The sequence below is a fragment of the Meles meles genome, chromosome 1, assembly GCF_922984935.1.
Source record: "Meles meles chromosome 1, mMelMel3.1 paternal haplotype, whole genome shotgun sequence".
Taxonomy (NCBI): Eukaryota; Metazoa; Chordata; class Mammalia; order Carnivora; family Mustelidae; genus Meles; species Meles meles.
In genome coordinates this window covers 18,780,786-18,852,874 of record NC_060066.1, presented here as the reverse complement: position 1 = coordinate 18,852,874, position 72,089 = coordinate 18,780,786, and positions in this window count along the sequence as shown.

Here is a 72,089-nt window from a genome sequence, read left to right as displayed (position 1 = left end):
CAGAATCTCAGGCACCAGCTTGGACCTGATGTACTAGAATCGGGATTTTAACAAGATCTTATGGGGATTCATGAAACACATGAAAATCTGAGAGGTTCTGCTATAGAGCAGGTCAGAACATTAATATTTTTGCACTAGATTGTGAAATGTCTCTACTGAGAGATAGCCATCTTTTTTGGAAAAGCTTTAAAGATGTGTTCAAATCTAATTCTCTGCTTCAAACCTTATCTTGTCAGGTTGATCATGTCATCGTGTCCTTAAATCCCTTCAGGGATCGTAATTCTTCACTCCATTTTTAAAGTGTTGCCTCAAGGTGGTCCTGTCTGGACTCCTAATGGGTCTCAGGAAAAGAGCCATGCTGGTGTGTTCTCTAAAGCTCAGAGTCCCAAAGAATGAGTAAGTCTGAAGCAACAAAAGCAGCAGTTACGCGGCAGACTTCTCCAGCAATGTGATCTTTTCCTCCTTAAGCAACTGTAACGAATATTTGCACAGCGCCTTTCAGTTTGCAATACCATTTTTACACCCATAGAGCAAAATATATATTTGGTTAACTAGAGGTTGAAATGCCTCGAGTTGGAATATTGACCGAGGATTACAGAATTTCTTAAGGGGCCTTGAAGTCCTAGATTTGCTTATGAATCCCTTCCCTGCCCTTGCCTAAACTGGCCGGGGATGAGCATCTTAAAGGGAATGCGCAAGGAGCGGTTTCACAAGGCAAAGGAAAGCAGGCTAAAATCAAAGACAGGAAAGTTCTATCTGCTGTTCAGAGAGCACAAATTTTATATTCATTGTGTAGGTTCCGCTTTCAGAGTTTAGAATCTTTGGTCAAAATTTCGACCGGCATGCACCCAGTCAGGATAGGCATGAAATAACATATGTCGGTACACTCAAAGAGGTAAGTAAATAATTTGCGCCAGATCTAGAGGGAATTCAGGGAATATATGCCAGACAAAGAGGACCAGGAGGAAATTTTCTGCCAGTTAGTGAGGCGACTTTCACAGATCTTAGGTAGGTCCTGCCTTCTATGGCGTAAATTGAAATTCATTTACTGGAAGTGAAGTTCATATTCACGAAGCCCATCCTGAATGGGTTTTACAAGACCAGAGGTTACTAGAATAAGACAAACCAACCTGCCCTGGGATCCTAATCCCATTTCTTATTAACTCCATGACCCTGGCAGGCAGCTTATGTTTCTAAATTTCCATTTCATCATCTGTAAAAATGGGGATCCTGAAGCATATATACCTCCCACATTTATTGGGAGCACCAAATAGAATTTAATACACCCTGGCTGGCATGCAGTGAGGCCTCTCTGGTTTCGAGCATCTACACGGGCAGATCCAAGGGCTACATAATAAGACAAAATACTAGCAGGGACCTTGGGCATTACTGACATAATCACACAAGCAGATGTACAATTGCTCTGAGGGCTTATAACACCTTACCAAAGATTTTGGTGGAATGTGGCTAGACAGTCTCAGATACTGTATACACAGCAGAGCACGCTGAAGATGGAGAAGCAACCCAGGGGAAAGGTGCAAGGAGGTGCATTGAACACGATACTCACACGTGAGTTCTAGCAATATCTTTTGTAGAAACTTGCCTTGTTTGTGAGTTAAGCATCTGAGCTATTATCACATAAGAAAAAAAAAAAGGAAACATAGGCTTTTGCCAAACACTTGTGCAATTTAAAGACCGGGTGTGTCTACTTATGACTGCATTTCAGATGTGTGGGGAGGGGTCAGTGACTGATCTCTGTTTCCTACCTCGCTCAAAGCAAGCACCATTTTTATTATGTCTGCTTTTTCTGGGGATGTAATCTGGTGGCTACCCTCTTTTTTTTTTTATTTTTATGATTTTTTTTTCCCAATAGAAATGAGGACAGGAAGATTGCCCTTCTGAACCTCCTCTCTGTCAAAGGGCTTCTAGGGATTTTCAGCATGTGGAGAAAGATCAGAAAGTCTCTGTGGAACTTCTGCCAAGCTGTTGAAGTCAGAGACTCTTCCCACACTCCCATGGGGCTCGTCAATTCTTATCAAGGATTCAGGGGTGGCAGAACAGTCTTTCCACTTCAGAAAGGGAAGCAAGTCAAATACGGGAAAACAAAACTAACACTGGGAAGCACAACGCTCCTCTCAAATGTCAACCCTTCTTCTCTGACTGTGGAAGAAGCTTAAGTCTTTATGAAAATGGGTGTTCGAGCCAGCAGTTCTCAGCTCGATGGGTGCTATAGAGGGGAATGCTTATTTCTGTGTCCACGTTGCCAAAGGCGGGTGGGTGGGAACCAAAAATTTGGAAGAATATGTTGGGTCAAATGTGCAAACCTTTTGACCTTCCTTAGTTCTGTCCTGAAAACCTCGTCCCATTCATTCAGCCTGTTAGGTCCCTGTGTAGCTAACAAAGCCCAACATCCTGGCTTGATACACTGAAGGCTCTTGGAGGGCTTACAAAGCATTTTGAAGAGTTAAATGTAAATGAATTAGGAACACATGGATTCAATTTCCCTGGAAATTCACATGTGCTTGGAAATGAAGGGGGGCAGTGTCTGGCCAAATGTGCTTTGATTTATCTGACCCCAAAATATATCCCTCCCCTCTCCCTTTCCTCCCCTCAAAATCATTCAAAACTTTGCTTAATGTCAAACTATGGCTGGGTTCTGGAGCCCCTTGAAACCTGGAGTGGTTTGAGTTCCTGGAGTTAAAAAGGGCATTCAGGGAGCCTTATTCCACCACCTCCTGCCCCCTAACTAAAGGATCTCACATGGTTTTCTTCTGTTTCACAGGGTTAAATTAAGGCGAGGATGTGATGATGTTAGTTCAATCACGAAGCTAACCACCCTACTGCAATCCACGGAAACCTTTGCTTCCTGCAGTGAACATTCCTATCCTCAGGACGTGATCCCACAAATCATTTCTGCCAGTAAAAACCAGGTGGGCTTTTTCGAGGAAACCACCACTTGGACAAAGGAATAGAATAATACAACCATCGTCATCATCATCACCATTTTTATCATCATACACCTAACGTGTTCGGTTAGAGAGTTTCAGAACAGCTTTTAAAATAATTATCACATTTAATAGCCATAACTGTCCCTTACAGGGAGTGCTAAAGATTGCTAAGAACCGCTTAGAATTGTTTAGAACCTCCTTAGAGCTGTCAGGTAGAGGGTTCCCTTAGTGGGGGACCGGGGAACTAGCCAGTAGAGTCTCGTAAGTTTGAGTCTCGTAAATTTTGACTAAGGATCCTTTAGACACAACTATTCTGGCTCCCTTCTGTCTTGGGAATTTCCGATAGAGAAGAGAAGGGAGACGGTCAACCTTTAATCTTAAAGTCTCATCACAGAATGGAATCAAGCTGTGGTTTGTCAGAGGCTAATGTTGACTGCGTAATTCTTCAGGTCATCAAGCAGCAGCTGGATAAAGCATCTATGCTTTTGGTCCCTTGTCACCATTAATTGATTTTACCTTGTCCTTTTGCTCCTTCTTAGGCCAGTTGGAGACCACTTCCTATTTAGGTTTTCTCCCCGCCCACCTGGCTAACATTGTTTTCTTGGTATCTTTGTAAAGTATTCCTTCTATAGGTGTGATTTTGTCCTGGGATGATGTTTGCATGTGATGACCACCAGAGGGAGCCACTTAATGACCTTCGTGATGAAGGAGGGCAGAGCAAGAAGAGAAGGGCAACTTCCGGCTGAGGCTTCAAGGGCACCCTGGGCTGTTCTCAGCTCTTCTTGCTGTGCCTCAGCCATACTCACTCCTTTTCCTGCCTTTTTTCCTCCTCTACCTAGATTCATGTTCCCAGCATGTTGAATGACTGGCTCCTCTGAGATTCCTTATCATTCTGGCTTAAATATCACCTTTTCAGAGAGGCTTTCCAGATCATTCTATGAGACGAAGGTCCCAGACTCCCCAAGTTTTTGCCTGGAACATATAATCCTGTTTATTGCCTTTATGACATATCAGTGAACCTATGTATTTACTTGCTTGTTTACTGTCTTTCTCTTCAGCTAGGACTGAAATCTCCTGCAGCTAGGAATAGCTTCTGACTTGGGCATCAGTTTCCCTATACCAAGGAAGAGCTTACATACAGTAGCTGATCAATAAATTCCTGAAGATTGGATTATTCTACTAGCAGTCCAGATGGAGGGTAGTATCCCTTTGGAGGACTATGAGGTCAGAAACCAGTCGCCATAGTGAGCAGTCAATATCCTGTTACTTTTTTTTTTAAAGACAGAGTACTTTATCCACCATTTTTACTCACATAAAGTAGCCATCAGATTCTAAGAAGCCAATATTTATAAAGGGACCACTCTTAGCCTTGTACACTGTGAGAAAGTTGGAGCTAGACATTTTCTATTCATGGCATCATCATTGAGGAGTGTGACAAGAGGGAAGTATGAGAACAATACCAACCTCAATGATGACAAATTCCTACTGGAAGGAATTGATCAAAAGTCCTATCAAACCTGCTTTTTATTGAGTTCTCTAGGAGTGTGTTAAGTATACATTTGGCTTGTTATTTAATTAGCAATTATTTCTACCCTACGTGAATACATAAACAGGGTCAAAGTTTTCAAAGATAAGTGAAAAATCCTATCTTTTCTCTTCGGGTACATAAAGAGATAAAAGAAACTAAAATCAAGAAAAATAAGAAAAATGACAGTTAGAAGATTATTTCACCATTCAAAATATATAACATAAATTTTTTGATACTGTGCTAAAGTTGGTCGTAAGTTTTGTTCTGGTTTCCCTAGCAGCCAGTGCAATGAGTAAAATATGATTTAGGATGTGATTTATAGGCAGGGCCAGCTACATAATTTGCTGGCTCCAGTGCAAAATGAAAATGTGGGGCCCCTTATTCAAAAAGCAGGAAAAATGCCATTAAATGTAATAAAACATGAAACTTTTTCCTTTCTTCCACACTCTCACTCTAGACCTGTCATGGTGTTTTTTATTTGTTATTTAATGGCTCGCTCCCTTGGGCATGGGAATACTGGCTGGTAAAGCAGACTCTCAACAGGCATGGCTTGTGTTCCCCCCACCACAGCCCCTTTCCTGCCCACCTGCTGCTGCATTCTCCTTCCTGCACCTACCAGACCTATATACTGTGACCTCTTTGAGGGCAAGGAAGCCAGTCTGCCCTTGCCACGGCCTGCTGCCACAACCCACCAAGAATAGGCAACCCCTAAAGAGTTTTCAATCATTTAAATGTGAGATGTGATCCATACCTGGATTGGATATTACTGAGAGGCTCAGCCCACCAAGCACATGGACCAAGCATCACAGCAGAGACCACCACTGCTATGTTCTGCCCTGAGACACCACAGGGTCAGCATCATTGGAGCTCTCCCCTCCCCATGGTCCATGCCTCTAAACAAACCCTCCCTGGGTGTGTAGCGCTCAGTGGCCTGAGAGAGAGAGGCCAGGCAGTGCCTGGGGTGCCATGTGACTGGGTAGATCAGCAGTGTCTGGATGGGCTTGGGAAGGAGGAGGTCCCCTGGGCCAGTCTACCCAAAACAACACAATGGGAAGCCAGGAGCCCATCCCAGGAGGCAGGAAGACAATGGGAGGGAGGTGGGGCTGCGCAGGACCAGGAGCTCTGAGCTTGGTGCCTGCTGCATTGTCCCAAGCTACAAAATGTACATTTACACATACAAAATATAAATTTAAAGATAAAATTATTAAAAATTCCAAATCAGCAAACAAAGAGCACTAAAATCAAAGCAAGGGAACTTTGCGAGTTTGGGGCCTAAAGGGAACAGCAGCAGGTACATGAAGTCGACCCCATTTATAGAGTCTGCAAGTTAAAAACAAAACAAAGCACCGTAGTTACTAGGAGAAACACATCTGACCTTGACACTGACAACTGAGAACTCAGAGGAATTTCTCATAGATGTCCATGCAAAGAAGACATTGTGTTATATATATAAGTGGCAATGTCCTTAGGAAGTCTCATTAATTCAATAAAACTACCATTCTTAAGTGCCTACGGTTAACCTTAAAAATAAAACTACCAGTGGGGCGCCTGGGTGGCTCAGTGGGTTAAAGCCTCTGCCTTCAGCTCAGCTCATGGGGATCGAGCCCCGCATAGGGCTCTCTGCTCAGCGGGGAGCTTGCTTTCCCCTCTCTCTCTGTCTGCCTCTCTGCCTACTTGTGATCTCTCTCTCTGTCAAATAAATAAATAAAATCTTTAAAAGAAAAAAAAAAGAACTACCAGTTATTGTACCAGCAAAAATGGGTTTATTAGGAAACAGCAGAGAACTGCAATTCAGGACAAGCAAGTGATGGCAAAACCATAGGCAAGTCTGGAGAACAAAAGGAAAGAAATGCTCTTTTATAGAGAAAAGGGGGATGTTGGGAAGACGGTTATAAACAAAAAGTCCACTGGAGTAAACTGGCAGTTCAGAGTATTCTGGCCTCCCATTGGCTGAGTTGTGACTGTCTCTCACTGGCTGGGCTGTTGCCGGGGGAGGAGGAAAACCTTTCTTCCTCCTGCTGGGTTAGTAAAGTAGCATCAGCCCACAAGGTAGATCTCTTTCTGTAGGATTTCTATTTGAGGGCAAGGGGTAGGGTATGAGAGCTCCCCCTGCTGGCGAGCCACGCCATTTGCAAATGAGGTTTCCTTATTTTCGCACTACCACGCGTCATCGTTTTACTTACTTTCCAGTAGTGAAGAACAGAAAATAAGTACATAAACAAACAAACCAAAAATCACCATTCCACAAGCTGTAAGAGATGCTGGACTCCCTTTCCAGACGTTAGCCATGCCTTTTCTTAATCCAGCACCTACCTAACCATCATCTCTTATCATCCCATCTTCTGCATTTCAGCTCAAAGTCTCCTCCTAGGGAAGGCTCTCCTATTCTCCCAACAAGACCAGGTGCCTTTTGCACTCTTCATATTCCCCTCTATTTTAACTTCATGGTACTGTTCACAGAGTCTGTAATTATGAATTTGTTTACATTGTCATTTGTTTATTGTCTGCTCACCCTTGGCAAAACTATAGGCTCGAAACAGCAGGGTATATTATGTTCTGCCCCCCCTTATACATCCCTCCCTAGTGGTTAGCACAATATTCCTAGCATTTGTGGAAGCTGTGTCTCTTTGCAATGGGCGGATTCCAGAACAAATATATTGAATATACACTTCGTGTCAGATATATTGTTGCATCCTGGGGATAAAATAATGAGTAAGACATGTGCTCCATGTCCTTGGAGAGGATTCTGTTCTTCTCCAGACTTACTTATCAAGTTTTGCCTGCAATCTCTTTGCTCTAATCATATATTTCACTTGTTGTTTCTTGAACATACTCCATTTCCTCTGCAATTCTTTTTATCAAAATATCTTCCTTCCAGATATTTCTTTTTATTCTTTTCTAATCTTTCAAAAGAGAGAGAGGGAATCCCAAGCAGGCTCCACACCCAGCACTGAGCCTGACAAAGGGTCTTGATTTCTCGATCCTGAGATCATGACCTGCGCCCAAATCAAGAGTCAGACACTTAGGCGACTAAGCCACCCAGGTACCCCTCCTTTCTATTTTTTAAACTTCAGATTGGCTTCCATGTCCTAGAAATTTCTAAGAGCCTCCCCCACCCCCAAATAAAGTCTTCTCTTCAGTAATTAGAGATTTTAATAGGGTACATTGTATCCTGTCTGACATCTATATTGGTCCCCCCCTTATCCACAGGGGTATGTTCCAAGACCCTCGGTGGGTGCCTGAGACCACAGATAGTACTGAAGCCTATATATATTATGTTTTTTTCCTATGCACACATAACTATGATAGTTTAATTTATGAATTAGGCACAGCAAGAGATTAACAACATTAACTCGTAATAAAATAGAACAGTTCTAACAATATACTACATATACAAGTTATGTGAATGTGGTCTCTCTCAAAGTATCTTACAGTACTGTACACATCCTTCTTCTTGCGAAGATGTGAGATAATTAAATGCCTGCATGGTGAGATGAAGGGAGGGGGATGACGTAGGCACTGTGACAGAGCCTTAGGCCACTACTGACCTTCTGATGATTTGATGGAGGCAGGATCATTTGCTTTTGGGCCACCATTGACTGGGGGTAACTGAAACCATGGAAAGCAAAACCATGGATAAAGTAGTTTCCCAGCCTCTCTTGCAGCTGGGTGTGGTTATGAGTAGGAGAGAGGGCTATAGCTTCCACATCAGGTACTTAAAAGGAAGTTGTTTGCTCACTACTTCAAATTTGTTTGCTCTTATAGTGATTTGGAATGTGAACAATTATGGCGGAAACCCCACTTCCACCATGCACGCAAAAACAAGTCTGCAGAGAAAGAAGATAAAGTTATTATTTGGTCTTCCTTGTCTCCTTATACAGAGTACTTTGTTTAAATTATATTATTTATCTTGAATGTCCTAAAGTCCTCTTTTATTTATGGATATGCTATCTTTATACAATTCACTCTCACACTAACTGCTGTCATTAATTATCCATTTTTAAAAATATGTAACAAATTGGACCAATGTCAGAATATCAAATTATATTTTGGGGGGAAAGGATGATGATCAATCAACTTGTAGTTGCCACTTGTAGTAAAAAATGGAATCATTTGAAATTATCCTGGAAATACAGTCTTACCTCTTTTTTAGCAGGAAATGGGGAGGAGGAATCTGAGGTATTTCTGAGGTCCTTCTGTAGCAGGAGAACTTGACCAGTAATGAATGAAAGCACTTTCCTGTATCACCCTGAAACAGCATGTCTTATCAGAATTACATCACGGAGGATGAGACAGAAAGCTTTATTGGTAAAATGGCAAGCCTTTGGAGAGTCTCTTTCTTCTCCCAACCTCTGAAGAAAGGTCTGACTAACTTTAAACACCAAAAGTAGCCTTTCTTCTGTATCATCTGCCATTAGTGACAGTAGACCATTGGGTATGATAATTTAAAATCCTTTATTCTTAGATTTGAACTTCACTTATTTCAAAGTAGGAAAATGATGGAGAGAGGGGAAAGCATCTTCGATTTTTTCCCCCAGAATTTTCAATCTGTCAATCTTATTTCATAAAATAATTATCAACTTCACCGTTCCAGAGTAGGACGACCAACAATAAATCTGTAATTGTTCCTGGACAGACTCCCTGGAGACAAAAGGCTGAAAAGTTGTTTATCAATACAACATAGTATAAGTTTTATTATTTTTATTTTTTTTAAGATTTTATTTATTTATTTGACAGAAATCACAAGTAGGCAGAGAGAGAGAGACAGAGGAGGAAGCAGGCTCTCTGCCGAGCAGAGAGCCCGACGTGGGGCTCGATCCCAGGACCCTGGGATCATGACCTGAGCTGAAGGCAGAGGCTTTAACCCACTGAGCCACCCAGGTGCCCCATAGTATAAGTTTTTAAAAGCAACATCATTTGAAAGAAATAAAAGTACAGAAATACTTTCAACTGAGAATCATTCCCCACTAGAAGAACTCTTCACCTATAGAGGCTCTATTGCAAGAAATTCTGCAACTCCTTCATTTTCAAAGTATCGCCTAGTCTTAAAAATTGACATTCCCTTTCGGTCTCGTGCTCCTCTCTCCTCTTCTCATACTCTTTTGACAAAACTTTGGCATTAACATCCCCTATAACTGACTCCTTTCTTTCAACTGGACTCTGATCTAAGTTCACCCTCCAAAAAGTAACTTATAAGACCCTGTGTGATCTATCCCCTGCCTGTCTTTTTGTTCATTCACAATCTACACTCCCAAGTACATCCAGGATTTCCATCTTGTGTTTCTTCCATGACAGTTTCTTAAAATATGCTCTTCTCTCCTCTGAAGGACCTAAAGACATCCTCACTCCCCACCCACGGCTTTGGCTACAATACCTTTTTTTGGCAAATTTTTATCTGTTCTCTACCCTTCTTTCTTGTCTCAGATCCTTTCTGTAAGTTCTATACCCTGACAGTTTTACCTGTATGGTCTCCTGTATGTTCAATCACAATCATTTCTTTACTGCCTGGGGCCCTATAAAGACCCTAAGTAACTTGACAGTTTGATTGATGTCAAACTACCTTTTTACTGCCAAAGCTTAAAATAGTGCCTTCATATATATAGTAGATGTTCAATAAGTGTTGAGTTTAGTAGGTGAAGAGCTAAAACAAAACCTGACATAATATTTTTACATTTCTCTAATTATAGACTTAATCCAGGTCGTTAGCAAATGTCAATCTGTGGAAGAAAAATTAGGATCAAGCCTATTACAGCCACGTACTTATCTTCCTCCTAGTTTCAAAGTTCTTTTAAAAGAGGAATTAGCAGTTCTTTAATACATCAGCACTATAATCCCCTTTCCAAAAATGCCAGAGGTCACCTGGAAATAGAATGGTGGAGCAAGGATTAAAATGTAAGAATAGGGGACTTTGGTTAACTGGATCACTGCGTCCGTGTCCTTGTTAAATATGCTTTGTGGACCATGACAAGAAAGCATGGTGGGGGGTCATGGGTTGAAGAGGTTAAGAAGGACAGAAAGTTTATTGATTGATAGTAATCAATTCATCTTCTACTATGCTTCTTTTCTTCTGATCGCCCCCCTTATAGCTCTTCAACCTGATAACCTTCATTAATGATGGACAAGAGTCACATGTCCCTAGATTTTGTGATGCTTATTTTTGTTGCATATACACTCTGTTCAGATCTCAAGATACTGGCAATCCCCATGTAAATAAAAAAAAAAAATCCCCAGAGTTTTTAAAAAGAGTGAAGAGAACTTTAAATTTTGTTAAAGAATAAAAGATGATATGAAATATCTAATTCTCCTTTGGAATTAACCGTTTGCCTCTGCCAAAGGAGATGTTTACCTACGGCCCATGAATTTCCCTTCCCCTTGTAGACTGAAGTCTCAGTCTATGAAATTTATTTCTTCCAAAATTATTTCTCGAGTTTATTGGTCTATCGTGGTGGACTGGTGATGAAATCTTGCATAGGTAAAGCCCAGGCTTGTGTCTTGGGGAATCTCAGTAGACTTCAGTTAAAGAAGAGAAGTGAACCAGAGGCATGAGCTCCTTATGCAACACACCCTGCTGGTAATCTAAGCTGAAACCTTGAGACATAGAGACAGAGAGAGTAGCTGCCTGATAACTATCTTTTATTTACACTGAGACTGGCCATAATTCTTGTTGGGTTCCTTGAAGTCCCCTGAATCATCAAATAGAGCTTCCATTTTCTTAAACTCTCTTGAGTGAGTGGTTATAAACAAAAAGCAAAAGAATGTAGAGTGCTTAACAGTCTTCTTATGTTCTGAGAGAAAAATTATGCACTTACTATGCCAGGGGCTGTGCTCGGAACTTTATGTTTTATATACATATCAAATAAATATTAAAGGTATATAATGTATTTCAAAACCTTCACTTATGAGATAGGCATTATTAAGTCAATTTAACAGGAAAAGGGACTGAAATTAAAAGATATTAAGTCACTTGTTCAGTGTCTTCTGTCTAGTCATTATGGGAGATTAATTCAAGTCTTTTTTTTTTAATCTCACAAAAATTTTGTGAAAGTTCTTACCACCACCGAAATGAGAAATTTTGCGGGAAATAAAAAGACAACAAAAAATATACTGAGAATGGAAGGAGTAGTGAATTTTTTAAAAATTAGCATTGAGAAAAATTAAGCCCATTGTTGCAGACATAAAACAGAACAAAACTGTGTGATTGGGGTTGGGGGTGGGGAGAAGATTACGAAGAGGAAGAGGAAAGATGGAGAAACAAGAATGGTCCCATAATGGAAACTTTTCTGAATCAAGTATTGAGGGGATTACCAAAGCTGAATTTTTAAAAATGTACTCTTTGAGAACAAATGGAATAAAAGTGTTTCACTCACTTAAATTAAGTAATAAAGCATAGTCAACAAAACCAACTAACTTCTACATCACTTCATTATACTTTATGAAGCAAAATAGGGTCCTTATCTGAATGATTTCAATATGTTCAATCCATAGTGGTTACCCTACCTAATTCCTTCATGTGATTAGCTTCCAAGCAATATTCTTAAGATGTTCCTGCCTTGCCTTTAACTTCCATGTACTTGGGGTGCCTGGTGGCTCAGTGGGTTAAATAAAACCTCTGCCTTCGGCTCAGGTCATGATCCCAGGGTTTTGGGATCAAGCCCCGCATCGGGCTCTCTGCTCTGTGGGGAGCCTGCTTCCTCTTCTCTCTCTCTCTGCCTGCCTCTCTGCCTACTTGTGATCTCTGTCTGTCAAGTAAATAAATAAAAATCTTAAAAAAACCATATATATATGTGTATATATATATATATATATATATATACACACACAAACAAAAAACAAACAAACAAAAACTTCCATGTACTTGCTTCAAGATCAGTGTTCACATCAGTGAAACTTAGCTTCACAGATGTCGTTTGATAATGTATTCACAAAAACACAGGAACTATGATTGTTTGTGCTTAGGAAACATGAGGTTTTGCAAAATTAAACAGTTTCGAATATTTTCCTTCATTATTAAGTTACGGAACTTCTCAATGTCCATTCTGAGTCTTCGTGTGCAAATCTTCTCAAATATTTTTGATCCCAGTTTCTTCTTTGAGATGAAAAGCTCATGGTACTCATGTCTGGTGAAACATATAATGGGACTCTGTTCTTGACCAAGATTCCATAAAACACAGGCCTGGGTATACCAGTTGGTCTTCAAACCTTGCCTAGCTATTTGCTGCTGCCTTTTCTGGTGCTATTTTTTAGCACAGATTTCCACTAGCAATTGCCACTAGATAGATAAATATGGCAAACATTATCCCTTCTCAAACATTACTAACTTGCTCTGTGAAAATCCCTCATTTCTCTCCCAAAAGACCAGAAATTTCAAAAGTAGCTTCTTTTCAGTGAAAGTTTGAGGATTCCTCTCTTAAAGTCAGCGAGGTGTAAAAGAAAGACTTGTATGTGAAATCTGTTAGCATCCAAGTTGGTAATGTTGTGACACCCAACTTGTTACTTAACATTTCTGAGGCTTAGCTTCCCTATCTGTTTGGGAAAATTATATCTAAATCATAGGACTATAGGAGGAATCTACAATGCAATGAAGGCTTTCATAATATATGTAGAAATCATAAGTGCAATAAAAACAATTCCCTCCTTTCTTACTCATTCTCCTGCGTATCTCAGGGTATTATGTCTTGCTGGACTGATCCTCCAGAAATCTGGATCACATCCAGAACACGGATTCCCCATTGGATAATGTCTGTCTTTGCAAATATAACCTTACCACATTGCATGTGGAAAAAGTACAATTAACTGGACAATGAAAACTAAATACAGAATTCAGACATTCAAAACAAGGTCTTTGTTCCCAAGGAACTTATATTAGAGTTGAAAACACTTTGATAAATTCACATATAAATAGTAGTTTGATAGCCCAAGGCAGTTCATGATACTCAAAGAAAGAATGGAAATAAAGAGAACGGGCTCTAAAACTTCATAGGAGGGAGAAAGTGAGGAGGTGGGACCTAAGTTGCAAATTCTTGAAAGGTTATGGTCTTCCCATGGAATCTGCCAGGGTCTTGAAGAGTTTGTGAGTGATGATGGAGACTGTTTTAACCCTAGTGTGCCCCTTCAGTGTGCACATTTTGGGTAATGGTTTCTGTCTCTAAAGTGTAGTGAGTTTCTAGTGGTCTGGATCTGAGTTCTTAGCGTGAATATTGTCATAGGTGACAGCTGGAGAGAGGAAGGCTACAAGGAACAGGGCAGAGAAACAATGCCCGAGATACCCCTAAGATTATAACTATATTCCAGACCCTCTACCAGGAAAGAAAGAACAGTGGCCTTTGAGATCCATGTCATTTATTTTTCTTCTTTATCTGGTTTCCCAAACATAGGAGACATAGGTAAGTTTATGGAGAAGAGTTTGACTACCCAGGAACTTGAATATTTCGTTTAAAATATGGCAAAAAAAGGGAAAACCTTGGAAAACAAGAACTAAAAGACTCAATGGAGTTTTAGAAGTCTCCTCAAAAATAAGTCATGCTAATTTAATAGAACAATATTATGCTTGTAAAGTTAAGAGCCATAACATATGGCAGTGAAAGCCGGATGCCAAAGGGTAAGGATGAAAGACCTGCCATTCACCAAGTCATCACTAGAGGGGGTAGTTGCACACAGATAGGGTTCACTTCTGAGCTAGGAGCTCAGCTTCTACAGTGCAGATTTCCCACCTCCACCAGCGGGTCACAGCTTTCTGTTGCCATGGGAACCTCTAAACAAGGGGTAAATATGTCGACGATAGCCATAGACAATTTTATTTTTCATCCTTTTTTAATGCATGGCAGTCTCGGAGCACTCCATCTGCAGTCTGATGTTGTTCACTGGCCTGTTAAGTCTGGGCAGCACAAGCCATCCATTATTGCTAAATGGTATCACAGCCTGTAGCTCTGTTCACACACTGTGGTGCATTGTAAATGTTGCTGCTCTATGGAGAGAGAGAGAAAAAAAAAAAAACACCCTCTTTTCCCTCCCCCCCACCCCCATCCCAAGCTTGCTCCACCTTCCAAGTGCAGCTGAATCTTCAAATGTAGATAACTCCTGAGTCTGTCTGAATCAGGCTAGTAGACACTCACAATGAGTAAGCATGGAGAAAGCCAATTTAATCTGGGGCAAAGAACTGAAAAAGAAGTATTAGATTCATTTTTCAGGACTCTAGATGTTCAGTGTGGCCGGAATATAGTTTAAATAATTTGGCTTACTGAAATGAAGTTTGTGATAGAATTAAGGCTAACAGTTAAGGCCAAAACTGAACTTGTATAACAACAGTCCACTTTGTAGGAGGTAGCTCTAAGCCATTAGGAAGAGCCCCAGCCAAGGATGTAAATTAAGAAGAGAATGGGGCTGTGCTACTGGCAGCAAGTTACCTTATTATCTCTGCCTTGACTTCCATGGTTGTGTTCATTATTTACTATGTACTACTAGGTGTTATGTACTCTTCTGGATACAAGTATTAGTGGAAATGACCATGTACTTGAGATGCTCAAAAGTAAGGGGTCTTTTACCCTCTGAGAACTGGACCTGATCCAAGGACAAACTAAGGTTGCTATGGCAATAACACAGATTCCTAACTCACAGTTAACACCTCTCCTCTCCACTGGACCCCCTTCTCATACGAAGTGAGGGAAGGTCTCCCCTCACCCCAGAATGACTAGGAGAAGTGGGGCTTTAGATTGAACTCTTGAGGTCAGGAACTAACTCAGCTGGTTCACAGAAGTACCCTTTGTGGATCCGCTGGTATGTGGCACATAACAGACTTTCAACAAATTTGTGCTCACTAAATGAGAACCTAGAGGAATGGATGGACGGGTGGAATAATGAAATGGGTGAAGTCCTTCGAGGATTCTTGGTATACATGTTTAAAATGGAAAGATATTAAATACTCATTGTGTTGTAGAATGCCAAACCTAGATAAAAAATAAAAATAATCAACATTCAGTCTTTAATTTTAGCTTAATCTCCCAAGTTTTACCTTCCAGTGACCTAAGATTTCTTTGATCACTCGAAACTTTCTAAATGGAGTACTGAAATCATGGCACAAATATCCATCTTTAGGGTAGTAAAAATTCATGTGTAAATTATTAAGAAAAAGAAAAAAAATGAAATAATTGGCTGTCCAGTTTCTAGAAGGGGTGTCCTAAATTCTACATGTCATTCCTGTAGAGAATTGATGGCCTTTCCTTGAAACTTCCATTGCAATTTGGGTTCCTGGTACATGGGAAATTCCCATCTTAGTCTAAGATTTCCCAGAGAACACAAAACTAAGCAGGGTGGAAGGATCCTTGGGTTGTGGGCCATTATCATACAGCATTGGTAATGCTACTGTGAAAATGTTGGCCAGTGTCGGCTTCTTCCTAAAAGGGCCTCGGGGTGTCTACTTAACTGGAAACACACTCAGCAGTTATAGCCAAGAGGGGCGACCTTTCCCCAAATGATTCTTGTTTTGTGATTCAGTATGTGAGTCATTTGATTAATAACAACTTCCTTTCAGTCCCAGACACCCCTTGGGAAATTTGGATCTCTTCTGATTTGGAGAGGAATCCTCAGGTCAGATGCTAAGGCTTCAGGTTTGAGATGATCTATCAGGGAAATGGAGATGATGGAGAATTCCTGTAGCTTACCCAACTACAGAGAAACTGATAGTATCCTGGTAAGAAATCAGATTTTGGCATCAGAAGGTTGCCTGCCTAACGGATACTTTTGAAATGTTTGCAGAAGAATGTTGTGCTACTACACTGCTGAATAATGAGCATATGTAATTGTTCAGAGTGGAAAAACCCATTCATACATGTCACGGATCCCTCACCATCTACTCCACACCTTCCTTTTAAAATAGGAGCCATTGGATTGAAGTAGAATGGGTTCAGCACCAGTCCTAAAGGTGAGTCTTAAGTGCATAAGCTAATCCCACCCATTTTGGAACAACCAAGATTAAGTTAACCAGGACAAGATATTTTCCTTGTCCTAAGAAACCTAGATTGTACCCATCAGAGTGAAGCTAGCAAGTGTTCCACGGGTTAAGGAAAGATACTATTCCCCTCCCAACCCCCACCCGTGGGTACTGAAAAACATGTATGTAGTTCTAGAAACTGTAGACAGCCATACTGTAGCCAACTGGGAAGCTCAGCCTTAGGATGTGTTCACAAGAAGAAAAAGAAGCTGGAAAAAAGCTGGGTAACATCAACAAGCTCCTGGATGAAACCAAGACTTTCCTCTGCTATATTCTTTTTATATAAGCTGAAATATATCCTTTATTTTTAGGTTATTTTGAGTTAGGTTTTCTATTACTACTGACAAAATGAATGCTTACTGGTATAATCAATTAGTTGATCATTCAGTCATTTATTCTGTAAATATTGTCTACTAAGTCATAAAGACAGAGGTTAGTCTTTCCCTCCAGAATAGGGTAGACTGGGAAGACAGAGAGAGAAGTGAAAAATAATTATGTAGCATGGTGAATGTTAGATGCATACAAATAGATACAAGTCTAGTGGGAGCAAGGTGAAAGGAACCCTAAAATATACCTTGATGGGGGCAATCGGGGGAGTGTCTTGGGAGAGATGATGGCATTGAGGTAACTATTAGAGTGAGAGTTGGAAATAAGGTAAGTGCCAGTGCCAGTCCAGGAAGAGGGAAACACGCCTACAAAGAAATTTAGGGACAAGAAGCTATGGTTTATTTGAAATAGGTACACTACAAAAAGCAGGGTAGGGGAATGGCCACAGATGAGGATGGACAAATAGGGCTAGATTAAAAATCTTTCATTTAAGATAGAAAGCATTTTTGACATGGAGGATATTGGGAGATGGAGAGGAGAAGGAAGTTGAGGGAAATTGGAAGGGGAGGCGAACCATAAGAGACTATGGACTCTGAAAAACAACCTGAGGGTTTTGAAGGGTCGGGGGTGGGAGGTTGGGGGAACAGGTGGTGGGTAATAGGGAGGGCACGTATTGCATGGAGCACTGGGTGTTGTGCAAAAACAATGAATACTGTTACACTGAAAAAAATAAATTAATTAATTAAAGAAAAAAAAGATAGAAAGCATTTTTTTAAATTGTATGGAGAGCTATTAAAATTACTGACCAGAGTCTCCATTTTGAAGCCACGTTTGTTTTATGGGTTCTTGGTCTTCATATCATGGAAAGTAGTAAAGAATATGGGCTTTTGAGTAAAAGTCCCTGGTCTTAAATCCTGGTTCTGCTGTCTCCCAGTGCCTTGGTTTCCTCACCTGAAAAATGGGTACAATGGAGTTGTGGTGAGATTTAAAGAACTTCTTAGTGGCATGTCCAAGTGGTAGTCCATTTAAAGATAGATTAAAGGTATTATGCCCTCTCTCCCCAAATAATATATTTCCATATATTAAAGAGACAGTAAAAGGTAAAGATATAGTAAAAGGTGTTTAGCAGGAGACTCATAATAGCTCATGATTGTTCTATGAAGTAAGTAAACAAGGTGAGTTGTCCATGTAAGATTTTGTCTGAATGGAAAGTAACTTCAGTGTATGAGTGTGGCAGGCAGAGTTGATATTCAGTTGGTGTTTACACTGTTTGTTTACTATTCGTGTCTTTTGGTGAGGCATTCTTCTGATTAACAAGGGCTGAGCCATAACACATATGAAGTACTTTAAATCATACGTGTCTCTAAGATTCCCACTCTTTACTCTTAGAATTTACAGAAAAGAGTGATGTTGGTAGGCAGAAACAATGGGTTAAGTCAGTGCTAGCTGCGTCAGAACTGAGTTCCGGGGAATAAAAAGCAACAAATTCCAGATGAGGAGTTTGGAAGGAGACTGGGGTAGCCACCAGGCAGTGCTGTGGGGAGTGGGGTCTCAGCTGCCAAGGGACCAGGCAGACCTAGATGTGTGTCCCACCTGCTCTTTTTCTAACTATATGAATTTATACAAGTTATTTAACTTCCCGGACTCTCAGCTTAGATGGAGAATGAAGACAATGATTCTTACCACAAAGAGTTCCTGGGAAAATTAAAAGAGATCATTATCTAGTGTGGTATCTGGCATAAAGAGTAAATGCTAATGGTATCTGTTATTGTTATCGATCTCTGACAGGATGGGAAATTTAGTTACTTGATATATTAAAATCATTAGGCAAGGAATACTGATTACAGATACCTACTAAAATTTCCCTGTTGCTCAACAACTGGGGAAGTCTTAAAGAATTTGTAAGGAATATTTCCAGGATTGCTCATGCCATCTTAGGTATACTGTATTATTCAAGGGTCATCTATCACAATTCTAACAAACTGTTGAAGGGGATATATCACAATTTTAACAAACAGTTGAGATTAAACTTTGCCCAGATGGGAACAAACACTAATTCCAGTCCATTTCATTTTACTCTGTCATTCCATCCCCAGACCAGGCAAGGTGTCCTGTATGTACTACACGCTCGTGAATGTGTGTTGAATGCATGAAGACACGGGTAGACTACAACTTAAGATTAGTACCACAAGTCAAAAACTGCCTTTAAGATATAACTGTTCCTGAGATGGTTTGTTCTCATTTTAACTGCACTTAAATGATTTTCTCATTCAGTTGTGCCTTGTCATATGATTATTTTACTCTTGTTTTGTATCCCTGACCAAACTCCTTGAAATTCAACAGTGCCAGGTGGATAATTGATTCTCAGCAAATATCTCCTTGATATTGAAGTAATCTATGAAGTACCGTATTCAGTTTTAAGATGACTTGTCCTTCCATGGGTATATATATCAAGCACATATAACATCTCTTTACAGATGACACATGACACCTGCTCTGAGTTTCAGTGACTCATGGGTCTCAAGTGCTTTGCTTCTTGGACTGACATAAGCAGGGAGAGAAACTCAAGCAGTCGAGTCATACATGTCACACTTCTGATCATGGTAGTCACCTATTCTGAATCATTCTAGCTTTCATCGCTTCCCCATAGTGTGCCAGTGCCAGCAATGGGACAGTCATCCTGGCTTCCTAAGCAGGACCTAGCCCAGTATTTGCCTCCTGTGAATTGTACCCTCTGAATCATACAGAGCATCTTGCCTCTTTCAGTCTCCACTGATGGGGACTTCCTATGGAGTGTCAGCTATTATGAAATATATTATCAGGGCAAAGGGTGTGCCGAGATGTAGGGCTGTCAGAAAGTACGAAAGAAAGCACTCCACATGGCTGAAATGACATCTAGGGTCACATCTGAACCTCTACCATGTTCATGACCTTCCTCCTGGTATGTCCATTATAAAAAGCACCTTCCCCTAGAGATGTGATGAATGGAGAGGGTTCTACATCTTAATATGGCAGAATCTTATGAGTTGCTGACATTCAGTTCACAACAGATACCAGTTCCCAATAGTTAGTTAATGTAAGTTCTTGCAAAGGAAAATGGGATAAGCCAAAGCAGCTTGACCTTATGCCCCTGCTTGCTGACTCTCTTGTTTCATGGCCTTGCTTTTTGACTTTTCTTTTTAGATACTGCTTCTATCAATTTTGTTTCTTCTCAGAATAAATTCCTTTCTTGCTCTATCTTTGGGTAAGAAAGTGTCTGTTTTGGAAGTCCCACAAGCATATGAAAGCACAAACGCTTTCATGCACTTTTGGCCAACCAGAGAGTTTCCAGTATACAGCTACTTCAAAAGAGGTCTTGGACTCCCAAATGAGTTGCAAAGGAAGAGAGTATTACCCTGCATTTATTCATTAAGCAAATAAGTGGGTGGGCGCCTGGGTGGCTCAGTGGGTTAAGCCTCTGCCTTCGGCTCAGGTCGTGATCTCAGGGTCCTGGGATTGAGCCCCGCATTGGGCTCTCTGCTCAGCAGGGAACCTTTGCCTACTGTAATCTAATTCAACAAGACAGGTATTTTTTTTAATTTTTTTTTATGTTTCTTCATTTTCCATTCTGAGAACAGTATGTTTTCAGTTAATTTAAGTTATACACAAGGATTACCTAAAATAGCTTTAAAGATTATAAACCAGGAAAGATTGTGAGGCCTAATAGATTGTCTGTATCAATAAAACACATATGTTTTATTGAAATGAAATTGTCTTATCTTTTTCCTGTAAGTTCTTGCTTTCCTCATCACCATACATATTCCCACAGGTAGAATACTTTGTTATTACAAAATATATTTGACAGTATTAAGACAAAGAGGAATATCAGTAAAGAACTAAAAGGGATGAACAGTATATTCAGCATTTTTTTCAACATTACCAGTAGTTTTGAATCTCAAGTTTTATAGGTAGGAAGTATTGGGCTAGAATACTTTTTAACCATTAGTTTATCATAAATGGAAAGACTAGCTTGAGCAGAGAAAGCTGTGCCTTTAAATACTGTAAATTCTTTTTTTTTAAGATTTTTATTTATTTATTGGACAGAGAGAGATCACAAGTAGGCAGAGAGACAGGCAGAGAGTGAGAGGGAAGCAGGCTCCCTGCTGAGCAGAGTGCCCGATGCGGGACCCGATTCCAGGACCCTGAGATCATGACCTGAGCCGAAGGCAGCGGCTTAAACCACTGAGCCACCAAGGCGCCCAAATACTGTAAATTCTTCAGCAAATTTTATTTTTGTATGGAATTAGTCTTTAATGCATAAGAAAATTTCCGGGTATAGGGCAGGCCATGATAAGCAATGTAGAGTTGAACCGTGTTTTTTAGACCAGATGGTATCAGACTTTATTTTTCATGATGGTAGAAAGCATAGAGTTCAGTGTGCTTGCTGGAGCACTTGGATTATGTTTAGAGCAACTGTTCAAATCACTTTGGTGCGAAATCTTTTTTTTTTTAAAGATTTTTTTTATTTATTTGTTTGACAGACAGAGATCACAGGTAGGCAGAGAGGCAGGCAGAGAGAGAGGAAGGGAAGCAGTCTCCCTGCTGAGTAGGGCACCTGATGCGGGGCTCAATCCCAGGACCTGGGATCATGACCTGAGCCGAAGGCAGAGGCTTTGACCCACTGAGCCACCCAGGTGCCCCACTTTGGTGCAAAATCTTATTAGACACTGTCTTATAATCTGTTCCATTGAAACAGATTCTGAAATAGGGAGTTTTGTGCAAAAATTTATTGGGGAATGATCTTGGGAGATAAACCTGTAAGAAAGCGAATAAGGTAGGAATAAGCAGAGGGAAAATACTGACTTACAATGCATTTTTGAAACTAAGACTTCTGCTGACTCTATTGTAATCTCTGTAACTGGGATGACCCTTTAGGGGATCTCAAATTGAGGCAAGTTGGTAAAGCCTTTGTTTCCCTTCTTTACTCAGCATTCTTGCTTCATGCCAAGCCCTGGGAGAGGTCCTAAACTTGGAAGGGACTGAGAGCAATTTCCAATAAACATCACAACTGTGAGTGGCCAGTAGCCAACAGTACCACCTGAGGGATGGGGGTGGAGGATGGGCGCATTGACCTTGAAGAAGGGATTTGGAGCATTAGCTCCCAGAGCAGTAGCTCTCAAGTGTTTGGTACTCAGATAAGCAAAACCAACATCACATGGAAACTTGTTAGAAATGCAAACTTGCAAGATTTATCCAAGATTTACTGGTTCAGACATTTGGGGATGGGACAGAGCAACTTACGGTTTAACAGCCCTCCAGGTAAGGCTGATACACACGGAGGTTTTAGAACCACTGTACGGACATGTCCGCTCTAGGCGCCCAACAAGTTAGCATCAACAAATATATTTTGTTATCAGGTCAAAAATAGATCTTTCTGATAATAATGCACTGATTTCTGCCTCTGGTGACTGTGTTATTTCACAGAGTGGAAATTAGACACAATTTAAAGCTTCAGTCAGTTGCATTACTATGGTCAGTTACCTAAACATCGCAGAGTCAGGGAACTGCAGAATGCTAGTCTCTATCATGCTATGGGAGTCTAACCAAAGGAAATAGCTAAGAAGAGTGAGTGAAGATGACAGAGATGCAGACATCATCTGTGTCCTTTCTTGCATGGGATTGTGGAAGTTCAGCACTGTGAAAACCTCTGAGTTGCACTGGGATGAATTTAGATAGGTACCAAATGTCTGCCGTTTTGCTTTTGAGAAGAAAACAAATACAGTCTTCCTGTCCTTATACAAAATGTATACAAATGTTGATTGGCCATGAAGATAACACCAATAGCCAAGGAAAAAAAATACTGCCAAATGGTAAATGATATGGTATTTACAAAGTGTGGATTGTCTATAGACCATGAAAATCAGAACATATTTTTTAAATGAACAAAACAGGAAACTGAAGATGAAAGTACTTATTCATTAAATCTTGTTTCTAAGTTTGGTTACGAAGTTCATTGCAAAGCTGGCATCCTTGCTTCCAAATATGATTCAGAATGCCCATGTTTTAGAAGGCTCTGAGATTTTGCAAGCCCTCAGATACCACGTCTGTTTATCCAGTTTGGGTTTCCATTATCTACCTCTAAGAACTATTCAGGAAAAAAAAAAAGACCCAAGGGACAGAGACTCTGTTCAGCTTCTCTCCATCCCATCTTGATCATCATTTTGCCATTCGTATCGGTACTCACCTGCGTCTCTTACCGGCCTCACCTTCTTTGGAGTGGTGAATGTCTTGGCATACTCTCTTCTTTCTAAATAGTATTTGGAGTTCATTTACTTTGCCAACTATGGCTCAGCTATTGGCTGAGCTTCCAAAATCCACTTTTATTGTGTGAATGGGAGGCTTCAATAACTGGGAATACTTAATTAAATGCAATATATTTTTCCAATGTATTCTCCATGGAGCACTCATTTTTAATAGCAACTTATGCTCCTTTAGCTCTAGGACCACTGGTCTTGAATTTGCTAACAGGGAGAGTCATCACGGAGACACATTAACTCTGGTCAGTCCAAAGATGCTCTCCAGTGGCTCTTCACATCTGTTACTGTGTTTTGCAGCTTGGGTTCCCAGTTAGGTGGAGAAAATGAAAACACGCCCACTGCATGGAGACTCTGGGATAAACTTCAGTCTAAAGAACTCCCAGATCATTGTACAAAAGTCCCCTTGAAATGCTAAATTTCAGGATCCTTTACTAAGGAGAAAATTAATACCATTTCTGAGGTTGTTTTTCTCCCTGAGATTTTTAAATAAAAAGATTGACCTCCTCGTATACTGTAGAAGGACCTCCTAAAAGGCCAGTTGTTCATACTTACCTCAAGGAGAAGCTGTTTGAGTCTTCACTCCTCAGGTATCCCCTGTTCCACTGGCAGAAAGGAAACTACACTTTCCCTATTGCACATGTGAACAGAATAACGAATGATTATTTTAGAGTTCTTGTTAACATTTGTCCAATGCCAACAGTGAGCTGGACAGTCCAGGAAATAGTAAATGATAACCTCCCCCTTTTTTGATGAAGTAAAAATGGCCCAAGTTAAATAGTAAAGGAACACAGGTTAATTTCGTTTTGGTGACCTAAAAAAAATGCTTAGGAAAAAATTCAGCACGGTTTACATAAAAATTTGAGTAGAAAGATAGACTCATTCCCCTGATTATAATTTATGAATAGTTGTCTGTTTGTTCTGTGCTTGCTGTTAAGAGGAATGATATGCAAACAAAGTGTGCACTGCAATTTTTCCCTACATGGCATGGGGCGGGGTGGCTCAGTGACTGTAAGCACAGACTCATCTATGTCCTTTCTCCTATGCATTTTATTCTATGCCAGGCATGAGCCTAAATGCTTTCTATTTGTGCATTTGTTTGTTTTCTGTCTTTCTGTTTTGGCACTTTAAAATTAACATATAATGTGTTATTTGTTTCAGGGGTACAGGTCTGTGATTCATCAGGCTTACACAATTCACAGCACTCACCATAGCCCATACTCTCCCCATTGTCCATCACCAGCCACCCTATCCCTCCCGCCCCCATCTACTCCAGCAACCTTCAGTTTGTTTCCTGAGAATAAGTCTTTTACGGTTTGTCTCCCTCTCTGGTTTCATCTTGTTTCATTTTTCCCTCCCTTCCCCTATGGTCCTCTGTCTTGTTTCTCAAATTTCTCACATCAGAGAGATCATATGATAATTGTCTTTCTCTGACTGACTTACTTTGCTTAACATAATACCCTCTAGTTCCATCTATGTCATTGAAAATGGCAAGATTTCTGTTTTTTGATGGCTGCATAATATTCATTGTGTGTATATGTGTGTGTGTATATGTATATGTATGTAGGTATGTATGTATATATAGGTATATATAATATGTGTGTGTGTATATAATCACATCTTCTTTATTTGTTCATCTATTGATGGGCATCTAGTTAGTTTTTCATGGGTTTTTTTGTTGTTGTTTGTTTGTTTTTTATAAACTCCTTTTCCTATCCTCCTGAAGAAATAGGAGAATGGCAGTGAAAGGCTAGTGAAAGAGAAGGTTTTCCCTGACTGGATTTCTTCCAATCTGAATGAGATCAGGCGTCCTAAAGAATACCAGGCACATCCCTTTTCACCTGGCCTCTTAAACAGCTGAATTTGACTGTAACAGGAGTGAACGCTGGATCTGCTGGTGCATGTCTGCCTCCTGCAGCAGACTGGGAGAGTCTGGAGGGGAGGCCTCGCCTCTTCTTCGGCTTCTGAGGTAGGATCCAAGGAAACGGTTGCTGAATGGAACTGAAGAGCTGAATGAGGCAGGCTGTTGTCAGCTCCATTGTCGTACCTGTCTCCAGTCTGCTGCATACTCCAGCCGGAAAACCTGGGGATGGCTTTCAAAGATCTCTTTCCTCTGCTAGACCTTGCTAGTCGAGAGGTGTGTTTATGGGATCTAGAATGTGGATGATTAAAAAAAAAAAAAGGCCATCATTCCTGACTGCAAATGCCAAGAGATGCGTGGACAGAGAGCAGACTGAGGCGATGCGGTGGTGCTTTGGTGTGGCAGACAGCTGATACTGAGGCGAGGGCTCTCCTGAGGTTCCAGAAATTCATGGGATTTTCAGCAGACTCCTGGGGGCTCCATTAGCATCTGAGACCATCACCCATGTTTTCCACATGCCCTCCTTAATCCCCGCCTACCCCATCCCCCCACCTCTGTCCCTTCTGAAACCCTCAATTTGGTTCCCAGAATCCAGAGTCTTTCATAGTTTGTCTTCCTCTCTGATTTCTTCCCATTCAGTTTTCCCTCCCTTCCCCTGTGGCCCGCTGCACTATTCCTTATGTTCCACATATATGAGTGAAACCATATGATAATTGTCTTTCTCTGCTTATTTCACTTAGCATAATCCCCTCCAGTTCCATCCATGTTGATACTAATGGTGGGTATTCATCCTCTCTGATGGCTGAGTAATATTCCATTGTATATATGAATCACATCTTCTTTCTCCATCCATCTGTTGAAGGGCATCTCAGCTCCTTCCACAGTTTGGCTGTGTGGACATTGCTGCTATGAACATTGGGGCACATGTGCCCCTTCTTTTCACTACGTCTGTATCTTTGTATCCCTCAGTATATCTGACAGAGTTTTATTACTTAAACAAAACTCATTCATTGTATTTCACATCACTATACGTAGTACAGGAAATCAAAGCTTATGCAAATATTAGAGGGGCTAGGGAAGCTGCTGCCTGGATATCTGACACAGCTCTCAAGAAATGACCTTTTAGCCGGCCTTTTTAATTCTTCCTGAGAAAAAAACAAAACCTCAGTAATTCTTCCTGGATGCTGGTTGGCTGGGGAAGGTCTCATCACAGAGCAAAAAAGGACATTACATCAATTGTCAAAGATACTGCCCTGGACACCACCTGTGTGTTTGTTGGAAATGCAGAGCCTTGGGTAATTCAACAGGATCTTGAAGTGTGTGCATTAATGTTGAGAACCACTGCTGGGGGATTTTTTCAAAACAAGGATTACTACGTCCCACCCCCAGAGTTTCAGATTTAATTTGTCTAGGGTGTGGTGGAGGCATAAGGATATTTAAAAGCTCCTCTGGGATTCTACTGTGCAGCCAAGTTTGAGAGCGTCTAAGAAGAGCTCTTTTGGTATGGCTTGAATACCTGCAGGAGATTTGGCATTGCTAGTGACTTAATTGTAATGGAATTTATTTCCAGGTGCTTTTTATCCCAAATAGCTGCACTGAATCCAAGTCCTGTGTTCTTCTGTAATGACTGGGATGTTTGGGGGTTTGCCAGCATTTTATAGGGTTGCCTGGCTAAGCTAGCACTCCATTGTCTATTTCCTCCTGAACATTAAGCCAGCAATTCAGCAATTAGCTACAAATTAATAGATGGATGCTTTCTGGAGGTGTGGAGATAGCTTGTAGTCTCAAGAGCCAGTTTTTCTAAAGACATGGGGACAAGTTTCCTATCGCTGCTCTGAGAAAAGACCACAGACTTAGTGGCTTAAAACAACAAACTTGGGGGTGACTGGGTGGCTCAGTTAGTTAAGCGTCTGCCTTCGATTTAGGCCATAATCCCAGGGTCTGGGATCAAGCTCCATGGAGGGCTACCAGCTTGGGGGAAAGTCGACTTGTCCCTTTGCCCCCTCCCCCTGCTGATGTGTGCTATCTCTCATAAATAGATAGATAGATATAAAAATAAATAAATAAATCTAAAACAAAACAAACTTATTATCTTACAGTTTTAGAAATCAGAAGTCCAACATGAGTCTTACAAGTCTAACATCAAGTGTCAGAAGGGTTGCATTCCTTCTGAGGGCTCCAGCTGAGATTACATTTTTCAGCTTCTGGAGGCCATCAGCTCGCGTTCCTTCTGTCTACAGAAAGCATCATATTATAACCTCCACTTCCATGGTCACATATCCTTCTTCTGACTTTCACCCTCTTGTCTCCTTCTTAGAAAGATCCCATGATTCCATTTGACCCATCAAGATATCTTGGATGATCTTCCTATTTTAAGATCCTGAACTGAAAAGCTCCTTTTGCTACATAAGTTACCATATTTATGGGTCCTGGGGATTAGGATGTCAGCATCTTGAGGGAAAGGATTGCATTATTCTGTCTACCCCCCATGGCTAAATGTGTCAAGGGAATATTACAGTCCATATTGCTTTTTCTTTAAAGAAGGAGTAATTTATTAAAACAACAATCATTGCAATTTTATATATACGGCAAGATTTACATTAAGAGAATCACCAGATTTCCCTACAGTTTGGGTTTCTTACTACTGTTCTCAGTTTTCCTTTCACCACTTTGCAAGAACTTCTCTGTCCATTTCCAGCCCCTTGCTTTCTTGCGCAATACTTACTGCCTGAATCATTCATCCTCTAACAAAATTCAAGTTGTCTTCTCCCACAGGTGTTCTTTTGCCTTCATCTTTATTCTAGATCAGTGATTTTCAGTCATCGCTACACAAGAGAATCACCCAGCGAGCTCTGAAAAATTCCAGAATCTAGGCCACATCGAAGACCAATTAAATCAGAATCTTGGGAAGAAACCTCTATTTTTAAGCCTTCCAGGTTCTTTCAATGGGCATTTAAGTTTAAGAACCACTGCTCAGGAGGGCTGTTTGCTTTTTCCAGCTCCAGCCCTCCTCCTATTTTCTACCTCTCAGTGCCCCATGGAAAAAAGAAAATTGCATCACACCGTGCTCTGCAGAATAATCCCATGATGACATTTTCCAGATAGGCAGTAGCCAAAGCGGAAGTCATGAGTTGACCTAGCAGTACCCACAGCCTCTTAAAAACATAAGAGGTTGAGAAATGCCAACAAGATCTCCCTACTTGCTGTCCAGAGTCAATGGGGACTCCTCACAGGAAGACTGAGCTTTGCCCTGGGAATGTGCAGTCTTTCTTCTCTTCCACTCTCATAATACCCAAAGGCAACTTTGGAGGCAAGGAGCTCATAATTTCAGATCACAGTGGAGCTAGCTTTATGAGGAATGACCCTGTGTTCACTTCGCTGGAAAGGATTTTTCTCTCAATCTAGTCAAAGGCAGAGGCCAATCCCATTCATGCTTCATAGTTGACTCTCTACACAGGGTATTTTTAATTTTTATTTGTATTGTTTTTCCCTGGAATCAGGAGCATTGTGAATTTACAGGTAAAGCATGTTATGGCAAATTTGAAATAAACATTTCTGTTCTTAATTTTAATAATATTTGCTAATTTTACTGTTCTTACTCTGATAGTCATCCTGTTAAGCTCATTACATATGCTGCCAATTTCAGCATGCTTTATCCCCTTCCTGCTTAAATTGTCTCCATTAATAACACTTACTGACATCAAACATACTACATAATGATATTTATTTCACATATTATTTCTTGCCCTCAGGCTGAAGGAAAAATGAGAGTAGGAATTAACTTTTTTTTTTTTGTCACAACTCGTCCCCAGTATCTTAAATACAGCCTGTATATAATAGGTGTTGATAAATATTTGTTGAGTGAATGTATCTAATTTTATCCTCCGAAATAATTCTAGGAGAGAAGTACGTCATTAGGCCCATTTTACAGATGATAAAATTGATGCAGTAGAAGTTGAGTACCCAATGAGAAAGTGGCAAAGATGATTTCAACTCCAGGTAGTTTGACTCTCAATTTCATCCATTTGGTTATTACTCTGTAATGACTTTTTCTCAGCAGTTACGCTATTTAAAGCAATTCCATAAAAGCAACACTTCGGGGGAAACTACTCCTCACAGTTCACTGTGAGTGTGAACATCGCTTCTGATGGATCATAACTGGTTGTCTGTTGGCAGGTAATATCCCTCTTTGAGCTTTTAGCTTTTATGTGAAACAAGAACCACTGCCACAGAGATGTGGAGATGATCTTGTAGGAGATGATGCATTTCTCCTCTTTGTTTTAGTGAGCAAAATTTTTCACCACAGTGTAGCAGGAACTATAGCAATCTGGTTGGATACAGTTTGCCAGTGCTTTCCGGGACTTTGTGTTCTTCACGCATCACAGGTCCTTGGACAAAAGGAAGAATATATGAAATTTAAGAATGAGAAAGGTGTTTTAGGAGATACAAGTTTACTCATCATCATATTTGGAAACATTTTCATGGGAAAGTAAACTAGTGCCTTTTGGTCCCCAAAGAACTATCTCTATCTATTTTTGTTGTGAATTTAGACATCTGTGTAATTTTAGAGATGACTTATGACTTTGCTGAACATAACTTTGGAAAGAAAACTGACCAATGTTTACTGATAAAATTTTTAAAGCAGAATTTTAGAAATACATACTGTTGTATGGTTTTTGAATCTGCTAATTCATTTTTTGAAATGAGGATTTAGACATTATTGATTATTTGCTGGGAGATATGAAGTATGACATTGAACATCCTATTTTTTGAAAATTAAATTAATTTTTTTTGTGTGTTCCAAAATTCATTGTTTATGCACCACACCCAGTGCTCCATGCAATATGTGCCCTCTTTAATACCCATCACTAGGCTCACCCAACCCCCCACCTCCCTCCCCTCCAAAATCCTCAGTTTGTTTCTCAGAGTTCACAGTCTCCCATGCTTCATCTCCCCCTCTGATTTACCCCAACTCACTTCTCCTTTCAATCTCCCAATGTCCTCTGTGTTATTCCTTATGCTCCACAAGTAAGTGAAACCATATGATAATTGACTCTCTCTGCTTGACCTATTTCACTCAACATAATCTCCTCCAATCCTGTCCATGTTAATACAAAATTGGGTATTCATCCTTTCTGATGGAGGCATAATACTCCATTATATATATGGACCATATCTTCTTTATTCATTCATCTATTGAAAGGCATCTATTTTTTAAATAACAGCTTTACTGAGATATAATTCACATACCATAAAATTCTTCTTTTGAAGCATATCATTCATTGGTTTTTAAATATATTCATATAAGTGTATAACCATCACTGCCAACTAATTTCTGAATGTTTTCATCACCTGGAAAAGAAACCTTGATCCTTGCGCCTGGGTGGCTCAGTGGGTTAAAGCCTCTGCCTTTAGCTCAGGTCATGATCCCAGGGTCCCGGGATCGAGCCCCTCATCGGGCTCTCTGCTCAACAGGGAGCCTGCTTCCTCCTCTCTCTCTCTCTCTGCCTACTTGTAATCTCTGTCTGTCAAATAAATAAATAAAATCTTTAAAAAAAAAAGAAACCTTGATCCCATTAGTAGTCACTCCCTATTCTCCACCTGCCCAAACCCCTAGCAACTGCTAATCTACTTTGTGCCTCTATAGATTTTCATATTCTGGAGATTTCAAATAAATAGAATTGCACAATATGTGGTCTTTCTTCACTCACCACAATGTTTTCAAAGTTCGTCCATATTGTGACATGTATCAGTACTTCATTCCTCTTTATTGCTGTGTAATATCCCATTGTGTAAATGTACCGATTTTTAAAAATCCATTCATCAGTTGATGGAAATGTGTGGTTCCCCCCCCCCACATTTTGCTTATTATAAATAGTATATGAACACTTACCTGTAAGTTTTTGTGTAGAAAAGTATTTTCTATTATCTTGAGTGTATACTTAGGACTTAAATTCCTGGATTACATAGAAACTCTATGTTAAACAGTATTTTTCATTTTGGTAAAGTGGGCATTCTAAAAATTGAATCCAATAAGTCATTTGAGTGGCAAGATGAAGGGTAAGTCCCAAACTCAGACACTTTGTATTTATTATCCAATTTCATCTTCACAGTTGCTGTGAGAGAGACATTCATATTTCTATTCTACAGTAAGAAAAGTTGATCCTAGAGAGATTAGTCATGTGCCCATTGCCACACAGCTATCAATGGGAGAGCAGAGATTGGATCCAAGTCTTTGGGACTCAAATATTTCCACTGTTGTGTTGCTTATTATAAAGCAGCATAAACTGCTTTTTGCTTTTGGTGGTTTTTTTTTCCTGCTTCACTTTTATTTGTCTCCATTACACAAATTTGGAGATATTAGGCTTTGGACTTTTCAGGAATGTTTCCTTTATTAAAAAGAAATGTGAAGTCATGGTCTAGGCAGTCCATTGCTTTCATGCTTTATGTAATTGGGAATCCATGCCAGATAGTACACATTTCTGGGCAGCAAAAAACTGATAAATAATACATTTCAGTTGCTAACAAATAAAATATGCCAGTGTATAATGATTGCGTGTCAATATATAATAAACAATATGTACCAATTTGATTTTTGAAATAGAAATCTTGTTGTTAGAAGATAAAATTTAATTTGGACTTTACAAAGCTTTCTCTACGGCTTAGTGTTGTACTTTGATAGTCCCTCAAATTCTCCAAAATAAATGTTGACATTTACCATTTTTTTCCCACAAATGAAAATAGATGGCACACTGAAACAGTAAAAGCTATTTTTAATGATCTAGAAATAGCCTTCAGTTATGCTTACATTAAGAAAGTTTACTGATTTCCACACAGCATAAAGATTATTTTCTCTGACAGCAATCTCAGTATTCCACCTCATATTTATGCAGTGGAATCTCTCAAATAAATTGCATCTCTAATAATTTTTAAACACAATGAAAATGTTAAAACTGTGCTCAGTGACCAGGAAAAACCTTGACTTGGATCAGCCAACGTAACAATTAACAATATGCACTAATTTCATCACTTAGTACCATTCATTAAAATATTCCTGCAAATGACAAAATCATGTACATATATCACTGCATAAATAAGCGTATTAGCAAAATATTTTAAAACAATACAAAGGAACAAAGATAATGATTATGATAACTTATGGAGTTATACTTGAAGAATGGAATGGTACTTTTAGCAACTGTTTGCTAAAAAATTTCCAAGGCAACACAGTTGGTGGGAAATACTAAAACCACATTGAGAAAATGTATGGTTTGTCTTTCCTCTCTTAGAAATACCAATGCCATTTGCGACGACGTGGTTGGAACTAGAGGGTATCGTGCTTAGTGAAATAAGTCAGTCGGAGAAAGACAACTATCATATGATCACCCTGATATGAGGACGTGGAGATGCAACATGGGGGGTTAGGGGGATAGAAGAATAAATGAAACAAGATGGGATTGGGAGGGAGACAAACCATAAGTGACTCTTAATCTCACAAAACAAACTGAGGGTTTCTGGGGGGAGGGGGGGTTGGGAGAGGAGGAGGGGGTTAATGGACATTGGGGAGGGTATGTGCTGTGGAGAGTGCTGTGAAGTGTGTAAACCTGGAGATTCACAGACCTGTACCCCTGGGGATAAAAATAATTATATGTTTATAAAAAATAAGAAATAAAAAATTAAAAAAAAAAGAAATACCAATGAGAAGTAGATGGACTGAGAGTCGGGACCAATGAGAGGGATAAAGTAAAAAATAAATCATGGCTGATTTAGAGCCTAAAAAACCCATCCAACACTAATTACTTGACTATATTAAAACCATTCCTATACAAAGCCAGTTTCTTTAAATCTACTTTGTTCTAAAAAACCATTCTGGATTCCATAATTACTCATTCATTTTCTCATGTAACAAATTTTTATTGAGTGCCTACTTTGTACCAAGAACAGTGCTAATATTGATCAGTACAGACATAATCCCTGTCCTATGGGAGCTTGTTGTCTATTAGGAAAATTTGCACAAAGTGGGAAATTAACGGAGGGCAGAAGACTTCCTCCTCTTCTATGACTCTTGGAAAAGTATACCTTATATTTCAGATGCTGAAAGCTCTGCAAAAATTAACTGTCCCTCTACACAAGATTTTTGTTTTTCTGAATAACTATTTCTTCTTTCAAGTGGTAATTAAGTATAAATCATCTAATAAAGTATTCTAGAATAGTAAAGGAGCATTAAAATAATAATGAATTAGAATATATCTTTTATTTTTTTATTTTTTTAAAGATTTTATTTACTTATTTGACAGACAGAGATCACAAGTAGGCAGAGAGGCAGGCAGAGAGAGGAGGAAGCAGGCTCCCCGCTGAGCAGAGAGCCCGATGTGGGACTCGATCCCAGGACCCCGGAATCATGACCTGAGCCGAAGGCAGAGGCTTTAACCCACTGAGCCACCCAGGCGCCCCTAGAATATATCTTTTAAAAAGTGGCCCCTGTAAGGCTTGCTTATGAGATGTCTTCATTTGCAATCACAGAGGAAAAACCCCAACAAAATAACCAGGTCAAAAGGAACCAAAGCAGTAAATTGAAGGGCAATATCAGGAGCAGGTGATGGGAAGAATGCAGAGTCTAGAAGGGCAAGGAAGGAAGTAGAAGGGACAGGGTCTTCTATAATTTGTAGTTCTTATTACGGGCACTTCTACCCACTAAGAAGGACTTCCTAAGTCCATCACATAGGTGGATTTAACTATCTGCATTGTTCTCTTAGAGTCAAAGGACTTCTCGAGCATGCAAGAACCATAGAGATCTCCCCAATATCTATCTATCAAGGACAGTCCACTGATACAAATAGGAAATTAAGACACTAAAGAACATATTTTTTCTTATAATCTAATTATTTCATATTCTTCCTTTTGCATTTAAACTCTATAAGCGTAACTGGATCAAATGTCTATTTTATTATTAATTTGATGAAAACTTTGGCATTTATAAATTATTATCTGAAAGAACACCAGGGGATGTCTGGTTTCTTTCCTTGAGTAATTTTCCCTGCTTCCGTTTGACAGAGGTATATTTATCTCAGGTTTCTGCTTCTTGCCCTCTGCAATGAATGACATTTCTTTCAGACATTTCCATTTCCAGATGTGATAGTAGGTAGCTTCAATAACATAGAGAAAAATATCAAAGAAAAGAAAACCTCAGATTGGAGTGCTTTTTTTTAAAAAAATTGGAGTGTTTTTTTTTTACACTGGAGTTTTTTAAAACATGTATCTTTGCATAATTTTGGAAAAGCATCTCTTAGAGTCTTTTTCATATGTACACACGCATACACACATACTCTTAATTTAAAGGATGGTTTAAATTACATGTGCAAATAGCCTGCAGTGGATCCTTTTGATATGACATATCATGGGGGCTAAGAAGTGGCGGTGGGTCTCTGCTTTCAGTTATATAAACTGAAGAGCTATGAACATTTTCCTTGCTCAGTAGATATCATTTTTTAAGAATAAAAATTTCCCTGAGTTTTGGAAGTATTTTTCACCAGCCCAAAGTAGGCTTACCAAGTCAGGGGCAAATATAGGAAATACCCCCCAGCTTTTGTTTGTATTGCTCATAAGTCATTGATTCCTATTTTTTGGATAATGTCTTTGTAAGTCAAGTGTCTTCTTCCAGCTCTTTCCACAATGAAAATAATTTTGCTTCATAGGGCAGTGGCCAAGAAAACTAGCCCTGGAAGGAAGGGACGATGTATAATGAAGTACCGAATTTTCACTAAATTGTTGAAACACGAATTACCATAGCTTCTCTTAAAGCAAATCCCATCCAACACCTATATGGGATGATACGTGGTATGTGTGTGTGGTTGGGGGGGGAGCCTGGGGGGAGTCCCATGGTCAAATACATTTAGAAAACTCTGTGTCTTTTCTTAGAGAGAAGGGTGCCAAGATTTAGCAAATAAAAATAACTTATTTTTATAATTTATTACTCTCAGTTATGTTTAAATTTCAGGGAAAGAAATAACTTTTTTAATATAAGTATATTCCCTCCTAGTATTTGGGACATACTTATACTAAAAATTAATTGTTGTTTATCTGAAATTCAAATATAACTGGGCATCTTGTAGTTTGTCTGACAACCCTATTAACAAGTCACATGTTAGTATTTGAATTGGTTTTTTTTTGTTTTTTTTTGTTTTGTTTTGTTTTGTTTTGTTTTTAACCCTGATTTACCATCGAGGAATTGGTAGGGTTTCTGGGAAAATATAATAAGGGTAAGAGATGCTGAGAAAGACCTATGGGGGAACAATGGGTACTTTTGTTTCACTGGACCCCACAACAAGTATGAGGTAAAGCTAGGGGGGAAAAGGATAGAATGATCCAGCGGATATCTGTTTTTCTTATCTGACTAAGATCTGTATCTCTTTCTTTTCATAACAACAACAGTATTTCTTTGGGGAACCGTGCCACTCCCACTCTCAGGCCTTCTGAAGGGGTTGGGGCTGGTCCAATCCTAGTCTCCTAAATTGGGCAAGTGATTTAGGCCTGACCATCCAGTTTATTTCCTCCTGGCAACAGTGATTGATTCAGAAAAAGGCTACCAACAGCCTTGGACTTTTGTTGGCGAGGTTTTAAAAAAGCACTGCTACTCCTAGGGTTGCTATAGGATGAGGTCTGAGTCCAGCGGTGGTGGGAGCCATTTTTTCCCTCTTTTGGAGAGCCTTTCTGCAAATGGAGCAGAGCCAGGGGAAGGAGCAGGAGGAAATCCAGTGACATCACTGAAGCACTTGGATCGGGCTGTGGCTGAGACCAAAACTGAAATTAATAAGTTAACTCCTTCCTATCTTTCTTTCTTCTCTCTCCCTCTCTCCCTCTTTCCCTTCTCTCCTACTCTCTCTCCCTCTCTTTCCTTCCTTTCTTCTTGTTCTTCATTTCTTCTTCTTCTTCTTCTTCTTTTTTTTTTTTTTTTTTTTTTTGTCTTAAGTCATTTTGAGTTAGATGATCACTGGGAACCTGAAGACTCCTAATTACTACATAAAAAACGGTTTAGAGTTATATTATTGAAGGCATTTAATTTCAGGCTAAGGCTTTAGGATCTTAGTCTATCCTCAGTCATTGAGTACTTCTGAGCAAGGGAGAACTGGGATTAAACATTCGACCAAGGGAGCTAGCTAGCTAACTTGGAGAAGGATTAATGAGAGAAGGATTTAAGAAACGGATGCATCAGTTAGGAGACTATCAAAAAGTCTTTGGTGAGCAGGGATGGGACTGGCCTGGGGGGACTGGCTACGAGGTGGATACAGAAAGAGAACCAAAGTAAGAAAACTAACCAAATGATAGCAAGGCAAGGGGCATTTTATTATTTGATCTACAATGTTTATTACACTTCTAGGGCAATACAACTTTTTATTAGGGCAGATCTTGAATTTACTCCCCTAGAGATATAAAGAACATTTAAAAAATCATAATCTGGAATAGTTAAAGGGGCAGAATAGACCTCTTGTTGAAATTCAATGGAGTTTTGGGGCTCTATTGTTTGGTTATTATAAGATTATGATAGCTATTGCCAGAAGCTGAGAGCCTTCCTCTTTGGACTTAGGCCCTATTTATGTTTCTGAATAAACATCCATTTTTAAAAGCACAGTCATTAATAATTTGTCCATTTGTACATTTTCCCAAACCACCATGTTTCCCCAGTCTATGGGTTAACATGTATGGCAGTCACTGTTAAGCTTTTAATGGCCATTTATTTATTTCTGCAATATGTTCATTTGAATGTTTTCATTGACCATCCAGACATTTATTAGTCATTAGTTTACTATTACACAAATTTATGGAACTGTTAAATGCACCATCTTGGTGAGATGTCAGAGAAGAGTTATAGCTCAGAGGAGCACACTGTTTGGAATTTGTTAGAAGCTCATCCCAATACTATTAATTCTGTTTATTAGAGAACTGAACTGATTTAAGTAATCTCACACAGACATAAATATCTGGCTTGAAGAACATACTTCTCTTCAAATTGAGGGGCTATTGTTTGTGGAGGGAAAAAAAAAGGCTAGGAGGAAAATGGCTGCTAGTTATAGGAAGCCACTTAGAAAACAGACAAATAGTGAGTTAACTGAAAGTTTCAAAACATACAAGACTCTAGGTGTAATATCCTCATTTGGTTCTATGCTTCAGAACGGCCAGTGAAAGATCTTTCTGATCCTTTAGTAATAGTTCTTTCTTGGATGGGTTCTAGGGGCCCCTTTATACTGAAAATTCTTTGTTAGCATTGAACACATTTTTGAGCTCATTCCCTGATATCCCTGATTTAAAAAACTTGGTCTTTTGAAAGCAAGCAACAAGAAATGGAAGTTACAAATTTTTTAAGTGATTTGTATTCGAATCCTCTCTCTGACTCCTTCCTGCTGTGCAGCCTTAGATAAGTGCCTCAAACTTTCAGAACCTTAGAAATCCCATCTGTACAATGGGGATAAAAATAATATTCACACCATACGGGTATTGGGAAAACTGATATAATACATGTAAAACATTTAGACCAGGATCTGCCACAGTAAGGACTTAGTGGGACTATTTGGTGTTAGTATCATTATTATGCTCCTTATTTCTCCTTAACATTATCTTATCAGAGTGATGCCTTGGGTTGGTGATCTATGCACTGCTCTGAGTGATTTAATGCCTGATACCTACATAGCATCAAAAGATATCTCTCTATCCCCTAGTTAGAGCATGATAAGCCCTCAAATGAATTTCTGCTTTTACTCAGGAGTTAAGTTCAAGCTCCTGTTCTTACTTTAAACCCTAACATGGGCTTTCTCTGCTGAGATTCTGAATACTCTATCTTACGGCAGATTACATATTTAAATGGGGGTATCCCTTCCTGTCCACTCAGGGGCTCTAGGATAAACCTGGAATGTTCGCCAACTTTCCTTCTTGGTTGAGCTTCAGCCCTCACTACTGAGCAAGGACGCAGAATTGCTGCCTCCAGCAAATTCTTACCTCCCAGTGCCCTCCCAGTCACTGAAGAAAATCTCCCTGCAGTCTTTGCTAAAGGAAAAGATGCTGAGTCCTATTTCAAGAATGAGCTAAGAGTGCCTGAGTGGCTCAGTTAAGCATCTGACTCTTGATTTTTGTTCAGGTCATGATCTCAGGGTCCTGGGGTAAAGCCCAGCTTTGGGCTCTGGGTTCAGTGGGGAGTCTGTTTGAGGATTTTCTCCCACCCCTCCCACTGCTCACATTCTGTCTCAAATAAATAAATATTTTTAAAAATGAGATGACACCTTTAGATTATAACAGAACATCCAAAATATTTTAGGATGATGCAGAGAGATGGAAATAAAGAAATGATAGGAATGAAATGAGGCCATCAGCTGATGTTTAACATCTAGGAAATTGGGCCAAATGACCTTTAATTAGCATCTCAACATAATCAACTAAATATAGCCTGGACTTCCAGAATCTTATCCTGACAAGATACCACGTGTTGGGCGAAGCATGCATCAGTCCTCAGTTTTAATTCTGCATCAGAACTACCTGTGATTCTTTTGAACCATAACTGCCACCTCTAAAATCAATAGGCCTAGTAATTCTGGGATGGGATCTAAGAATGTGTTTGCATTTTGTTTTGAAATTTGCAGAGATCATTCTGATGCAGAGTTGGGACTGAGGTCTAGTTCATTATGAGGAAGTTGGTGGTTGTGGTGCTGACAGTTAATTACACACAAACTAGTCTGCACTGTTACAAAATGAGATTTAGGGGATGAGTGAACCAATGCACACCAATATGGAGAGTTTTCCAGCATGCCCTAAGAAAATCAGAATCCCTTTTTGAAGGGTTTCACTAAAACATTTACTCCTGTCCTTCAAATAGTGTGGCCATTTCCAAACCATGTAAAGTTTCATAGCTAAAATAATGTCGGTCCCTCCTCTCCCAGCAATGCTCATAAAGTCTGACAGGTAAAAATATAGCTGGGAGGAGAGAAAGTTCTAGAATAAAAGGGGTTTTGGTCATAAACTATGTTCATCATAAGCGACCTCAGGATCAAATATAAACTGTTTTAAGGATGAGTGTAACTGGACCAAAGTTTAAATACCATCTCTGAGGTTTCTCACCTACAAAATAGGGTTAATAACCTTTAGTTTTTAGGTATGCTACCAGGATACGAGAAAAAGCCTTTTGAGTATCTATTAACATAAAACTCTAATTATTATCTAGGAGTCATGAACATCAGTCACTTTGCTTTTAATAGGGAATAACTACTCTTATCATTAATACTAGGTAAAGATACTAAGCATAAACAGCTAGGTAAGGTGGTTTCCCCTATTTGCAAGACATATGTTCCAAGACCCCCAATGGATGCCTGAAATTATAGACAGTACCAATCTATAATTATACTTAAGTACATGTATATATATACACAATCCAATATATGTCCTGTTTATATATATACTCAGAATCTTATATATATGTGTGTGTGTGTGTGTGTATATATATAAAATACACACACACACACACACATATATACAATATCCAACACATGCTATATTTTTCCTCATACATACATACCTATGATAAAGTTTAATTCATAAATTAGACACAGTAAGAGATTAACACAATGAATAATAAAATAGAACAATTGTAACAACACACTGGGATAAAAGTTATGTGAATGTACTTTCTCTCTCTCCTTTCTGTGATGGTGTGAGATGACAAAATGCCTGTGTGGTAAGATGAAGTGAGGGGAATGCTGTAGGCCATGTGACACCAGCTACTACAGACCTTCTGACAATTATTCAGAAGGTGGGTCATCTGCTTCTGGACCACAGTTGACCTTGACCTCACATAACTGAAGCCACACAAAAGGAAAGCATGGATAAAAGGAGGGGGAGTTACTGTACCAGAAGAAAAGGTACCAGGTATTATTATTGGTGTTAGATAAAAGCGTGGGAGATAAGGTTATAGGATGCCCCCTACACCTGCCCAGAGAAATCTTCCGTGGTAGAATCTTTATTAACAAGGGCACTGCAGCATTCATTTTGATAACTGTTAACCCTAGTAATTATTTTTAACTTGGCCAGGAGCTCTGGACATATTGCAGATGTCACTTTTTAATGCCCCAACACTTATGTCTCGGTTTTTCATTTTACATATTAAAATCTCAACAGGCAAATAAAATAGGCATGTTAAAGACTTTCCCAGTAGAATAGACAAAGTGAACTTACCTTCTAGTTATGAACTCAAACCAAAAGGCATTTGAGAGTTAGGTGAACATTCCTTCTACATTTAACTTTCTGATACTCTGTTTAAGGATAAATAACCACATTAAATTGACCTTTCTGTTGTGTGTTTTACACAGTAAAGATACTACCTTCCATGGATTTTGGTGACCAACTCTTCCAGCTTGTTTGGAACTAAGGCAGGTTCCTGGAATGCTGGATTTTTCAGATTTAAAACCAAGACAATCCTGGGCAAACCATAACATTCTTATCATCCTATTAGTCACCCACATTTCTTTTTTACTTCGTGCACACTAAAGCCTCTCTCACAGATTGTAATGTAACAGACTCATAATTAGGAACTAACAACAACGTGCAAACTATTGTCCACGCTCTATCCCTCAACCCCGCCATATGCCCAGGCTGGGTTAGAAAGACAAGGAATGCCGCCAAATGAAAAAATCCCAGAAGTATTGCATTATCACTGACAACATCTGTACTTGAATATTCATGACAACTGCCACGTAATGCCCATACCCTCAAAGACACCGTTGTGTGGGGAAGTCCCTTGAAAACTATCAAGCACATATAAACATTCTATGTTATTTACATATCCCTGAAGAACAAAGGAACTTGTCTACTGTATTATAGGCTCATATATTTATATCTATATCACTATGTCTGATATATTTATATCTATATCACTATATGTGATATCACTAGATGTGTATCTATATCACTATAGATATTTAGCAAGTATCTATAGTGAATTGGGTGTTATTTACATCCAAAGTATATGACGATACAGAAATCATCTGTTTCCAATGTGACAGGACCCCGTTGTTTAAGAAAAGTTCTACCACGGACTTTGCTCTTCGCATCTACAAAGAAAAAAATTCACAGAGAAAGGATAGTTGGTTTCCTTTTATTAGCTGAAGTGAAAGTGAAAAAAGACATAACAAACCCCAAATGTTCCTGGTGCAGTGACGGGAGGGTTAATTTTATTACGGATTTCATAGCACTGGGAAGTGTCAATCGATTAAGAGAGTTTGCAGTCCTAAGTGTTTTAGCCAGCCACCATCTGTTTCACAGAAGTTTGTTAACACAGCTGGAAAAGACGGAGTTGCCAAAGCTTTCTTAAGCCTTTCAAGTCTCATCTTTTCTTCCTCACCACCCCCACCCCCAGTAAAAGAGCTAAAACAATTAGAATGCCTTCCCCCAAGAACTAAGTAGGGGAGAAAGACATGACCTCTTCTTTTCTTTCCCTTGCCATGGCTGGATATTATCTTTGTTTGGGGCACTATTAAAAATATAGGTACAATTGTAGCTTCTGGAAGTCCTCAATATGACTTTAGTTGCCTTTTTTTTTTTCTCTCTGAGTTATCTTATTGTGTTCAAGTGTACATCATCACAGTATTGCCAGAAGTCATACTCCCCACTGAGAACCTATCTCTGTGATTGGATCTTCCCAGCCCTGCCTCAGTTTCCAAGTCAGATCTCTGGCACATTCACTGGGGCTAAGCCACTCCTAGTCCCTAAATAGTCATGATCAAGAAAAACCACAATTCTGCTAATTCAAGTTCAGGGCTGAATTCATCACCCTTTAAAATTCCAATTAAGAACTTCCATACTCCCTAAACATTACTAAGAATGATAGTAAAAGGGCAGGGGCTGCTCACTGCCGGCCAGTGCGTTCCTGGCTGTGTTTAAAACAATTTGCTTGAACCGGGAAATCAGGCGGCCAAGGGTCATCATTCCTTGACTGTCCTTTAAGGCCAAGCCTAGTGCAAGTTCTCTGTTTATATATTCTTATTTGTGTGCTCACGATCACATTTTAACCCAGCTATTGCTTTACAGATGAAGAAATTGAAACTCAGAAAGTTCAAGTGAATCAGGAAAAGCCACAAAGCTAGCGAGCACCAGTCAAATCTAGACGGTTGCCAGATCTATTTCTTTCCCAGTGTCTCAACTTCTTGGCTGAAATGCAGGAGTTCCCACCTCGAAGGTTTTAAAGCCTTTTTACCTGTGATAAAGGGTATCAAACACAACTCTGTTTCAAACCTAAATAATTGTAGAATTGAATACTTGGACTGTCTTTCGGCTTCTCCATTTAGAACAATTGGATGAACGGATAACTGTCCTTTGGATACTCAAATTTTAATTTTCATCCATGTAAAAAGGATTTATTATGAGCCTCCTAATTGATGGCCAAGACATCCTACACTGAAATATCAGAGCTCAGGACAACGGACATGACCTCTGCCCTTAAAAAGCGTAAATGTTTTGTAAAATAACTCTCAAACTTTAGTGTCAATAAAAAATAGCTGGGGACAACCTCTTGTGATTATGATTCTAAAATTCTGGGATGGTGTCCAGGAGCCTGCCTTTTAATAAGTCTTTCCGGTATCTTTACATAGAGAGGGTCCTCAGAGCAATATTGAAGGAGAAACTTCAAACAGACCCCCAGATTACAAATTATAATTACAGAGAGTGTCAAGTATTCTGTAAGAACAGAACAAGATTCTATGAAAAAGGATGCAAGAGACATTGGATCAGACTGAACATCAGAAGAGGGAACTGATTTTCACCCAGGAAGGTTGGAATTAGCTAGATAGGGCCAGGAGCACAGGAGGAACGTGCACAGAACAAAGGAGGTCGTGGACTGCATATAGGCTTGTTCACATCCCTGAACGAGGCCACAGCTCCAGACCCTGATTTCAGCTCTTCGCAAAGGATTTTGAACAATAACCAAAAGAAAGATCACTTACTGTAATCTGCCAAGTTTAATCCATTCTCTCCATTTCGATGGGCGGGGGAAATTTTCCAATGACCACTTCCTATGAGAGGAGTTTGGCCGATCTTCAAACTTCTATTATGAAGAGTCTAAGAGGGCAGAAGCCCAGTGTTTAAGCACCCAGGTGTGGGCTGAGCTCTCAGAAGCTCAAACAAGTAATATTGTGTGGACCTCATGAATATGATCATTTTGCATGGCCTAGCGTGGCAGGGGGAGTTCTGTGCTCTGTGGAAGACCAGTCTCTACAATATAATCAGCTCCTCTGGGGCTCCAGCCAGGCTGTGTGACCACACAGTAGAGATGTTGTCAGAGGTCTCAGTTAGCTTTCTATGTGCACAGGCTTTGCACACCCCTAATACAGAGTTCATTGTGTCATGATGGCACTGTCCTGCTGAAAGCATCATTTGTACAGTGTAGAAATGATGGGCCTTCATAGCTCAGCTTTCGCCGTTGGTGGCTTTGGGATGCTCAGGACAGATTTTGATTTCTAGACGGTGGGTAGAACTAGGTAACTAGAATCACGTTATAAATTAGTAAATTCTCCCTCACCCCAAGGGGAGGAAACCCCACAAAATACCAACTCTTCTCCTCTCCTTTCCTTTCCTTCCCTTCCTTTTCTTTTCCGTCCCTTCCCTTTTCTTCCCTTCCTTCCCTTTCCCTCCTCGTCCCTCCCCTTCTCTCCTCTTCCATCCATCCATCCATCCATCCATCCATCCTTTCTTCCTTTCTTTCCCCTTTCTTCTTCCCCTCCTTCCTTCCTTCCTCCCCCCGTTCCTTCCTTCCTTTTTTCCTTCCTTCTTCACTTAAGGAAACATTAACAGAGCAAATGGAAAATGGAATCCCAGCTCAAGCTACCCTCACAATCTAATGAGCAAAACAGGTGTATAAACAACTCATTGCTTGAAAATGACATTAGTGTAATAATAAAATCATTATATCTCAAATTTAATAAGCATTTACTATATGATGGGCATGACTTAAAATGTTTTGTAGTCATATACACATTCAATTCGCACCTGAGTCCTGAAAGATAGTCACTATGTATATCCTCATTTTGCAGACCAGGAAACTGAGGTACAACAGGAAGAGATGGTTGGCTGAGTAAATGTTCAAACCCATGCAGTTTGATTCTAGATCCAGCACTCGATCTGCTTTGGCATTCTATTGTTCAAATCGAACAGAATATATTACAAACAGGGAGGAGGAAGTAGGTCATGGTACTGGAGATCAATGGATGCTTCAAAGAGTGGGTTTGAATCATTTGTGCATCCACCACTGAATTGAGATTGGGTGGGGGGATGTAAGGTGGTGTTATCAAGATGAATACCCTTCCTGGTTTCTTAGAACTTCTAGTAGAGCAGAGGAGACAAACTTGAAAAAACAAAACTTCTGTATCATATAAGTTCTAGGCCCCACAGCAGAAGACAATGTGGAAGAGAGACATTCTCCCACAATTCCTTTTCATTATGGAGGGAAATCTTTAAGCCCTCTCCTCCCCTCACCCCTGCACCCTTCACCCCTTCCCCTCCCTGCTGTCAGATTAAGGCTTCTCCTTAATTTCCACTGGCCAGGGTTGGGCCACATGACATTCACAAAACCAGTTATAGATCTAATCAACTGAATGAACCATGAGTGAATTGGAATGATCATGATTCTATTCAACTCTTGAGCAGGGAGAGGTACTCTCTCTCAGTACAAGGGAGAATAGCTATGCAATCAGTAAGGGCTTTCTGCCATCCAGGAAGAAGACATGGTCTAACGCTATTTGGTAATGAATGGGACTGTCACACTGACACTGGGATATGGGTAAAACCAGCTTATAAAGGGGTTAATGACCCAATGAAAAAATGGGCATTGGTGCTAAAAGTCACTGGGGAACTCCTGGATGATATTGAGGATTCCACTTATTTTATAGTTCACAGGAAAAAAGGATGAATGAAGGGCCATTGCTAAATGAAGGGAATAATAATTATAAAAATGGCAGTAAAATGTATCCTAACATGTATATGGTGCTGATCTTGTGCCATACACTGTTAAAGTTTTATACACATATATGTGTACACACACCTCTATATTCTCCCTCTTTATATAAATATAACGTATTTATAATACATGTGTTACTTTAGTTAATCCATGCCTTCCTATGAGCTAAGTAATATTATTATCCCATTTTACAGATCAACAAAACTAAGCACAATGAGGTTAAGCAACTTGCCTAAAGTCATATAGCATACACAGGGCAGAACATATATTAGAATGAAGTTGGCCATTATACTATGTGGTACCACTGAGAAATATGCCAATGCTTATTTTTAAATGATATATAAATAACCAAAGACTCCAGTCATCTAACAATCAAAGGCAAATTTACCTAATTCTTAACCTTAGACAAATTTCATTTATATGCTTTTATTAGGATTGCTCAGTACATTTGCTGAAAAAAGAAAAATATGTGAAGATTTTGTCTAAAATTAGGCTGTGACACTACATGTCAGAGCTCTTCCTTCCTTGACAATTCTTCCACCAAGGCTCGAGATTCAACACAGGTGAAAGAAAGGATGCTTTACTCCTGTTTTGGCTCTGTGTATGAGAGGAGGGCACATAGGCAGGGATAGTTTTAGAATGTGGGGAGATATTCTTAGTCTTAGACACACATCTGTAACCTGATGTTCTTATGGGGGAAGTTAAACAAGTAAACAACAGGTCTGTCATATTCTCTGCACAGTGCATGCCATCCTGTGGTCCTTCATGGTGTATTTTGGGCCCTAAGATACGTCATTAACTGACCCAGTCACCTGTCCCCACACAGTCAATATTTGAGACCTAAAATAGGCATTTAAGAGGATGAGAACATTACCCATCTACATTTTTTTAGGTTATGCAAAAGTGAATGCATATTTTTTGAAAAAGGAAATAATAAAGAGGAATGTAAACAGATGGTAATCATTTTTAAATTTCAAGTGGTGTGATTATGAACAATATGCTTTTTCAATATTTTACATTTTATCTAACATTGTGCTGCTATGTTGATACAGCAAAAATTGATTCACATTTGTAGAGATAGCTATTGGTTGGAGAGAATTTATAGATGACTCTTACCCTGTACTTGCTGTTTTCCAGGTGCTGTGCTTTAAATGTCTTATCTTATTTGAAAGAAATGATGTTGACATGACACAGCTACCCAGCATTTTATCTTCTGTTCTCGTATCCTTATTTAAAGCCTCCTTTCCCCTGTTCTACTGTCCTTCTCTAGACTTACCAGCGGTGCAAATACTTCCTCCTCTCTGTGCCTATTAGAAATATGTGATTGCAATTATATAAGAAAACCTAATTGTATTACTATATATTCCTACAATATATATTTGGAAGAAGAACCAGAGTCTAAATGCTAAAGAGGAGGAAAAAAATTATTAGTTGAATTTGAGGCAGCAGACATGAGCTGGTCCCAGATCTCATAATCAATGTCCCCAGCCAACTCTGATTACTTTGTCATTGGATATGAAATCTGGGATTGTCTATCCTAACCAGAAAATAGTCAGAAGGGGAAAAACCACACATGCCCCCCAACCCTGCTTTTTTTTTTCTCTTGCAACTGCTTCATAGATAGGCATGGGCCTCCAGATGAAAGCTAAATGGTAGCACATTGTTGGGAAAAGTGATAAAAATCCTCCAAAGTTTGTAATTAGTGACAAATGTTAAATAATGTAGAAACATCTCTGGTCAACAACAAGCCCATAGTTCAACATATTGGCATTAAGTCTGTACTAGTTGAAGGAGTGGGAATGGAAGGCATTAGACTAAAGCACTTGCAACCTATGAGAAAGAATATGGGATTTATGGATCATAAGTATATTTCCAGTTCTCAGATCTACTAGTTCTGTGTGATTAGAATCAAGTCAATGGTGAAGTCAATGCCTAGCACAGAATAAAATTTGTGGGAAAAAAAAAAGAATATCCTGGGGTATGATAGCAAATAATAGTAAAAAAGAATAACAAAATGTTTGTTACAGTATAACTTTAACTATGCAAATATATGCATATGATATATGTACATGGATATATATGTATGCATATATGTTAAAATATATGTGCATATCTATATGTATATATATTACCTGAATTGTATATTTCTCTAGACACAAGAATGCAAAAAAATTTACCAAACTATTCAGAGTGAGATTATGGCTAACTTTAATTTCTTTTTTTCTTTGTGCTTTTCTGTGGCTTCAAAATTTTTTGCTTTGAACAAAGCTTTTATAGTCAGAAGAAGAAAACAGAAATATATATACACACATAAATATATGAAAGAAGATTAAAAAAACTCTCACACACATATATACATATACACACACCTTAACTTTCATTATCCTTTGTTTCTCCCCTTTAACAATGATGAAAAGAATTATAGGTTATTTTGAAGGCTTAAATATATATACAAATACACAACACACTTCATAAAATTGTTACTATGAGAATGAGAATTTAACAGCTGTTTGGATACCAGGAATTGGGATTATACTTTGGGCTATTAATCAGCCCTGTAATTTCTGGATATTTTCCAAGCTTACCAGACTGTCCTTACTTTTTTAGATTCCTTCTTTCTCTCTTGGTTCTACTCAAGTAATAAAGGACAGTGAAGTCCATGATCCACCCACTCTGCTGGCACAATTTGAAATTCTGATGAGAAGTTAAAAACTCTTTAGGTTTGATTTAATTAGTAAGTTAAAAGGGTAAAAGTTAGACATTTGGTGAAAGAGCTCATATACCTCAACGTCATCTTGGAATTCACTGTGGGTTCATGGCCCCCACTACTCACCATATTTGGCAATGATGACCACTCATCACTTATTCTGCATTTTTGTGGCTACCCCCTGTTTTAGGATACTGGACCCAATTCCAACGTGTGTGTGTGTGTGTGTGTGTGTGTGTGTGTGTGTGTAGGCTTTTTCATATCAACGGGCAATTCTCATACACCAGTGAGGTGTTTGAGAATTCGATTTAATTCAGCTAAGTTCTGACACTAATTGGATAGATAGCATCAGATCCCTCTAAAGGCAAAGGGCTCAGTCCCCTGATTGCTGTCCTCTCTGAACTCCAGTCATAAGCCTGGGCTTTTTTGTGTTTCTGTTAGACTGGCCACAAATTGGAAGTTCCGATGACCCCCTCCTTGGATTTGATTAATTTCTTAGAATGGCTCACATTACTCAAGAAACTCATTTACTCACTAGATTACTGATTTATTACAATGGATATTAATGGATGTGAGACAACAGCTAGATGAAGAGACATGTAACACAGGGTTCAGAACAAAGGAACTTCTGTTCTTGTGGGCTTCTGGCCCAGCGTGGTGGTATGTGGAAGCATTCTGGTTCCCCAACATGGAGGCTCTCCAAAAACCTTCCTTTTTGGGTTTTTATGGAAGTTTCATTACACAGGCATGACTGATTAACTCAATGGCTGTGGGTTATTGATTCAACCTCTAGCCCTTCTCCCATTTCCAGAAATAAGGAAGTGGTACAGAAAGTTTCAACCCTCTCTTCCTGGTTGGTCCCCCTGGCAACCAGTCCCCATCAGTTAGGTGCTTTCCAAAAGTTACCTTCCATTAACATAAACCCAGTTATGGTGGAGAGGGTTGGTTTTGAATAGCAAGACACCCATTTCACCTTTCTGGCCCTGAAGTACTTGCAGGAACAGAGGACAAGGGATCAAATAGTATAACAAAAGATGCTTCCATTTCTCTTATCACTCAGGAAGTTCCAAGGGAGCTGTGAGCCAGGAACTGTGGTGAAAACCAAATACACATAAGAAATACAATTTAGTCATCTCAATGACCATATATACACTTCTTATAAGTTGCAATATCTCACTGCCCTTTCTCTGACCCTTAAAAATGATCAGCTAGAATTCTATTTTTTATATTAAAATTATTTTTGGTTTTCCTCTTCTTCCCTCCTCAGAGTCTATCTTCAGAGTCTATCCTATATACTAGCCTTAAATATCCTAAAGCATGGCTCTTACCATTTTGTGTTCGTGGTAGCTAGTGGCTTCCATTGCCATTAAAATAATAAGAATGGAACTAAGACATAACCAGTATATTTCAGAGTCCCAGTAAGAAACAGAACAAGAGACTTTAATGAAATGACTTCTTTTAAAGTCTGGACAACATTAGGGAAATAATGTCTTGTACCTCTTTCCATTTTCAAATCTCTGGCCAGTGCCTTCCATTGGCCAAGCTCAGCCAGGAGTCAGAGGGTACAGGACCACAGGTGATGTGGTCTACAGAAGTCAGCCTTCAGGTCACAGAACAAGGCAGAGAAAGGCCAGTATATCTGGAGGGTGGACTAGTGGAGGGTCCCTATCAAATAACTAGTGTATCTAGCATGATGTGCTAAAAAATTATGTTTTTATTTTTTCTAATGCCATCAGCATTCTTGAAAGTTATTATTATTATTTTTTTTTATTATTCATTTTATTTATTTTTTCAGCGTAACAGTATTCATTCTTTTTGCACAACACCCAGTGCTCCATGCAAAACGTGCCCTCCCCATTACCCACCACCTGTTCCCCCAACCTCCCACCCCTGACCCTTCAAAACCCTCAGGTTGCCCCAACCTCCCACCCCTGACCCTTCAAAACCCTCAGGTTGTTTTTCAGAGTCCATAGTCTCTTATGGTTCGCCTCCCCTCCCCAATGTCCATAGCCCGCTCCCCCTCTCCCAATCCCACTTCCCCCCAGCAACCCCCAGTTTGTTTTGTGAGATTAAGAGTCATTTATGGTTTGTCTCCCTCCCAATCAGTTTGAGAAACAGAGGTCCATATTGACCAAATAAATTGTATAGATTCCAGCCCCTGAAAACTGGCAAAGCCAGAATTCAAACTGAGATGTATCTGAGCTCAAAATCTGTTCTTGGGCGCCTGGGTGGCTCAGTGGGTTAAGCCACTGCCTTTGGCTCAGGTCATGATCCCAGAGTCCTGGGATCTGGTCCCGCATCGGGCTCCCTGCTCCATGGGGAGTCTGCTCCCTCTGACTGTCTTCCCTCTCATGCTCTCTCTCACTGTCTCTCTCTCAAATAAATAAATGAAATATTTTTTAAAAAATCTGTGTTCTTCATGAATAAAACTACGGCTTTTGGCCTGTGATTCAAGGGTTCAAGTGCCTTTCTAATGTCTTACTTGAATTCATGTGCTTAGCCAGGCTGAATCAGCATCACCTGAACAACATTATCACTTCCGATAGTAAGTCCTGCCTTTTCATTTCCAATGACCAAATATATTTGTATCCATCTCTTCAAGCCCAACTCAAATTATGCCCTATTTTTGAAACCTTCCCAGAGGGCACCAGCTGACAGGATTCCATCTTTCACCTAAATTCTTGAGGTAGAGGTATTCTGGTAATATTTTACCTGTTATCTGATATGTAAAAGGATCCAAGCCATTTTTAAAAACTTTTATTTATTTATTTGACAGAGATCACAAGTAGGCACAGAGGCAGGCAAAGAGAGAAAGGGGGAAGCAGACTCCCTGCTGAGCAGAGAGCCCGATGTGGAGCTCGATTCCAGGACCCTGAGACCATGACCTGAGCCGAAGGCAGAGGCTTAACTCACTGAGCCACCCAGGTGCCCCCCAAGCCATTTTTTCAATGAGTTGTAGAAGAATTAAGAAATTAGCTCTCAAGATCACTCTTAAAGTCTGTGACAAATAGAATAATGTGAAAGGAAATATGACACAATTTAGACTATATCTCAAATCAGGACATCTTTACACTTGTCAGTCAAAAATTTGTGAAGCTCTGTCCCTGTTTGGCTGACACTTTCTACATCTTATTATCTAAAAGTTGGGAATCACAGGTTCTTCACTGGGGGCTATTTGAATTGGTCTTCAGTTTTCCAGCCCTGTAAAGAATTTCTTTTGCCTTCTGTGATGAAGTGGCCGGGGATGTAAGGGTGAAATTCAGAATTTTTGAACGAGAAAATTCATTACTGCATTACAGATGAACCAACGCTTGACAATTGAAGACACCGGTTTTTCTTCCATATCCTTTGTTCTGCTTCAGACATTTACAAGGCAAGTAGACATCTTAGCATTCATTCAGTTCAACGGTGAAAAACCACCATTGTGGCATTTTTAGAGGCTAAGATGTTACTATTGTTCCACATAAGATCTGGGCATTTAAGAGTTTCTAAGTCCAGTCTCCAAGGTTCTTAGTCAACATAGCAGAAAGATTCTAAACCAATAATGAACTTTAGAGAGCTTTGAGAAATGCTCATTTAAAAGGTTTCATTTTTCAGGACAGATTTACTGCACCCTAATGATGGGAAAAAATTGCTGTGTCCTTCTGAACACTTCTAGTCTGACAAAATGATTTTTAAATTAAAGCCAGACACAAGATAACAATTTTTTTTCTTTCTGATTTTTTGCTTTTATTTTTATTACAAGGCAGATGGAAAACCTCATGGGCTAGGGCGCCTGGGTGGCTCAGTGGGTTAAGCCTCTGCCTTCGGCTCAGGTCATGATCTCAGGGTCTTGGGATCGAGCCCCACAGCGGGCTCTCTGCTCAGCAGGGAGCCTTCTTCCCCCATCTCTCTGCCTGCCTCTCTGCCTACTTGTAATCTCTCTCTCTGTCAAGTAAATAAAGATAATCTTGAAAGAAAGAGAGAGAGAAAGAAAGAAAAGAAAGAAAACCTCATGGACTTACAGAAAAAATTTAGAGAGGGCAATAAGTAAATATGTATCTAAGGAAATTTTATATATAGCATACAAGAAATTTAGTTTTCAGTGAAAATGGGTTTTGTGATATCATGGATTAATCTCTGCTTCATGCTAGTGTATCTAGGAATTAACTGACAACGGTAATAACAGTGATGATCACGACTTCTGTTTATGAAACGTCTACTGGGTTTCAGACCTTGTGTTAAATACTTACATGTATCTTCTACTTCAATCATAACATCTATCCAGCAATGTAAGCATTATTATTCCATTGTCCAGATGAAAACATGTGAGTCTCAAAAAGATTACACAGCTTGTTCAAGATTGCTTATTTTTTTAAGTGACAATATTTAAACCCAGGTCCCAGGTCTTTGTAACTAACAAACCCATGCTTCTAGGTCTCATGCATACTTTCTACTATGCCTATAAAGAATTGTGCTAGACACCATGGAGAATTCAAGACACATATTATTTCAAAAATATATTTATAAAAAATAAAAGATATAAATAATATGTTATATTCATATTATATATGTCTATATAAAAATATACATATTGCCTTACTATCACATATCATGTAATGAATTTGAGGAAACAAAAATAAATTTGCCAAAATAAGTAACTCAAAATGTGTTTATGGAAGGAATGGGTATATGGTATTTCCTCCTAAATTTTCTGATAGTTTATAAAGGACTAAACTCAATACAGACTAAAGAAACCAAGATGGTTCCATGAAGAAGGTAATTTTGAGCTGGCTTCTACTAGATGCATATGTCTGGAATAGGAACAAAAGGAGGGTTATTTGTTTGGGTGGGGGGCAGGCAGGAAGGGATAAGATAGAGCATGACATAATCATGGAATCAGGAGTAACAACTCTGGAGGAAGGAGGGAGGCGAGGAATACAGAGATGACTTTGACACTATTTATGCAGTAATAATAACAGCTGTCATTAAAGAAGTGTCAGATATTGTGCTAATTGTCATATATTCATTAATCTAATTTAAGTATTAAATAAGTCTAGGAGTTTGGTCTTAATTGTTTGCCCATCTTTACTAATGAGGAAAACTGGGTACGTGGAGGTAAAACTAACTGTTCAAAGTACACAGTAAGTGGGGCACCTGGGTGGCTCAGTTGGTTAAATATCTGACTCTTGATTTTGGCTCAAGCCATGATCTTAGGATCATGGAATCGAGTCCCATGTCATTGGGCTCTGTGCTACATGGGCAGTCTGCTTAAGATTCTTTCCCCCTGCCCCTCCCCACAATTTGCCTTCTTTCTCTCTAAAATCAATCAATCAATCTATCTATCTATCTTTTTAAAAAGTACACAATAAGTGATAAAGCTAGAGTGAAGCTGAAATCTTTTGACTTACAAACGTGGATTCTTAATCTAATACAATTTTTGTCAGGTTATCTGGGTAGTGATACTGCAATTTGTACTAGAAGGTGGTTATCAGTAATACTGAGTTTAAATTCAGTATAATATAGGTTGGAAGAAATAAAGGATATCTTATATTTCTTCTATTCAATAAACATTATTGAGTGCCTAAGTACAAGGCAGGGGACCAAGTGCTGTGGGAGGTTCAAGAAGATTGAAGGTCTCTGACCTCAAGGAGGTTCTAATCATTGTGGTAGGTAAGACATGTAGACTAATACATAGCATACAAAGTACTATATAATATGTATTTTCAAAGGGGCAGAAATGGGCAAGAAGAAAAACAGAGAAAAATAATTTCCAAATTAATCAGAGAAGACTTCATGGAAGTGGTGGAATTGGACATGTGTAGGATTCTTATAGGATAGAGGGAATCAGAGTTTATTACACAGGGATAAACCGGTGTGAACTCAGATATATGGAACAAGATTGCTCATATATGGTATTATTTAACTAGTGCACGAATACATACAGGGTTTTAATGGGAATGAAGTGGGAAGATGTGATGAGATCAATGCGGGGAGTTTTCATGTCAACATTATAGCCAGACTTGACTTTGCAGACCGTGAGGAGTTACTGAAAGGTAATGAGCTGAGAAAATAAACTCTTCAAATGAGGAGATATTCTGTCTTTTCAGTCCTTGCCTGCACATATTTGCTCTTGATAAATATTTGATGAAGGAATCTATGATCTGCTATCACATAGTAAGGCTATGTTTAGGAAGGCAGCAATGTATAAAATGAGTTATAAAGGGGAAAGACCGGAGTAAAGGAAACCAGTTAGAAGGCTGTTGTGTTCAAAGAGGAAAGCGAAACTGAGAGTTTCAGGGAGGCTCTGGCAGTGGGAATAAAATTCAAAAGAAGGATATGAGAGTCATCATTAATGTAGCACGGTCAACACCTGTTGACTCACAAGAGATAATGGGGAAAAATGAAAAAGGAGTTATATATGGAACCTAAATGTTGAGACTAATGAAGAAGAAAGACACTTAAAAATAGTCGATTCAGGAGTTGGAGTTGCTTTGTTCATATATTCAAAGAATATTTTTGAAGGACTACTGTGTACCAGGAATTTTTCTGAGATGTTTGCTATACACCAGACATGAACCAAACAAAATCCCTGCTCTCCTTGAGCTTAAATTATTTAACACGTGGAGAGAAGGTAGAACATGAAAAATAAGCAATCATTGCGATTTTTAAAATATTTAAATGTTATGAGAAAATAGAGCAATGGTAATGGGATTTGTGCAGTGGCAGAGAATAGTTGTCATTTTAAACAGGGAAGTGAGGGTAGGCATTGGGTTGAGCTGCTATTTGTGGGACAAACTGGACATGAGAGGTACTCATTGAGATCTGAGCCATTTGCTTTGAGGTACCAACAGATGGCGTATGGGTGGATAAGAAGAAAGAACATTTCTCTATCCTCTACCTGAAGACCAAAGGTAAAACTCTGGGGAACACCAACATCTAATGGCTGAAAGGTGCAGGAGTAGTTATGAAGGGACAAAGGAGAGAGCTTTATACTCATTTAGAGATGAATATACTCTACTATTTTATCTGATTTGAAACACCTCCCTGCTTAGAAGTCAGACCTGTGTATTTAAAGCTCTATTGAAAACTTTTCAATTTCTCCTTAAGAGGAAAAACTGTCTCACACGACGAGCCTTCTGTGAAACTTTTAATTCTCATTACATTGTATTTGTAAATACAATTTAGTATAAATGCTTCAATTTTGCTCTATTGTTCCTCACACCTACCATAGAACTTGGTACACAGAAGTGCACATCAGTTGAATAAAAATTAAGCTAATCGATGCCCTACCTTTAGAGAAGTGTATTGAAGATGAGGTTATTTAACTGTAGCAAAAACAGACTTGAGTGATGTGATATGGCAGCCTTGACTTAAGGGATCAATCCAGTGTGGATACCATCTGCTGATTCCAGGACCCAACTGACCTTCCCATACAGAGCAGAGTCCCCAGAAGGTCATGAGGGTTCATTCTCTTCCTCTGGGCTTTTGAAATCTATAACATCAAAGCCAGTGATTATCTATTTTCTTTCATTAAAGTAGATTCTAAAACATCTCATACATTGAAGACAATATTTCATATTGGACCAAACCTTTCTTGATGGAAGTGAAGTCTATTTCCCACTATTCTAACTGCATATTTGAATGTGTTAGAGATTCTGACCTTTAGGATACTTTTTGATGATTACTTTATCACATTGTTCTCAAAAGAAATCATCATTTGCTTCTACACTGCGGTTGATTAATTGCCACACTTTCAGGACAGATTTATTGACAATTGACTTACATCTTAATTTTTAAAATTTGATTTTCAAGAATTACATAAGTGGAGGAATGTAAACGTTAGATCTGGTTCCCCAGCATTGTTCACTCTTGGTTTTTTTGCAGGTGAGCCAACGATAGCTCTAGTGAAAGAATCTGGGTTCTATATTAAATGAAGAGAGGGGGAAAGTCTTCTGACTTTTTCCTGAGATTGGAAAGATTTCCCCAAATGTTTTCTCTATTCAGATAAGGGAGCCAAAGGCCAAGGATAGCAGCTTGTCTGGATTAGAAGGTTGACTGTTTTCACTCTTGTTGTGTTTTGTTCCTTAATGTAGACCAGGATGTCAGGGGTCTTCTGTGAGAGACACTGAGGATAGCAGAGACACAGGGTGGGGCCAAGGAAGAGCGACCCTGAGGTACATGTGGGGGCAGGGTGGGGGAGGGGATGGAAGCAGAGATCAAAGAACCAAGAGCTCCTCTGTCTTGCATAGCAGAAAGGCCTTTGGCAACTCTTTGATGTCCAGTGTGCCCTCTGCCCCCAGGCAGGAGAGTGTCTAGGGACTTGAGTGAGGGCAGATTTGGGCAGGGCCATTTTACAGGTCTGTGAAACAGACAGCATCTTTTAAGTAGCTTCTGAAAGAGACACACAGGAAAAAAAAATTATTCTAATTCCTGACCTACAGGAGCTTACACTCTAGTTCAGTAGATAAAACCTGAGCAACTTGCACTGAACTTCTTTTTCCTCTCTTTGGTCCATTCCTGGTGTTCTGTTTTTGGCATTCCGGAGCAGGTATGAATTCTCTACAATGATATGGTCATATGCTTCTTTTTTTTTTTTCCTTTCTGCAAACAAAACAATCAAGTCTCCCCTGCCCTCCGGATAGCATAGGTTTCAATAGGACAACTGACTACCAAACTAACTTTAAATTCAGAATTCTTAAAAAAACAATGCTGAGTTAGCAAAATAAGTCAATCAGAGAAAGACAATTATCATATGATCTCCCTGACATGGGGAAGTTGAGAGGCAACGTGGGGGGTTTGGGGGGTAGGAAGGGAATAAATGAAACAAGATGGGATCGGGAGGGAGACAAACCATAAGAGACTCTTAATCTCATGAAACAAACTGAGGGTTGCCAGGGGAGGGGGATAGGGAGAGGGTGGTTGGGTTATGGACATTGGGGAGGGTATGTGCTATGGTGAGTGCTGTGAAGTGTGTAAACCTGGCTATTCACAGACCTGTACCCCTGGGTCTAATAATAAATTATATGTTAATAAATAATTAGAAATTTTAAAAAAACAATGCTGAGAATATACACAGGACAGTATGAAACTCGTAACTGCAAAATGACATTTCAGGCAGCTGTGGGTTAAAAGGCAAGTCATTGGCGCCTGTTTTATAAAGTAAAAGAGGAATCTTGAGCATATGTAAGTATGAAAACTAAATAATAGATGGTCTTTTTAAAATCAATGTCCTTCATCCATGAAGTCTACTTCACATTGAGATTCCATCTAACACACATATGGCCCCGCAGAGAAGTTAAAAAGAAATCTCCCTCCCTCATTCAACCCAGGTCCGCCAGTCTGATTTTCTTTGTTCTGGCTTCCATGATTGGCACCTAGTGATTCTTCTACCTGCCAGGACTGGAAACATCTTCATTAACTAGGTAGTAAGGAAAGCAGAGAAGATGTGCAGGGGAAAATCATCTTAAACTACTAGTAGGTTTAGAAGGCTACAGAAATTACCTTACCTAACCTGCCTGGCATGTCATTGTTGCTCAACTCAGACCCTATTAGCAAGTTACAAGCTACTGGTCTTCAAGAGAATGCTAATCATTTGTCTCTGGATAAGGAACAAAAGGGAACCGTATTCTTTACAATGAAGTAATATTAAGTATCAGGACAATAAATATGTTGCAACCCATCCCCTTCCAAAAATGTTCCCACTATGGTCTCAGTCGTTTCCTGGATGTTTAAAAACAAGAAGCTTAATGTAAGAGAAAGGTCAGGTAAAAACAGTGGTTAATATTCCCTTGGTGTACTGCATCTCCACACCAGAAAATTGCATGTATATAATTAAAACAACTTTGATTTTGAATGACAGTTCGAGCCACCACTGAAATGTACTTTGAAGACAGTAAAAGAAACTTGATGATTCTAGTGTTCTACCAGTTTTCAGTCTTTGAAAGAAAATGCTGTTATTGTCTGTTTGTCAGCAGAGAGATGTCCACGGATAAAGGAGCTTCTAGCTAGCCTCCCCAATGTAGAAGGTAGCGTGTCAGCCTCATAATCTGAGGGTCCTGAGTTCAAACCTCAGAGGAGGCAGCTTAGCTTTTTGCCTTCTTTCTTCGTCAAAAGAAGAAAAAAAAAGAGAATTTTCAGAATAACCTCCTTTTAGTGATTTCACATTCCTCTTAGTAACTTCATTTTTTTTGGACTAATATTAGTTGAAAATAAAGAGGTGGGCCATGTCAAAAAACAGGCCGGTTGAAAGTTACAATTATATAACTGGATGCCAAAACTCATGTCAAATCATTCATCAAAGACATTGTTTCACATAGGAAGTGCTACATGGATTGAGATTATAATGAATTGGATATAAAACTAAAAATATTGGGCACCTGGGTGGCTCAGTGGCTTAAGCCTCTGCCTTAGGCTCAGGTCATAATCTCAGGGTCCTGGAATCGAGTCCCGCATCGGGCTCTCTGCTCAGCAGGGAGCCTGCTTCCTCCTCTCTCTCTCTCTCTCTCTCTGCCTACTTGTGATCTCTGTCTGTCAAATAAATAAATAAAATCTTTTAAAAAACTCTAAAAATATTATATAAGAGAATCTGGTTGTAAGCTGAAGATAAATATGTAATCACATAATTATACATACATATTATACACACACACACACACATACAACATATTTAAGAAAAACCTATGGAAAAGAGTGTATTCCTTTTGATATCAAGAAGGGCGGTAGTGGTTAAGAAAGTGCGTGGGGGGTTAAATGGGGCGCTTTGAACCTTAGGGAACGTACACTGACCCAAAAAACCTTTGTGTATGTGTGTTAATGGGTGTATGAGGAGTGGGAGAGCAAGAAACCTGGGAAGGTTCAATATGCATTCAATTTCAAACTCAGAAACTGGGCCAAGAGGCCAAAATGCTTAGATATACATTAGGATTAGTACAAGCAATCAGTCTGGGGCTTTTAAGCAATGTAGCGGTCTTTAAAAAGGAACATTGGGCAATCTGTAAAAATAATCAAAGGGCTGTGGGAAGGCTTGCTTTTTATCCCAACACTTTCAGCCAATCACCAACCATCCCTTTTGCTCCAGTTACTGTGGATTGAAGAGAAACGAAGTGGGTTGAAGAGAAATGGAGTGTTCTGGAAAAATGTGGATAGAGTCTGAGCATAAGGAGATGAAATTAATTAATCTTTTTTTTTCTTTAAGTAAGTGGCTAAGACAGAGGTCCTTCTCAATAGTTTGGTACATAATTAAAGAGCCATCATCTTATGATATTGAATTAATAAAATAAAATAGAATTAAATCTTTAAAAACTTTATGTCAAGGAAGATCCAGGAACCAAGACAATAGTGTTAAGAGCAACTGATTAGAAAAAATAAATGTAGTATAGGATCCTCAAACTGTACCTTGGATTTACTATGAAAAATGGAATGTGGGGTCTGACTTCGAAGGCCAACAGAGAACAGATGCATCAAAGTCTGGGTTATATTACACTAATCTCTTAAGGGTCTTTTATCTAATCTCGCTCTGGCTATTGCTAAGTGCCAGAGATATGATTGCCACTATATAAATATCAGAGATTATCTGAACTTCTCAAGAGAAATCCATCTAATAGACATCAAAACCAGTCAGACATTGTGTGTCTTTGGTCTTTGTTTAGCAGAAACAGGCAAATCAAATCTTCCTTTAACAAAGGACCTGTAATTTACCAACTTCTAAATATTTTCATTTTTATTTTACCTTCCTGAACCTAAAATAGCATTTTTTGACATTAGATCCTCTAAAAGCCAAGAGCAGTGGAGAATATTTAGTTCATTAATTCCCGATTTAAATAGTCATACAAACTAACCCTAATCTATAGATCTGGTCATGAGGGGGAGAAAAGAAAATAAGCCAAGAAGTCACAATGTAGAGAAATGAGTATGCAGGTAAAATCATAGTGGTCTATAGTCTATCTTGAGACAGTAGACTATCCACATGCTTAAATACATCATCGGCTTTGCAGCTGCACACACATGGGTCTGAGGACCATATCTGCCATGGGATAGTGGTATGAGCCCTCCCAAGCTATTCATAACTTTGAGTCTCTAGGGTTCCTAAATCTGTAACATAAAGAAAATACAAACCTCACAGTGGTGAAAATGAGAGGAGTTCACTTACCTAAAGTGCTTGGCACAGTGCTTGACCTGCTAAACACTCAGTAGGGATCAGACACTTTGTTCCCGGTTCTTGTGACCAGTAAAACCAGTAAAAGACTGAGGAAAAGTGCAGAAAGTGGGCCTCTTGACAAAAAACGGGACCCTGGCTTACATCTCTAAGGAAAATCTAGGGGACAAAAATGCTGAATCAGACATATTAAGGATAACATAGTAGAGATTAGACCTTTTCTTTATCACCCTGAATCAGCTATCCGTTTCTCCCTTCCCCCCCCCCCGTTTCTCCTTTTAAGACATCTGCAGATGTAGATAGATATATGAATCTATTTTGATACAGTTCTCTTATGATAAAAGGTATTGGGGCGCCTGGGTGGCTCAGTGGGTTAAAGCCTCTGCCTTCAGCTCAGGTCATGATCCCAGGGTCCTGGAATCAAGCCGAATCCAGCTCTCTGCTCAGCAGGAAGCCTGCTTCCCCCTACCCCAATCTGCCTGCCTCTCTGCCTGCTTGTGATCCCTCTGTCAAATAAATAAATAAAATCTTTAAAAAAATTTTTTTTAAAGGTATTGATTCTCTTGTGATAAAATGTGCCATGTCTCTCTTCATCCTTTTATCTTGACGTCTAACAAAATGCATAAAAAATAGTAGTTACTTGTATTTGATCAACTCCATTCAGGCAAACACCAATTCATTATAATATTTTGTTAGTACCTTGCCTCATATGTACACACGTCTATCTTTCTCCACGCAATTGCCAACTACGGGGGCCGGGGGCAGGAATTGTTTTACTCACTTGTTCAGTACCTGCTTCAGTCAATGATCCCGGCTGCATTGCAAACCCTTCCTGTCCAATCCCTCACATGACAATTTTTCATCTCTTGGCTTTTCCCCTCTTTCTTACTAACATCTCTATTGAATAATAAGAGCAAAGTCTCAGTTTGTGACATTTTTTTTCTACTGTGGTTTCCTGGTACAGAGAAACAGTAACATCAAAAGGAAATCAGAATTGTGTGCAGGAACCCTAGTTTTTTGAATGCTTGTTTATTTCATCCAGGAGACAATAAACCAAATTCCTGTTTGAAAAGAATAATTATACACTTGTATTTTCTGAGAAACAATTTCCCAGAAATGGGGTGTTAGATCCAATGATATGCACACTTCTGTTATATAGCCAGATTTCTTTTCCAAAATTTACAGAAATTTCCAGACTCATCACTGTTCTTGAGAAATGGTATATGAAAGTATTGTTTTTCTTGTAATCTCATGAGCACTGGGCACTAACATGATCTTACGATTTTGCCATTCCGAAGGGTCAAAAGTTTTATTTTATTGTTGCTTTTATTTTCATTTCCCTGAATATCAATTCTCCTCGTGTTATATACATTGTTATTACTAATTTGAAGAACTACTTGTATCTTAACAAGATTAACCACTTTTGTGTGCATAGCAAATTTTTTCTTCCAGTCTGTAATTGTTCTTTTAATTTGAATAAGGTTCTTATTCAAAGGGTTTTTTTGTTTTATTATTTTATGATTTTATCCAGTATTTTATTTTTCCTTTATATATTGTTTCCATCTTCCTTACAAAGCTTCCCTATTCATAACTTACTTTTTTCTTTGAATACATTTATTTCTTCTCTATTGAATTTATATTTGTCTAGGGACACACAACGGGGGCTTCATTTATTTTCTTCCAATGATTACCTTAATATTAATTGCTGATAAATCCAAAACATCCCCACTGACTTGTAGACAAGTTGTTTCATTGACTAAGTCCTTCTTAGCAAGTGGATTATTTTCTGGCTTTTGAATTCAGTTCCTTGATATTAAGTTTCAGTAAACAATAAGTCCTCTCACCATGTCACCATTATTGTGTTTTAAGACTTTTAGACAATTCTGAGATGCCTGGGTGACTCAGTCAGTGAAGTGTCTGCCTTTGGCTCAGGTCATGATCCCAAGGTCCTGGGACTGAATCCTGCATTGGACTCCTTGTTTCGACGGGGTGTCTACTTCCACCTCTCCCTCTGCTCCTCATGCTCTCTCTCTGTCAAATAAATAAAATAGTTTACAAAAAAAGACTTTTAGACAATTCTTTCATGTTTTTCTCCCACATGGACTTCAGAATCATCTTATCAAATTCTAAAAATAATTGCAGCATGTTTTTTATTTTAAGAAGTTAGAAACGATATAAATGTCTATAAATAGGAAAACAGCCAAAAATTTAGTGCTTCCACATTATGGAATAGGAACAAATTATGGAATAAATTTGGATTACCTGAATTATGGAATACAATGTGGCTATCAAAAAGAAAGTCATAGACCAAATGTACACAGAAGTCAATACATACATATGCAAGAAGGGAGTCAGGTAAAATGAATATAGGAGATCAAAAGATAAACTATCTAATGTAATTCTTTACTTGAAAGAAAAACAAATCAATCCCTACATAAGTACATATGTACCTGAATGAGTAAACAGAAAACAAAAACAAAAACAAAAGCAACTGTGGAATGAAACAAAATTCTTAGTAAGGACTTTCAGGTATGTGGGCTTTTTTCCATGGAGACTAATAATTTTACATTAGTTGATTTAGATCCCCTCATTCAAGTATTACTTATGTAACTAAAACATTCAAATGCCTAAAATTAAATTAGAGAAATAGATTCTTTCTATATTCAAAAAAGTAAAGAATAAGAAACAACAGTTAAATCCCCTTTGACCTTCTTATATTTTTACACTTTACAGAATCTGTATTTGGTAGAGAAACACTCATCATGAGGTAATTTACACCACTGCCTCCCATAGCATGCAATCCACAGCTTGTTTCTTTTAGTCTGTGTACGAATCTCAAGTAGCATATAATTCTAGATCAAAGTATATTCAGGTATCTGGGGCACCTGGGTGGGTCAGTCGGTTAAGTGGCTGCCTTAGGCTCCGATCATGATCCCAGGGTCCTGGGATCGAGCCCCACATCCGGCTCCCTGTTCAGCAGAGAGCCTGCTTCTCCCTCTCCCTCTGCCTGCCGCTCTGCCTACTTGTGCTCTCTCTCCCTCTACCTCTTTCAAATAAATAAATAAATAAAATCTTAAAAAAAAAACAACCAAAGTGTATTCAGGTATCTTACAGACTGAGTTTCCCAATGTACAGATAAAGTATGTAAAATGTTAAATATATTGACCAAGTGTAACAAGCAATGTACCTAGACATAAATAAGCTTTATAAACAAAACTTTAGATGGGTATTCCTTGACTGGCTCTGCAAGTTACTAGGACTCACAATTTCAACATTTAAAATACTTACGGAGTTCTTTTTCTTAAGAACTTATAATGACCACAGAAGATTCTTTCTGCATGACTAAACTCTACACACAAATAAAGAAAACCATATATAGTAAGAGTTGCTATCTGTTAGCTGATGAACCAGATGAAGCAAATGGCTTTCTTCCTCTGAAGGAAATTGTTATAAAATTTAAAATAATTGACAATATATTTGCAGGTCAGGATCCTTTTTGAATTACTTTTGAGCAATCAGAATATCTGGAGAAACTGGATTTACTTTCTTCCACAGTAATTAATGAACATATCTGAGGATTATTTGGAAATCTCAAAATTTATTGCTAATGAAATCTAACATTGAAACTTTCCACTTCCTCCTTTGTTGTTAACTACTGGAAAATTAACTGTGTTATGTGACTGGATTCTCCATGGATAAGTGGCCTTCGGTCATTAGCAATAGTCTCCAATGCTATAAAAACTATAAACCTGACTCCAGCTAAGCAACTGGAAGCTGTCAATGACTTCAGAGCTGAGGTCTCCCCCCCACCACCCCCGGTCACCTCCCATTCTGGTCTCAGAAGTTCCTGTGCCTGGATGCAAACCAGGAGTTGTAGGAAGAGCTTATCAACCCCTGTGACAAGAAGGAGGCCGTATCAGCAAGACCTGACCTGATGAGACCACAAAAGGGTGGGACCCAGACTTTGTGATATGGGTGGCATTCCCATTATAGCAAGTGTCCCATTAGCTAAATAAAATATAGTGCCTTTTGGCTAAGAGCTAGTGGAATCTATACTTCTACTTTGGGCAAACATACATAGACCACATATGTGAAGACAGGAAGGAATGTAGGAAAGTGATGGTAGCTCCGGTTTTTGCTTATACACTCTGCAAATGGAGAACTCATTCCCTCCCTAACTGGCTCGGGCTGTGACTCTGGGATTCTATAGCTTGGCTTCCCCTCCCGTGTCTCAATTCCTTCACTCCACCTTCTGGGATCATTTTGAAGGCTCAAAGTTCCCTCAGTGGGCACCATGTCCAAGCTCAGCCCTCACTCCAGCCCAAGTCAAGAAGCATTTGCTCATTCTTTCATTTACTTGTAGCCATTCAGGATGTCGTAGAGGTCCTGAAAACTGGCGGTTCTATCCTGGTTATATAATCTTATGAGAGTTACTACACACCTTTGAGCTTCCCCTTGCTTATAGATAAAGACATCATGAAGCCACTGACCTCCAGAGTTTTAAGGATTGGTTAGGATCATTACTGTAAATATCTTAGCACAGGGTCTGGCACAGAGTAGGTGCCTGTCTAAGGTGGTGGGAATATTCAAATACTGAGACCAAGACTGAATTCTTCTACAGTTGGAAAAGGTGCAGTTCAGTGGGAGAACTATGTGGCTATTATGCACTAATGAGCTTTTTCACCAAATAAGTTTGGGAATGCTAAATTATGCCAAATTGAATTGATTTCTTTCCTCAAGAATGCTCTTAGACTTTAATAAGCTAATATGCAGGGCTACTTTCTAAGAAGAAGAAGAAGGCAGCATCTACCCAATTTTCTTTTCATACAAGAAATGATTTTACAGAGAAGCATCTTGAAAGATTATTGTTACCAGGAACCACAGTTTGGGAAATGATCACCTATTAGGTATGACATTTCAATGGCAAAAAAAGTGTCCAGGCCAGGGATGGGGTTTTAGCTTCTTAAACTCCTTTGTAATGTGTTTTGGGTGATTTAGCATTTTTTAAAAAATTTAATTTAGTTTAATTTTTGTGTGTGTGTGTTCCAAAATTCATTGTTTATGCACCACACCCAGTGCTCCATGCAATACGTGCCTCCTTAATACCTACCACTAGGATCACCCAACCCCCCACTCTCCTCCTCTCCAAAACCCTCAGTTTGTTTCTGAGTCCACAGTCTCTCATGGTTTGTCTCCTCCTCTGATTTCCCCCAATTCACTTCTCCTCTCCATCTCCCAGAGTCCTCCGTGTTATTCCTTATGCACCACAAGTTAGTGAAACCATATGATAATTGACTCTCTCTGCTTGACTTATTTCACTCAGCATAATCTCCTCCAGATTCCTTAAGAAATTAAAAAATAGAGCTTCCCTATGACCCTGCAATTGCACTACTGGGTATTTACCCCAAAGATACAGATGTAGTGAAAAGAAGGGCCATCTGTACCCCAATGTTCACAGCAGCAATGACCACAGTCACCAAACTGTGGAAAGAACCAAGATGCCCTTCAACGGACTAATGGATAAAGAAGATGTGGTCCGGGCGCCTGGGTGGCTCAGTGGGTTAAGCCGCTGCCTTCGGCTCAGGTCATGATCTCAGGGTCCTGGGATCGAGTCCCACATCGGGCTCTCTGCTCAGCAGCGAGCCTGCTTCCCTTCCTCTCTCTCTCTCTGCCTGCCTCTCTGTCTGCTTGTGATCTCTCTCTGTCAAGTAAATAAAAAAAAAAAAAAAAAAAAAAAAGAAGATGTGGTCCATATACACTATGGAATATTATGCCTCCATCAGAAAGGATGAATACCCAACTTTTGTACCAACATGATTTAGCATTTTTAATAATAATAATAATAACAGTAATAACAAAAATAATATTCTCTGAGAACAAAAAATTACATGGCCCTTATATTCCAGACCTTGTGCCAGTGCTTTACATATATTAACCCATGTAGATATTGCACTATTAAAATCTGTATACAAATATTTTATCGGTTTAAGAAAAATCTGCACCATAGGATGTCAGAGGATGTCCATCTAGCTCAACATGCGTATTTTTTTGAAGCTCATAATACTTGTAAATGGCAGAGTTGGGGCTAAGGTACATGCCTCCTAGCCTCTTGCACTGTTGTCCTCCGCAGTTTCCAGTCTTGATTCTGTGACACCACCTGGTCTTTTCTCCAGAGATCTAAATATTTAAAGTAGCAGGGAGAGGTCACTTTGCTCAGCTCTACTTTTCTACCATTATGAGGTCTTCTAAAATTCCACACTGTAATTTATTGTCTTTCCAACTTAATGATTTCAAAATAAATCCTACAAATTCAAACAGAATTCAGCTGTTCAAAATTTTCCTCTACTGAAAATCTCCCCAAAAGAATTTAAGACCATGTCTTTAGAAATGTTGCGAAAGAAAAATGACTGAGCAAAGAGACTTTACAAATATTTTTTGTTTCCTTCTAGTGTTCCTTTGAACTCTTGACTCCAGGGTCCTTGAGAAAGAAGCATATTACTGGAAATTAAAGATCTCTAATGAGACCAAATGGCAGATCAAGATTTCTCACCTCTCCAGCTCTGTGCTGGAGGGACCACCAAGGTGAGATGTGATTTTTGTCTCCGGAAACTGTGATCTTGGCCTTTCCGCAAGGACTGTCAACAAGGGTGCTAATGACTGCTTACTGATACAGGGAGAAACAGAGTGCATGCAGACCTGAGCTGAACTGACCGCTTCATTTCATTCAGAGCATTAAATCATCTGCTGCCAGCAGCTTTCATCTACTTATGGACAGGAGCCAGGTTGAACCAGTGACCCATGAGGCAAAATTATCAAGCATCCCACTACTAAGCCAGGCATCTGGGATCATATGGACTGGTTGCACCTCTTAGGTTATGCAACTCGCACATTTGACTGGATTTTTCCCCTGACTGTGGGCTCGGCATCCTCTTTCAGTATATTTTGTCCCTCTCCAAGGTAGGGGTCTACCACCAGAAACTAATGGTTTTGATCAGATGGTCCACAATGTAGTATATTATATAAATTTAGCACATTATCTTTCTTCTGCCCTTTGTCTACCACTAAGTTATTTACATGATGAGACAGAGAGGTAGAGAGACTTATTTCATGGAGATATGTGTAAGTCTCTTAGCTTGAATATCCACTAAAATCCTTAGAAACTGTCACTTTGTTTATACTCACAAGGTATTGCTTGTACCACCAAGACAATTAATTTCTCTTAACCCAGTTAATTCCATATTATACCTTTTGAAGGAGTGTAACATAAATTTGAGGTTTCTTCATGTAACCCAAATTACTTAGGAAACATTTTTGGTGACTTTTAATACTCATGACCTTTGGCAATGCTACTGGTGAAGGTCTAACGATCAAATATGTGGGGGAAATAAATACACCTATTGAAGCATTTGCCCATTTCTGTGGTGCAAATAGTCTGACCAGGGCCAGTTTCAAGCCACCTACATGAAATCACTAAAGGCAGAGTTGGGAAAAGATGGGTCGTAGCATACCAGTATACAGTATTCCCACAGGCAGACAGAATGGACACATAACCTTAAGAGCCTAATAGTAAAAAGTGGTAAAATAATCAGGAGCTGGAAATGTACTGATATAGTACAATAAAGTATATAGTATTAACAATAGTAATATTTTTAGTATTATTAGATTTTTAAAATTTTATTAATATTTTACCATTAATATTAATAGTATTACAAATGAAATGGATGACAAAGTACAAAATAAAGGTATAATTTTTAGGATAATTTATTTAACTGGATTATGTTTTACCTTTATTACTGACTATGTTTGACCACCAGCTCACAAAAATCCTGAAAGTTTAACAATTGGCCCTTGGAAGTTGGCCTGGTGGGGCTCCAGCACACACGCTATTGCTCCTGGGGAGGAAACAGGAACCATCAAGGTGACTTGGAAAGAGTGCTGCATTGACAGATGGCTGACCCAGGAAGTTAATAGTGGTTACAGGCAAAGGTTCAGGAAACTGGCTACCTGTGTCCAAACCCCACCTTCTCTTGTGGCCTTGGACTTGGACAAGTAGCTTAACCTCTCTGAATTTCAGTTTCCTTTAAGTTAAAAAGGGGATTATATGGGAACCTAACTTACATGCAGATTGTGGCTTTATATAAGATAATGTTTGCACAGTGGTTGTACATAGTAAGCAAACGATAAGATTATTAATACCAAGTTTCAGCTAGGCCAATAAATGCTGTGTGATCATGGGCAATTTATTTCCTCATCATTTATTCATATGTAAAACTTGGATTTAAATACAAAATGATTTACAAATGCTTTTTAATTCCCAAATACAGTGATTAAGAACTAGAGCTTTTAAGTCAGATAGACTAAATTCAGATTCTTTTTTTTTTTTTTTTTTTAGGTGCTTAATGACTAAGCCACCAGGCGCCCCACGCATATTGGTTTCTAAACATTCATTGTGCCTAAATTCAGATTCTGGTCCGCATTATACAAGTTGTGCAAATTTGGACAACTTAATTCATCTTTCTTACCCTTGATTTCTTCATCTGAAAGTCAGGAAGTCACACAAGAATTTGTTGCACAGAATTTTTTAAGGTTAAAATGAGGTATATCATAACAAGGTCTCAGCTCACTGTTTGGCACACTGTAGTTGCTCAATAAAGCTAAGCTGTTTTATTAACAGTAGTATTATTATTATAGTATATGATGGTATTAACAGTGGCAGTATTTTCAGTGTACCATATAGTATTAACATAGTATATAGTATTAATTACTATCTATTATAAATACATAGTAACAGTATTGGCATTATTATTGTCATTTATTAATAATATTATTTAATATTAACATTAATAATATCAGCATTATTAGTAAGGTGAGAACACAGACACAAACTTTTTTTTGTATATGATATACCTTCCAAGGGAAGGAAACATGTTCTATGACATCAAAATTAATATCAATAATAAAATACAAAATGTTAATAAAATAGGTGCTATTATTGGGCATTTTCTAGGCATCAACCATTATAGTAAGTGCTTCACATACAACTGAATTAACCTCTTTGAATCTTATTTTCATTATTTATGAAACAACTTCAATATCTATCATGTACAGTTATTGAGAAAATTGTATTATTACAACACATTCAACTCAGTGTGTAGAAAAATTAGGCATACAAAAAATGAAAGTGATAATAATTCTTACAATAGAATCTGCTTTATGGGTTGTGGGGCTATATTTAAACTTTTTTTGAAAAATGATTATCATATCGCTTAGTGCATTATATATTCTATTAATGGAAGGTACTATGTAATAAAAATGAAATAAAAATAAATGATGGACGTTTACCATGAATGTAAATGGACATTTTGCCATGAATATAAAAACATTTATGTTTACTCTCAACTTACCACTGAGAATGGTTTGGTGGGTCAGGATGGAGGTCAGAGAACAGTCCAGAATACAGAGCTCAAAAATGTTGCAAAGAAATACTGTTGTGTTTTAATCTCTTGCTACTGTGATGGAGACGATGGAATGTGAGAATCTTTTCTGGAAGGGGAGTGTCCAGTAGGGTTCCCGCAGCTGGAAAAGGGAACGTCGCCAACACTGGCTTATGAGGTGTAACAAGTGTAGGGTAGAGGTGTTAGGCTAGCATTGGCATGAGCTGGTGATGCTAATAATTATTCTTTCTAGTCTAGTGGTATTGAATTAGGACAGCTGTGTTCTTTGGAGGAATCTGCTGAAAGCTATTGATTTTTTGTCATTGTCACTTGCTTATTTGCTGATACCGTGTCTCTTGGAATTTTAGAACAATTTTTGCTTCTTCTGTAGTACCTCAATGTGTACTGTCAACTGTAGCTCTGTCTAAAACATTATCAAATTATTAATGATCTCCCTTTTCATGTTTTTGTGTTTATCCAGTGCACTTACTATGAATCATTTTAATAATTCCTTAAAATACCACCCCGAGTCAGTCCATATGGCCTTCTGATCTCATACTTAGTAATAAACACAAGGACATATGGTTATAAAATGAAGTGTTTCAGGATGCTCCAGTTCCTTATTCTGTTGCCCCTTAAAGGAACAGCGTGAGCTGATCCAGAAGGCCAGATAGTAAATAAGAGTTATCTCATCTTCTCGTTCGGCATTGGCTGCCACCTCCTTGGCGAATAATTACTTAGTAAACTCAGGCTGTCCCTTCCAGTGGTTTTATATAACACAAGGATAGCTTTTTAAAACACATTCAGAATTAATGCTACTCTTCTCTGAGATCAGAGAAGCCTAAATAGATCTGGTTCTATTGAGTGGTGTTGGGAAATCTGATTCTTGGTGAAGCATTTTTCTAGAACATCTGAGCTTAGTTCAAACCCAGGGTGGAGTTCTCAACCAAATCAGACATTGTGATTACATTCATAGAAATATAAACCCTAGGGACAGACCCAGAAAGATAAATAAAATTACCATATAAGGGACACACCCTTGTGCATATGCGAGTTGGTGGATATTGAGAAATATGAATATAAAATTTCAACAATTCTGGTCATTGAAATTGCCAAGTAGAATAATCAGGATATTCCATTTTGCTCATCAGACTTGAAAGGTAAAACAAATAATGCCCGATGCCCTTAAAATTGTAGTGAAAATGACTGCCCTTAAATATTGCACATGAGAAAGTAAACTCCTACCATCCTTTAAAAGAGTATATCAAAAGAGGAAAGAAACACCTCAAAATACATGTAATATATATTCTTTTTTTTAAGTTTTTTTTTATTATTATTCATTTGAGAGAGCACGAGCATGCATAAGCAGGGGGAGCAGGCTCCCCGCTGAGCGAGGAGCCAGACGTGGGGCTTGAGCCCAGGACACTGGGGTCGTGACCCAAGCCAAAGGCAGACCCTTAACAGACTGAGCCACCCAGACACCCCAAAATATATTTAATATATATTCTTTAATTTCTTATCTGTGACACTGTGCTCCGGAAATGTGCAGAAATACGTGATTGCAAAATTAATAATCCTGAAAAAATTTTAAACTTTCTGAAAATCCAACATAACTTACTAATAAAGGTTATGTTTTTGAGGGTATTTTTATGGTATATAAATTACTATAAGGGTGAAACAACAGAGTGAAAATTATGTAGGAGCTTTATGACTTCAGCTATATTCAAACCTGTGAAGAAAATATCTAAGAATGAAGTTATTTCTAGCTAATGGGAAAATGAGTCATTTTTATTGGAGTATTTCTTTACCATTCTCCATGGAGTATATAATCAGAAAAATGAATGTAATTTTTTAAAAAGGGTACTTAGAAAAAAAAAAGGGTACTTAGCACTCATCTGAAAAGGCAACCTGAAATATGTGTGGAGAGACACAGCAGAGAAAACTAAGAACTTAAAGGGCTATAAAATATTGGAGTAATTTGGGTTGACTTTTCCAGAATTGAAATCATTATTTTCTTTCATTAATTGCAAAACTGCTTTTAAAAAATACTTTCAGTTTCAAATACCCGGAGAGCTCAGTCTGAGGTACATTGAGTCTAAGGGGAAAAAATTTTTAATAAGAAGAAAAGATGTCATTTTTTTAAAAGGGTGGTTTCAAATGGGTTTGGCACAACTGAAAATGTGCCTTTGAAATGTGTTTAGTATTTCCAGACAAGGAGGAACTGTCACCTCACATTGCTTGTGAATCACTGCACATCTGGTCCTCCTGCCCTGGGACGAGGAATGCAGCAGGAAATGTAGACATTAAAAGACAATGGACATTGCTTTGCCATCAAACCTCAGATTTCTGTCTTCCTTCCTTTCTCCCTTCCTCCTTCCCTCCCTCCATACCCTCCTTCTTTCTTCCCTTCCTTCTTCTCTTCCTTCCTTCCTGCCATGTTTGGAAAAACAAAACAAAACAAAAACAAAAAAAACAGCAAATGTTGTTTCTCCACTCGTGGGAACGTAGCACTGCAGCCCGACATGGTATTACTCCGCATGCTCTGTTCAACCAGCCCGCCGTGGATGATGTTAGCCTTCCTTCCTACCCGTAGTATATCAAGTTGGTCAGGTGAACTCAGCTCACTAGCTTCATCTCAATTTCTCTGAAAGTTTTCTGACTTATTTGAGTGCTAAAACCTAGAACTGGGCACCTTCTTTGCAACTGAAATGCCATAATTTAGACCAACTAAACTTGAAAAAATAAAGAAATAAAGAGAAGGCTTAGAGCCGCAGTTTTATATCAGTAAAAATTAATTGGCTTAGTTAAGCTTTCAGGTTGCTGGTTTGTTTTTTCATTCTCTTAATGGTTATTTTATTTTATTTTATTTTATTTTATTTTATTTT